The 70,421-nt window shown below is 47.3% G+C and overlaps 4 protein-coding genes, 1 non-coding gene and 2 pseudogenes across 8 annotated transcripts in view; 4 read left to right on the forward strand and 3 right to left on the reverse strand.

Moving 5' to 3' along the window:
- Positions 1-5,354: 5,354 nt before the first annotated feature.
- Positions 5,355-9,088, forward strand: LOC133917774 (uncharacterized; annotated as a pseudogene).
- A 21-nt stretch (positions 9,089-9,109) lies between these two features.
- LOC133918575 (peptidyl-prolyl cis-trans isomerase FKBP16-1, chloroplastic) lies at positions 9,110-11,016 on the reverse strand. 3 transcript variants are annotated; one of them, XM_062362510.1, is made up of 8 exons: positions 10,870-11,016; positions 10,528-10,728; positions 10,407-10,441; positions 10,231-10,324; positions 10,047-10,107; positions 9,869-9,914; positions 9,646-9,716; positions 9,110-9,450 (listed from the first exon to the last, which is right to left on the reverse strand). In XM_062362510.1, exons 1-8 carry the CDS (start codon positions 10,929-10,931, stop codon positions 9,373-9,375), a joined length of 648 nt encoding a protein of 215 aa, XP_062218494.1. In that variant the 5' UTR covers positions 10,932-11,016; the 3' UTR covers positions 9,110-9,372. The 3 variants fall into 3 exon arrangements, with proteins under 3 accessions (XP_062218494.1, XP_062218495.1, XP_062218496.1); XM_062362511.1 differs by having other exon boundaries at positions 9,554-9,716; XM_062362512.1 differs by having other exon boundaries at positions 10,528-10,703; positions 10,870-10,993.
- Positions 11,017-11,060: 44 nt separating this feature from the next.
- On the forward strand, positions 11,061-11,141 carry TRNAL-AAG (transfer RNA leucine (anticodon AAG)). The gene has a single exon. It is a non-coding gene; the product is annotated as a tRNA-Leu (tRNA).
- A 3,547-nt stretch (positions 11,142-14,688) lies between these two features.
- LOC133917775 (uncharacterized) lies at positions 14,689-15,942 on the forward strand (annotated as a pseudogene).
- Positions 15,943-20,679: 4,737 nt separating this feature from the next.
- Positions 20,680-22,252, reverse strand: LOC133918576 (uncharacterized). The gene has a single exon (XM_062362514.1). The coding sequence runs from the start codon at positions 22,143-22,145 to the stop codon at positions 20,844-20,846; it is 1,302 nt and encodes a 433-aa protein (XP_062218498.1). The 5' UTR covers positions 22,146-22,252; the 3' UTR covers positions 20,680-20,843.
- A 20,830-nt stretch (positions 22,253-43,082) lies between these two features.
- Positions 43,083-49,202, reverse strand: LOC133918577 (26S proteasome regulatory subunit S10B homolog B). The gene is made up of 10 exons (XM_062362515.1): positions 49,000-49,202; positions 47,655-47,774; positions 47,285-47,421; positions 46,982-47,143; positions 46,774-46,860; positions 46,609-46,695; positions 46,046-46,183; positions 43,787-43,978; positions 43,614-43,712; positions 43,083-43,502 (listed from the first exon to the last, which is right to left on the reverse strand). Exons 1-10 carry the CDS (start codon positions 49,190-49,192, stop codon positions 43,428-43,430), a joined length of 1,290 nt encoding a protein of 429 aa, XP_062218499.1. The 5' UTR covers positions 49,193-49,202; the 3' UTR covers positions 43,083-43,427.
- A 14,664-nt stretch (positions 49,203-63,866) lies between these two features.
- Positions 63,867-70,421, forward strand: part of LOC133918579 (uncharacterized) — an 11,461-nt gene continuing 4,906 nt past the window's right edge. The window contains exons 1-2 of one of the 2 annotated variants that reach the window (XM_062362517.1): positions 63,872-64,132; positions 64,250-64,278. In XM_062362517.1, coding sequence (XP_062218501.1) covers positions 64,078-64,132; positions 64,250-64,278 — 84 coding nt within the window. In that variant the 5' untranslated portion in view covers positions 63,872-64,077. Of the gene's footprint in view, positions 64,133-64,249; positions 64,279-70,421 lie in introns of both variants that reach the window. The other variant, XM_062362518.1, reaches the window with a different exon arrangement.

A 70,421-nucleotide genomic window follows, 5' to 3' on the forward strand; every position in this document is an offset into this window, starting at 1 on the left:
CCTGAAGCCGGCCGCCACCTCGGCAGCGGTGCTCCGAACCGCTTCCCGGGCGGCCTCTCCCTTGGCGTCAACCACTCCTTCCCGCGCTGGCTCCAGCAGGAATTTTGGGTCTCTGCTTCGGTAGCAGGCTAGGACGTGCTCGGCCACCGCGTGGGCCAAGCCGCGTCCTTCCCGGGCGGTGAGTTCCTGGACGGCCCAGGGCAGCGCCTCGAGGCGCTCGCAGACTTGTTGAAGCCCTAGCACTTGTCGTGCGGGGCTATCACTCTTCTCGTCCGCGACAAGTCGCCCGAGGCCGGCCCTCTCCACGGCCCGCCGCATCCGCCGGAGTATGTCCTCTAACATTTGCTGCAGGTTGACCCGCGAAACGAAGGCAGTCTCGAGCTTCTCCTTCGCAGCCCGCAGTTGCGCCTCGAGTCACTGGTCCCCGGCCGGACCAGAAGAACCGCCGTCGGACAAGGCGCGTTCACGGGCGGTTAGCTCCGCCTCTTGTTTTGCGTTCTCCTCCTCCCTGGCGGCGACGGCCGCTGTCGCCGCGGTAGCCTCCCCTTCTCGACGGGTCAGCTCCCCCTCCCGGTGGGTCAGCACGCCCTCCTGGTGGGCCAGCGAGTCCTCCCGGGCGCCCAGATCCGCCGCCGTGATCTCATTATCGATCTCCCGAAGGGAGAGGTCATCCTCCCACCGGCGGATATCTTCTTCAATCTTCCGGAGCTCTTCTTCCCGGCGCTGGAGGCCGACGCGCATCTGTTCGGCCTCGCCTTCTCGGCGGGTTAGCTCAGCCCAGAGCTCCTCCGCCGCTTTCTCGCGGATCACGACCGCTTCCTCCCTCTTCTCCGCCTGCGCCCCCCTGGCGAGGGCCTCGGCAGCCTGCTGCCGTGATGCCTCAACCTGACGGGCGGCGTCTTCTCGCTCCCGCGCGACTTCGGCGCGGGCGGCCTTCAACATCTCCCGTTCCCGCGCGACCTCTGCGCGGGTATCTTCCAGGAGTTTCTGCTCCCGCGCAGCCGCCGCGCGGGCCTCATCCTGGGCGCTCGCAAGCTGCGCCCTCTCCAGGATCAGCCGGGCGCGCTCTGCTTCGAGCTGCCCCTCCTTCGCGTCCGCTGCCGCGCCCAGCATCCCGACCGCCACTTGGACGCCCTCAATCGCGGCCAGGAAGGGGTCGGTAGGCCGGCCGGGCGCTGGTGGAGCGCCGGTCTCCCCGCGATCCGCCTCCGGGGGGTTCGAAGTCCCCAAGGGACGCCACACCACCATCCGCCCCGGGCTCTGCATGCCCGGGGTAGGTTCCACCGGCGCCGAAGGCTCGGGCGACGGTCGCATTCCCGCCTCGGCCGCCGCATCCACCGGCCCCGGCGAGGCCGCTGTTTTCGCCACCATCCGCCCCGGGCTCTGCATGCCCGGGGTAGGTTCCACCGGCACCGTAGGTTCGGACGACCGCTCCGTCCTCCCCTCGGCTGCCGTTTCCACCATCCGCCCCGGGCTCTGCACGCCGGGGGTAGGTTCCACCGGCGCCGTAGGTTCGGACGACCGCTCCGTCCTCCCATCGGCAGCCGCTTCAGCCGTCCACGCCAGCCTCGGCCTCATCCGCGACGAAGGGCCCATCCGCAGTCTCCGTGCCTTCGCCTGCCAATGGGCCCGGGGGCTACTGTCGGTGTATCAGGAACCGGGGGTCCCTGAGTCCCGAGGCCAGGCCAGCCGTCCATCACGCGTCACCATCCCGCGAGGTCCCTCCTGCGGGATGAGGAAAATCTGAGTTCCGGGAGAAGGTGCTCAGGGCCACAGCCTCTGGTCTCCGAGCACCCCAGTTCCCCGATGACCCCCAGAGTCCAAGTACCGGGGGGAAAGTGCTCGGGGAGGTGCCCGGCCGCCCCCGAGCACCCTAGTCCCCCGACGATCAGAAGAGCTAAGTTCCGGGAGAGAGTGCTCGGGGTTGCACGTGGCGGCCCCCGAGCACTCGGTTCCCCGAAGGGTCAGTGCAAAAGTGCTCGGGAGAGAGTGCTCGGGGTTGCACGTGGCAGCCCCTGAGCACTCGGTTCCCCGAAGGTTCGTGCGAGGGTGCTCGGGGGAGAGTGCTCGGGGAGGTCAACGGTACCCCCGAGCACTCGGTTCTCCGACGACCCGGGGAGGCCCCCGAGGGGCCCACCGATGAAGTGTCTGCCCGTCAGAGGTCCAAGGCCGCATTAAATGGGCACGCGTGGCCTGACATATCCAACTGCTCCTGCCGCAGCGTCAGCTCCCGCCATGCTTTGGCAGAGGGGCGTGGGGCTATTAATTGCACGGGTCCCGTCCCGTATCTCCCGTTGGGTCCTGAGATAGCATTGTCAAGATCAAGGTGTTCCGCCTACCGCCCTGCCGTGGCAGAGGAACAAGACAGGACGGGCACGCCGGGTGCCTCTGTGGCTGCCCGGTGGGCCCTCTCACGGCGCCCGTTGACAAGGCGTCCACCGTGACGAGTGACCAGCCGCGTGCCGTGCTCTTTTTTCCACCGCCCCAGTCACTTCGCCCAGAAAAAATGATGACGCCCTTCTCGGTCATGGCGTCTTGGAACTTGTACCCCTTCCTTCCCGTTCGGGGTATGTGGTAGCCGGCGAATGCATAAAAGAGTCGACACACCGGAGGGACAAAGAAGGCAAAAAAAAAGAAGAAGGAGAAGAAGAGAAACAGAGAAGACGAGCCCCACAACGAACCAAGCCAACAGACGAAGACATTATGAGCTAGCCTGAGCAGAGCTTCTGCCGAGAAACGAAGAGCCTCAAGCCTTTAGTTAGACACGATATTCTTGTAACCAGATACATCCTCGGGGGATCTCCCTCAGGACAGTTAATTCATCCATACAGGAGTAGGGTATTACGCCCCCGTGCGACCCGAACCTGTCTAAACTCCGGTGCATTTATTCCTCTTTGCACTAGGTCAATCATCCCCCACCACCAGCCGTCGCATCTACATCCACTTCCATTTATTTCTCCGACGAACTTATTCAGGATCATCCCCCCGGCCGAATCTCTAAAAAGGGGTCTCTCGGGATCCCTGCGATAGGAGTTAATCCTCCGACACAAACGGTTGCCACACGAACACATCTTGGTTTGCTCGGAGGAAAGTGATGAGCTCGAATTCCTATTTAAGGTCAAGGTTATCCCCAACCTTAACCATCTTGGACGGTTTAGACGGGTCGAGTGTCTCACCCTTGGTGGCATCGTTCGACTTCGAGGTGTCGGCAAGACTTACAAGCTTGGAGTCATTGACCTCATCGGTGGCTTGATGCTTCTGACGCTTGAAAACCATGCCTTTAGAAGTGGTTGCCGCTCAACTGAAGTGTTCTACCATATCTAGGCTTTGCTTGTCACATTTAACCGCTGCCTGTTGATCTCCCTTGACAGATATGACCCTTTTGGGACCCAGGACCTTGAGCATCAGGTATGCGTAGTGAACCAGTGCCATAAACTTGTCCAGCATTGGGTGGTCCAAGATCACGTTGTACAATGTCTCGAAGTCTGTGACATCGAAGGTAAGCTTCTCTATACAGAAGTTGTCGGACGCTCCAAACGTGACCGGCAACTCGATCTGGCCTAGGGGCATGGTTGATGAGTTGGGGGTTATGTCATGAAAAGGCTTAGCTCCCACCTTAAGCTTCGACCTCTGAACTCCCATCTTGTCTAAGATCTTGGTGAAGATGAGGTTAAGCGAACTACCCCCGTCGACCAAAGTTTGGGAGACTTTGATGTTGAGGATAGTCAGTTGGACCACAATTGGGTATCGACCAGGGTGTGGAACCGCGGCTAGGTGGTCAACTTGAATGAAGGTGATCGGAACCTCCGACTACTTGAGGTATCGAGTAGGCCCAGTCAGAGTCAAATTGACCTCTCGTTCGATCACCTTGTACTGTCTTTTAGATTCATATGTGCTAGACTTTGGTCGGCCTCGTGGAATTCAAGCTTTTCACCGTTAATGTTCGGCGTAGCCTGTTTGTTGTTATGCTCAGCAACAACAGACTTAAGCTTTTTATCGACCTTCTTTTTGATGACATGGCATTCATCGAAGTCGTGTTGGCTGGTTCGATAAATGGGACACCACTTTCCACCACCTCGACTCAAGCCTTTGCTATCCCCAGTGTTATGCGACTTGCTCCTATCAACCGCAACTATGGTCGTATCTGGACCCTTGCGCTTGTCACTGAGTTTGTTCTTCTTCCCCTCGTTCTTTAAGGACTCGAACTTTTACTTACCAGATTGAGGATTTTTTATGTGTACTTGGGCTTCCGCTCGCTTTGCACATTTGTCGGCCAACTCAAAGAGCTCTTTGATCGTGTGGATCTTTTGAGTAGCCATCTTCCTTAGCAGATCCGTGTCCTGGACGTCTCGCTTAAAGGCAATGATGACTGACTCATCAGAGATGTCTGGGATCATGTTACGCCTATCGTTGAACCGGCGGATGAAATCTCAGAGGAACTCGTCCTCACTCTGGTTCATGGAGGTCGTTCTCCGTTCCTAGGCGCTCGAATGTGCCTTAGAAGTTGTCTATGAACTAAGCCTTCAACTCGACCCATGATCGGATCGAGTTAGTAGGCAGGTCCAATAACCAGGACCTGGCAGGTCTATTGAGCGCGGTCAGCAGATAATTGGTTACCTTGTTGTCATCGCCCGTAGCTTGAATAATCATGGTATAGATCTGTATCCACTCGTTGAGATTAATCTTCACTTCTGGATTTGGCCCGCCTTTAACTTCTCGGGTCATCGTATCGACCGAAGCTCGTGTACAAAAGCTTTGCAACCTCCATTCAATTCTTCAGGAGGATGTGGGGGAGGACTATGACGCATGTTCCTTCGAGCAGGGGAGTCACGTCGACCATCTCATTCTGGAGATCTCTGATCGTAATGACGACAGTTGTCCTCATGGCGTTCCTCACAGCGGTTGTCTATCACTATATGTAGATCATGCCGATTGTAAGGAATGTGATTCCTCAGGTCTTCCTGATTCCTGCACCTATGGATATGACAGTTATAGTTTAGCATGCAAAGTGGTAGTCGGGCTCAATCACCTAAGCTTCCCTCTTGGGATCTCTCAACTCGAGGATACTCACGTATGTAGCTTCATAAGTCGGTGCCTAGAGTTGCTAGGATTGTTTGCTTGAGCGGCTTGGAGTTGGGCCACATCGATTAAGTTCCTGACCTGGTTAACCATAGGGGTTAAAGGATTCGTCAGATCCAACTCTGGAAGAGATCTTAGAATCAGATGAGCTCCCTGAACATTAGCATTCAGAATGTTGAAAACATCACTGTCCGTATTTGGCTGTGGTCGAGGCAATGGTGCTCCGCGGTTGCTATCCTGAGAGAGTTCCTCCCTCGATGTTTGAGCCACTAGCGATGGAGGTGTGCCCACCGGAAGTCATCGTTGAAGACCAGAAGGTATTTGACTTCCTGCAATCCGTCGATGAAGAGTTGTGTCAAGGATACGTAAGGCTCCAGCCGCATGTCTCTCGTAACATATCACCAGCAACGCTGGTACCATGAGAGGCGACTACCACTGCTGAATCCTTAGGAATTTCCATGCCATTGTTCACAATGGCCTTTGGATCTACCACCACTAGGTCAGTATGTGGGGTATTAGCTCATCTAGTCATGAACACGAATCGATCTGTTCGGCTGCTCTGGCTAATGGTGGAGTCATCGTCGCCACCCTCATCGTTGTCGGTGTTCATGCATTGGAGAACATTAGGCTCCTTGGGATCTCACTCGAGATGTCCCACCTTGCGGTATGCATCTAATAGTTTGGACTCGATAATACCGGTACAGATTAGTTCACCTTGATAGTTCCAACGAAAGATCATAGTTCCGAACGTAATCTCTAATCCGACTAGGGGCAATTCGAGAGTGATCGTTGTTGACTCAAAGTGATCGTAGAAACCGACATCAAAGAATCTAGTGCCGATGTGCACTCGAGGCATGGTCGATCTTGAAAAGCAGAAGACCTCTATTGGCACACCAACTATCAAGGATATGTTACTAACAATTAATGTGTCTAAAAAAGAATGGGTTACCTTCGTGGATCACAGATCAAACATGGAACGAGGCACACATGATGTATACAGATTCGAGCCTTCGGTTGGAGTAATACCCTATGTTCTGTATAGATGATTATGTATATGTATTCACCTGAGTACAGACATTGTGGCTAGCCTATTATAAGGAGTATATCGGATCTAATTTAACATAGGGCTAAAGTCACCAAGTTCCTCCTATGTCAAGATCCCGATGCTTGTCTCGAGTAGCTGAAAAACTGAGGCTCTGGGTCCTCGCTTTATATAGAGGTGATGTACCATCTTCTATCCACCTGTAGTCGATAAGAAATCCTTTTTATCGCCCAAATAGATAAATCTATTATAAATACTAGATTTCTTGAGTTGGGTAAGCAATCGAGACATTTCTAATATACACCTTCTAGGTTCTAGAAGTATCAGGTACTGCAGATTTCGATTTTGTAATATCCGGAGTTATTAAGTATGCATATGATATACTTTGTCTATATATGATATACTCTTATACGTATATATCTCATAGTGAGATGTTTGATAAATTTTGTTTTGTTTCTGTAGCTCTTCTGCACAGCAATGACTTGGTGAAAAGAGCTAATGGCATTGTACTTGTAAAAGTTAATATGTAATCAGCCGATGCTAGGCGGATCACGAGCCGCGCGCTTCTCGCGTGGCTCTCGGAGCTCGTCGGCGGCGTGCACTGGGGGCGCTACTTCCTCGACGTGTTCCGGGGCGAGAAGGTGGTCGAGCTCACGGACGAGGACGACGACCGACATGGCGAGGGCGAGCTGCGCCGGTCTTTGTTTTTCCCAATCTCGTTCAACCCCGCCAAGCGCCTGTGCGTCGCGGCCAGGAGGCTGCTGTCCTGCGAAGGTGGAGCCGGCGATCTAGACGGCGTCCTCGCGAACCTGCAGAGCGTGTCCGGCGATCTTGCCGAGTTCATCATGCTGCTGCAGAGCTGCCCACCGGCACTGTACCAGCCGCTGGCGACAAACATCTACGCGGATAGCCAGATGTGCAACCGGCATCTCGAGAGGCGTCGTGTCCTCGACTTCTTGCTGCACGATGACGATGGCGGCGGCGAGCTAGGCGTCCTTCCCATAATCAGCCGCGCCGGCCTCGGGAAGACCACTCTCGTGCAGCACATCTGCGACGAGCCCGCGGTGCGCCGCCGCTTTCTCACTGATCCTGCCATTGGACTTCCATTGCGTGAGCCTCACGGCAGTCGGGAGACCGTGCAGTTGCTGCACTCTCTGTTCACCGCCACCAGCACGGTGAGCACCAACCTCGTCGCTGTCGGCGAGTCGCTGAGGCTTCTCGAGCGGAAGCTGCGCAGTGAGAGGTTCCTGGCCGTGTTTGACAACGTTGACCTGCGCAAGAAACATGCCAACGTTGACCATGTTTGCCTAGACACTCATTCAAAATAAAATCTTACAGCAGATAACCTGGCCATTTGGGATTGGCCGCACCATCCGCAATGCCCACCTGTGTCTGGATTGTCCATTCTACAACTCTGTTAGATCCCTGACGTTGTCCATCCTACACATCCGTCTCCCACATGTCGCCATTGAATCTAACATCTCTCTAGCAACATGGTGACATCTTACATGGAAAGTCACGTTTAAAGAGCATCATCACGACGTTAATGACATACTGATTTATACTGGGTAGAATGTCTGGAAGAAAAGAAATCATCGAACACTGCAAAATCTTCATATCAAGTTGCGAACCAGACAGTAGAAGACATTTTTCAGCGACGATAAGCCCATTTCATATAGGGATGATGTCATCTCTATGATTTCTCCTTTTTTAGCATATATGGACTATGCGACATTTTTTTTGTCGAGCCGGTGTTTTTTTTTCCCTCATGTAAATACAATATGTTTTTGTCTTAGGTGTGTTTGGTTACCCGTATTAAGGGCATCTTGGCTTTATCTATGCGTATATTTCTACGAAGAAGGTTATTTGGTTGCATGCATATACTATTTCGTTTGACATCCGTAAATACAATTATACGGTTGGAGCCTAGCCTGGTGAATACACCCAAATCGAGCTTCTCTTCGGAGCCTAGCCCAGTGGATATATTGCATCTATTATAATGCTGCAACGGATCCATTCATTAGTCTCAAGTGTAGGATCGTTGCATCCGCCTATACAAACAACCAAACATCTTCATAAGATTATTGTATTTGCAAAACAAGATTATTACATCCATCTATATAAATAACTAAACATTCTTATTTTTAAAGTCATTATATCCGTTCAATCTGCTTGTACTCATTCAAAATATACATTGTATAAATTGCAGCTCAAGCCATATAGACGCGATCATGCCGCGGCCCTACGGCGCGGCCGGCGTGGGAGCAGGTTCATTGTCACGGGCAGCGACAAGCACGTCGCGGACCTCGGCACCGCGGAGTACTGGTTCTTCACTACTTCAAGGCGCACGCGCGTTCGGCGGCGCGGACGACGCCGAGGCAGACCCGCGGCTGGCGGCGGCGGGCCAGACCATCGCCAAGAGGCTGCGCGGCTCCTTCTTTGGCGCCAAGGTCGTGGGCGCGCTGCTGAGGTCACGCCCGGACCCCCGGGCGTGGTGCAGGGTGCTGGCGAGCAGCCACCCATAGCCGTCGTGGCTCAGCAACGGCGGCTACGTCGCCGCCGCGGCCGGTTGCCTCCTTCCGCTGCACGTGACCGTGCGCGGCGTCGCCGTCTCCGCTCGCAGGTGATAGGGCTCGTAGGCCTCCAAGATGCCTCCTTGACGGCTCCACCTCGTGACGGCGGCGGCAGGCCGGCTGCCGGCCGGAATTGTCTGTGCGGCTGTGCAAGCCGGTCTTCCCTTCCTACTGCCTGTACTACACCGCTTATTGCACGATTGATGGAGTGAACAGTACAGAAGCAGTAACTAGCGGGGTAACTGTGTATCTTGTTTGTAGTTGCGGTGGTGCTTTCAAAACCACTTTTCGCACCTATTTTTGGGTTTGACATTCAGTTAAAAGCATCTTTTTTGAGATTTCAGAAAAACCTTGTAAAGTCAACTACTTGGATTTCGCATCACAAGTTCACAAATCACAACACAGCAACAAGAAACTAAAGAAAATGCTCTTGTGAACTTCTGAAAAATCATCCACTTTTCCAATTCATTGCAGAATTCAGAGTCTGAAGTTTAATGGTGTGTTCAACAGAAGGAAGACTGCAGGAGGGCTGCTCTTTGTCTCTTTCATCGATTCAAAATTTCAACTTGCTTACTGCGTCTTCAGAGGCAGGAGATTTAGTTCGGAATGAACTCCTGTGATTCCAGGCTCTCTTGGAGCACTGGCTGCATTGACCAAGGATGATAATATCATGCAGAATCACAAGACCTTCAGAAGCTGAACCTCAAACACCAGTGGCTCCTTGGCATGTGACAGCAGACTCCGCCGTGGTCCAAACTGCAATCGCATCCAAAGAAAGAAGAAGAGTAATTGCAAATGTGATATCTGAATCTGAATCATCAGGCACAGGCAGGTGCAAAAATTACAGTTTAGAAATAACCAAAATGCAGCAGTGTGCTACTACTTTTGCTTCCAAAGAAGAGAAGGCAGAAGAAAAGGCAGGAACCGGAGTTCGTCAGGGCTATACTGCACCTCTTCCGGTACTGGCTTCAAGGTCTCATCGATGTAGCCTACCTCGGGAGGAATTAGAGCCCTCCTCTTGCCTGCAGTGCACACAAATCCATGAAGAAAATTGAAAAAAGGCTGTTCCTATAAAACCAGTAGTGTCCAGCTCATGTCATTTTTGAACTATCAAGATTAACAGTTTTATCTGTACACTGCCTGGAACATTCTTTAAGTTGATAATCTTAACTACCTCCGACCTTCATCCCGATTAGGACATCTTTCAGGCCTCGAATCATCTGAGCAACAACATATAAACTAGATTGATATATCAAAGACATACAAATAACTGGAAAACTGTGGTAGACTGAATCTATGAGGATATCTGGACTTTTAAAGGATGTGAATTTCTCAGGAGTTAATCTTATAACCTCTTTTCCGCCGAGTGGAAGCGTCACCGGCTTACTCTCGCCACTGAACTGGTCTACTGTGCTGAGAGTTATAGAATACAGGCAGAGCATGATGAAACCACCAGAAACCATAAATTGATCGAACTGAAGTTGCAACATGTGTTTCAGTGTATCGACTACATATGGTCAATGTCATTCAGTTCACCTATGCACGAAATAACCATTTGCGCGGCGGCAGACGTAGTTGAACTGCACCAGATCGCCTTCCCGTGCTTCCGGTCCCTCCCCCTCGACAACATCTTGAGATCAAGAAGCACAATTCTTCCATGAGCAGACAGAAACTTGGCTGAAAACTGTGCAAGAACAACTCGCTACTTGTACCTTCAAGTTTCACTCCAGTGTCCAGCTTCCGGTACCTAAACTCTTCGCAAGCAAGAGAACAGGTTGGATTCCTTAACAATAAAATCCATCTATCCGTGCGATCTACGATGCGCATTATTACCTGATAACATCAGGCTCCATCATTGCTGCTTGCACTGGCATGGAGAGAGCAGCAAGAGGATCAATGCATGAAGCCACCGCACCAAGAACCACCATCTCTGAAACTGCCCTCCTCCTAGAAAGCCCACAAGTTGCCTTCAGAGAAGAAGCCCGTCTGCGAGATGCCGACCGTACCTTCTTCGATTCCGATGGACACCAGCATCTGATTAAAATAACTCCCAGAAAGAGACCAAAAGAACATTGAAAATAAGAAACCTAAACACGAACGGGACACGCAAATTGGGGCATTATGCAGGCTGTTTTTTTCCTCATCTTGCCCTTCGGAGATGGTGTTCTGCATTACCTTGGAGACAGGGAGGCGCACTGGAATGGATTGGTGAATGGTGTGAGCGACGCAGACTCCATTGTCGTGGCTTCCAGGAAGGCAACGGACGGGGAAGGAAGTGGATAATGGCGAAGGGCTTGGCAAAAAGGAGAAAAAACTTAGGAAAGGATAAATTAATAACTATGTAGAAAAGGAAAGAAACAACAAACGTTGAGATGGCCGAGTTGGTCTAAGGCGCCAGATTAAGGTTCTGGTCCGAAAGGGCGTGGGTTCAAATCCCACTCTCAACAATTAAAAATTTTGTTGCAATTGTTTTCTGTGGCTTCAAATCCCACTCTCAGCAATTTGAACTTTTTTGCTGCAATTTTTTTCCTTCAGTATTTTTATCATCTTGAGTGATCTAGTTAAAATATATAGACATACTCTTCTGAGTCTTCTCATCCGAACGAGTAGAAAAAAAACTCTTAACGTTTTTCTGTCTTCTAAGTTTCTTTTTCTCATGAAACTGAGTGCGCTTAGTGTAAAATTTCTCGGAATAATCCTGTCCATGCAAACCTGCTAAAATGTTCTCGAACATGGATAGAGTTTCCCAACACAATAAGGACGGAAGCATTGCGCTTAAAAAGTTGCCCATACGAAATACCTTCACAGTTCGTACTACCCATCAACCACAGCCTGCGGTTAGATTGGTTAGTTGAAAAATATTTATTAGTTCCAACAGAGTTTCTCCACTATGGATCTAAAAAGATATGTTGGTCTTGTTGGATAAGTGTCCTGCTACAGTAGACACAAGCGACTCTAAAAACGTCTCTGCTTTATGGTGTCGGTCTTACCAAACTCCTGCCTCCGGATGCCTCTCACTGTGAGGGCTTTAGCGGAACGACGCCGGGCGTAGGCCGTAGTGTAGGAGAAATTTCGTTGAGATGTAGTTGATAGTTCCTAGGATACCTTCTTTAGCCTATCCTTATAGGGGTGTGCCAAGCACAGGTGAAGCTTGTCGATGCTAGTCAAGCTTATGGTTGCATGTGGGTCAGAGGCAGCCAAGGCAGTAATGGCACCATTTTTGGTCAGGTCTCGCAGCCTCGGGCACGGTGGGGTGCATATGCCCAGCTTCTTGCTCTCAGCGTCCTCGTGGCCCTCTAGTGTTGTAGGTGTTGTTGGTGCTAGCGTGTCTGCTGCTGATGGGGCTACTGGTAAGGTTATAGTAAGTCTTTTGCTCTCCCTCACTCTACTCTTCGTGTTCGTCCCCGATGTTGGTGGCGAGTTTGGCGAGCATCGCTGTGGGAGGAAAGTGTGGTTTGTATGTAGACTGCTTGCATTCGGGGATGCTTTGGGTCCCCTTAGTGTTCGTTGTCTTCGGCTCGTCAGGTAGAGCTCTGGTGAAGGTCGATCTATTTTCAGGTCGCCGGACCTCGCTCCGACGGCGGCCAATTTGTTTTCCTCGGCCTATTTTGGCGCGAATATCACTGATATTTGTTCAGCGTGTCAAATGCATCATGGCAGTCGTTTCGGGGCGTTGGCTCTTGCGGCATCTTCTAAGGTTTGGGGTTTGTTGCCAAGGTTGGCCGAAGGATGTAGCTTCTGTGTCGGCAGCTTCACCATTGCATCCCTATGGTGGAGCATTGCGGCGGTGGATGGGATGCTCCTTAGAGAAGGTTGCCCTGGGTGTACTCTCTTATTATTTCATTTTGTTACAGGGGTTTGGTTATAAGTTAGGGATGTATTGCGCTTCCAGTTTTAATATAAAACCCCATCCCATTAAAAAAAAGAAGACATGTTGAAACAACTAGTAAGTGTACTTTTTTTCTCACGGATTTTGAATCTTATATTCTTATGAAGCTCTATATCCGGTGAACCGATGAATGTTGAATTGTACATAGCTAATTTTCATATCTTAACGTCTATGGAACCCTTTTTTTCTTCCTCGTTTTTATATGGAAATTAGTCAAAAAGCAAAAAAAAAAAAACGTAAGCAACAAATACTAGTTAATAAAATTTCTATTTTTTTCGCCTGTATTTTTTGAGATTTTTTCCCGGCAGGAGATTATTTATTTTCTTTCTGTGAGGAGTCGGGAGATTATTTCTAACTTTTAAAGAATGAAGATTCCTTCTAGTTTTTTTAGAGGCAGAGTCTTTCTGGTCTTATTTTTTAGCAGAATTTTTAGTTGTCTTTTAACAGAGAAAGTCTTTGTTAATTTAATTAATTTATTTTATTTTTAAATAAAAATTGTAAATATATACACCTATTTTAAAAAATTGCAAATCTAGACTCATGTGGTTTAAAATTCAAAAAATAATTCATTCCAATGCTCTCAAAATTCAACACTATCGAAATAGTCTTGAAAAATTCTGAAAAGTTTTTATGGTGTACAAGATGTTATAATGTAGCTCTTAAAAAATCAGCTCAAACAATTACTTTTGCAATGAGAAACAAAAAATATGTTTCTAAAATTTGTATTTTTTGTTTCTCATTGTACAAATCATATTTTTGTCTGAAATTTTTCAGAGAGCTAGGTGATAACATCATCTACATGATATAATTTTTTCAGAATATGTACTGTCACCCTTCCAACGGATGACATGATTCTAGATTTGTAATTTTTCATAACATGTGCATATATTTGCAATTTTTTATTTAAAAATAAAAAAAATCAAAAAATCAAGTCTTTGTAGCTGGAAACTTGAAATGGATCCAGGCCCGATTTTAGGCCAGCCCATTAGCCCTCAGCACGTTTTGGGTACTGTTAACCCAACAAGCCCAATGAGCCCAACACGACTCTAGCATGTGCCACTCTTCTAGTTGCAGCTCTTTGAGAGTACGCCTGAGCGCATGCACGCACGAAGCCGAGGAAGCGCAACTCGCATGCGCACAGCTGATCCCTCGTGCTCGCCTGAACCCTAGCCCTAATCTTCTCCCACCGACGACCCGTGTTTCTTGGACTACCGGCGCTCCCACCACCGACGGAGGCAACTAGCTGCCGCTGCTTCACGCGGTTCCCCTCCCCCCCCCCCCCCCCGCGTATCGCTCGCTCCGCTATTCCTGGTGCTGAGGTGCTCCGCGGACGACTGCTCTACCACCTGTGTTAGGGTTTGTGACTATGACTTGCTAGCGCTTGCACGCTTGCAACATTTAGACATGACATGACCTTTGACTATTATTTTCTACTAGAATACATTTATAAAAATCCAATAAATTTATGATATTATCAAAGTATTTTTTAAGACAAATCTGTACATATGATTTTTATGTTTCCACACTAATTTTTTTTAAAGTTATTGATAGTCAAAGTTTTAAAAGTTTGACCGAACCTTATCCAAAATGTCAAGTATTCGTGACTGAAGAGAGTACCTCGCTTAATGTCTATCACGATAACCCAATGATGTTTTCCTCTATGGATGAATATTTTGTCCCATCTGCTCATGATTCATAGTCTAACATATATGGTATTGGATATCCTTTTTTTTCTGGAAGAAGGAAATGTTTAGTTCATGTCCTATTTGTAAGTTTAAGTTTCCTTATTATTTCAGCAAACCGGCTTATCCAAATTGATTTTGATGTTAGTTAGAACTTGAAGGTACTAGTTTGACACTGTACTTGTGTTCTACATTTACTTTCAGTTATCTATGACTGACTTCACATAGCAGTACTAACATGTTTTTTTTTTCACCTTATATGTTATTAATCAAGTGGATAGATATTATATTTCTATGTTAGATACTAAAGGTATACTTTTATTCCCATATAGTTTAATATCAGTGAATTTCCCCTTCTTGATGTTTCTATTGCGTGCTGACTAAGCCTTTATCTTGGCCAGAGTTGTAAGTTGCAGCCTCGCCATGGAAAATAACAATGATGATCTTGATAAGCAAAACAGACCCACAGAATCTCAAGTGTATGTTCATCAAGATGCCCAAGGGATTATTTTTTCTCTGTTGCCTGGTAGGGTTGTTGTCAAGTTTCGCAGTGTGTGCAAGTTCTGGCAAGACTACGTTGAAGAACCTAGTTTTGTGGATCGTCACCTCAACAGCGCTTTTTGCTTCCACCAGCCCATTGCTTGTTTCACCTCACTTGATCGCGGCCTTTGTCCACATGTACACATTTGATCCCACCACAATGAATTTCAGAAATGTGGAACTTGTGTTCTCCAATAGGTTTCACATGTCAGGCCCCTGCACTGGCTTGGTGTGCGCCTATGATCTAAAAGGCTATGCTGAGGTCTTGAATCCAATAACAAGGAAGCGTTTGCATCTGCCTGTTTCAGAACTCAAGTTGCAGTCTATTTGCTCTGAATATTTTGTTGAATTTGTGCACTCCACAAAAGAGTACAAGGTAGTCTCTGTCCGTCACCATGTGTGGTTCTTGACATTTGAAATATGCACTATTGGCATGCTGTCATGGAGGACAGTATGTGAATCTGCAGAGCTTCTAAAGACAACGAAGGCGGTCATTGTTAATGATGGCATGCATTGGCTACTTCTTGATGAGTCATCCTCTGGTTTGTCTCGAGAAATCCTGAAGCTCAACCTGACAGATGAGAAGTTCTCAAAAATTGCCACTCCAAATGCTGTAAAAGACCATGTTTTGGATCTACTCGAGGGGGGAGGAAAGCTTCTTTTGTTGTCAACCTGTTCTGATGGATCTAACAATACAGTCTCAGAGATTTGGGTGGCGAACTTGATTCATCAAGACTGGTGACCATCACTCCTCAGGTGCCTGTGGGCATGAGCCCCTTTTTCCTGCTGAAGATGAAGATCTTCTTCGGCAACCAAAAGAGACTCATCTGTGTAGATCTTTTGAATGATACGGGCTCGTACATTGACATGCCTTCCGGTGAGAGTTTGATATCTTGTGGCATGTTCGTGGAGAGCTTTGCAACTGCTGTGACAGGCTTGGTGATCTCGACTGCATCATCATGCATTTCTTGTCTCATCGAATCATCCTCAGCGGACCCTGGAACATCTTGTGGCACTGGATCATCCTCGACAGGCCCTGGACAATCTTCTGATCTCACTGGATGGTCCTCAGCTGACCCTGAGCAATCTTTTAATAGAGCAAAGAAAACAATGAACGTGGAGTGGAAAATACCATAACATACAGTAATTTCGGAGCGTGCGGTTTGGGCTATGGATTATTCTCTATGGGACGTATAGCAGTCTATAGCTAGCTGTTGGTTCCTTTTGTCTGGTACAAGTTGCTATTGGTCGTGTAAAGTGTAATGTTGTATTTGATCATTGCTATGATAGCGGTGGAAGTAAGAGACCATGGGAGTGGGGAATTATACGAAAGAAACTGAATACACAGTAAGTGGCATGCCTGCCAGTGATCATCTGTATTTTTGGGTAATATTTACCCTTGCTTGGGGTTTATATAGTTGAAAAAAAAACGAAACTATGGACCTGGTATAATATACTGAGTGCTTTTGTTTTAAGGGTCTGTCTAGTTGTCTGATAACAGATTTTGTGACAAAAAATCTATCAGATTTTGAACCAATGAGAAGCTGTCACATCATAGACGAAAAAAACTGATAGATAGGAAAGATAAAAATTTATCAGATTTGTCAAATGCCAAAAAAAATGGCATAACGGGTACATAAATAGCCTGCTACCCAATAAGAAACTCGAAACTGTATAGAATATGACCCAAATTGAACAAAAGAACATAAATAAACATTAGGTAACTCAATAATTATCAATCATAATAGTGATCTCAAAAAGGATCCTAAAAATACAGAGTTGACAATAAAATGACGTATAAGATATAACAACACAAATAAAAGTGTTCAGCAAACAACTTGGATAAATAACTGGATATATGACATCACACTCAAACTGAAAAACAGTGGCTAGACAATGTCCCCGATTTCTAACAGAGCACCAGGATCTTCATCTTCATGGATCTGTAGGACATTGAGCACACAGGAGAAATGAACTACATCATCGGTCTCAACATGGTTGAAGTGTCCATGCAGAAAATTAGCATCTTCACGTGTGGAGCACAAGGCAAACACATACAAATCCCTGGGGCAAACAGCAACCCTAAAGTCACTATAGGGGCCCAATCGATGTTGAACGGCAGCAACCGGTATCTTCATGACATGTACATGAATACATGAAAAAAACACAAATCTGTAAAATAGATTGGAAAAAAAGGAAAATACATAAAGAAGTTAAGAACGATAAATAAATACATAAAGCTATCAAAATATGTTTTACGCAATGCAGTGGATACACAACAGCTACACTGATCTACTGATGAACCAGATGGTCCCAAATCATGGTTCAGAATAGACTTCGAATGAGGTAAGCTGACATTATGAATATACCAACACAGTTACAAACAGAAGAACCAAATGTGCTATAGTAGAAATAAGATTTTCTTCTATCATTAAGAAGACTGAATGTCTGAATACATTTTGTAGGATCAAATATCTCAGTACATACTAAAAAGAACCAATATCGAGTTTTACTAATCTGCTTGCAGCAGAGCTCCTTGCCTCAACAAATTTATCAGGTAACACGTTTTCGTATTGAAAAAATAAATATCCAGACAACATTAATGAACTTTGATACCATGCACCAATCAAATTCAGATAAAAACATTTATAATGGAGTAGCTGAGATACATTCAGAAAATAACAACCGCCATGAGATATGGGTGTATTACTCAACAACTTTGTAGCCAAATATATATATGTTAGATAGCTAATCATTATATGCGCAGAATCAAATATCAGAAGCAGAGCCATCACAAGAAGAAAAGATGAACACTGGAATATCGACTTGTTTTGAGAAATTAATCAAAGTCAGGTGAGTGAAAAAAACATACAGAAAAACATGCATGAGTGAAGAAAAAGACAGAGAAAAATAGAAGATAGACAGATAGACACACAGAGAAAGGGAGAGATTTTATCTGCTAAAATAAAGAAGAATTCCGATTACGTAACTCACCTACTAAAAAAAAGTGAGAGTACGTAACTCATGTATGTTCAGACTACGTAACTCATGTATTGAAAAAAAAAACTCAGACTACGCAACTCACAAAAACAGAACTACGTAAGTGCAAGAAAGAGATACACCTCAACCTAGACAAAATACAAATAGTGGAAAGAAGGGCTGAGTTACGTAGTCTGACTTTTGTAAGACAACAATACAATAGAGAGAGATACATAAATAAAAATAGAGAGATACATAGATAAAAAAATAGAGAGACATAGAGAAAAAGAAAAAAAATAGAGAGAGATAGACAAAGAGATAGAAAGATATATACAAAGAGGGGGGGGGGGAGAAACAGATAGATAGAAAGAAGCAGAGAAATAGAAAAACAGAGATAGAAGGAGAGGGAGAGTGACTTACAGAGAAAAATGCATAAAGAAAGACATAGAGAGGGACATTTACAGAGAAAAAAATACGTAGAGAGAGAGATTGACAAAGCGAAAATACATAAAAAAAGGCATTGAGACACACACACGAGAGAGAGAGAGGGAGGGGAGAGAAGGCTCAGCTGTTTGAATAGTTGAATACAAGCAAACAGAACAACATAGTTTTACTACAAGGCCAGATACTTGTATCAACAATTTTATTACTTAAGTACATTTCAGAATCTAGATAGAGAGATATCCATGGAACTAACCGTTTTAGGCCATCCATGGAAACACAACACGCTTGACATTCATGGAAAAATAACCATTTTGAGCCATAACCTAAATGAACTTGAAATAGCACCTGAATTAAAGAATTTCGTAAAAATAAAGTATATCATAATAACATGAACATTTACGATTGGATTCAGGTAGATTAGTTTATTTCTAGTTCATCTAATAAATTGCTATACCAGGCAACTTGACCTTAACCTAAATATAGAACACTTACATTTCAAATGTAACTTGAAACAAATTGACCAATTTAACAATTAACAAATCATTAAACACATTACCAACATGCATGTTGCTCTGATCAGTCTAGAATAATTTCAGAAATAGTCCGATGGGGTCCATTTTTATTGCGGGGCAAAGTTCATCGAAATGAAAAAAAAAGATAAAAGGAAATTCTTGTTCCTATTATGTAGAAATGTTGAGCTATCCAATCTCCTTGCCACATCCAATTCATGAGAAATTTTGATTCACACAAGAAATTGAATGCTTAACAAAACAAGCATAACAAAATAGAATGCTAGCACATCAAAACAAGCTTATTACAAAAGTGGAGCCAACTGAACATGCAGAGAATAGATCCCTACTCCAACACGTCCAAAACCTAGAACAACAAAAAATGAACCAATTATTGCAAAACATACATGTGCAGCAAAATAAATAATAGGGCATCAAATACACAAAGGTAAACAGTGAACATGCATCTAATAGCCATAAATAAATCTTGCGTAGATCAAGAAAATGCACTCAGACTTTCATGTTATAATAGACACTCATGCTAATCCAAAAAGAAGAGAAAAAAATAAAGTAGCTCATTAATTAAATCACATATTTAGGCACAAATTAGTTAATGTCCAGCAAAATGGTACGTTGAGCAAAAACAAGTATTTTAGACAACTTACCAAGCCTCAACAAAAAGGTAAAGGACTACTTATATAGACCTACTGAAAATGCAGAACAACATAATGACAAACATAGGAGAGAAGTGAAAAGATTGCATATACACAGATTATGAAAATATTTTCTCCAACTAGTCAAGTACATAATAAGATACTAGAGGCTATTGAGCAACTAACACATTCACACATAGATTAGTGCAGGGGATCAGGGGGTCATAAAAAACCAAACAATGATCAAGGCAGTGAAAAAAAAGTGCATAGATAAATGAGTAACCTACGAGTTTGAATAGAAAAGTGAAATGTAATCTGGTATGACTCAATCGAACAAAAGCAAACAAGACAAAAAACAGTGAATCTAACAAAAAAAAAATAACACTAGGCTACTGCTTCGATTCCTTCATCAAGCTCCCTACAAGCACAAGATCAGAAGCATAAGACTCCACGAATACAGGGACTGAAGCTGCTCAATTCTTCTACTGGACTTCCTACCCGAAACAGGTCCAAAACCTTTAACACAACACAAACTATCCCACATAATCAAATAAATGTCGAAGAAAATATCAACAAATAGAACAAATCATGCGATTCATTTTTGAACTCACCTTAGTGCAAATCAACCTTGAATTCGTCCATGCCTCAATCCTCCCCCCAACCCACGCACACACCAAATGAAACCCTGATACAGAGAAAAAAAAGATCAAAACTCGCTGGGAAAATGGATGAATCGCTGAACATCAATAAGAATAACACATAACACAATTCATTTTCAACTCACCTGAGTGCAGATCAACCTTGAATCCTCGCTCCAGACCTCGATCCCCACACACAAATGAAACCCTAACATAGAGAAACGAACAAAAAATGGCCAGAGAATGGATTAATCGTTGAACAAATCGAATAGATCGAGTACTAAATCAGAGTGTAAAGAGCTTGAAATGGCACCTTGAAGAGAAGGAGAACGAGATGTGAAATCGCCTCCGCATCACTTTAAGAAGGTGGGAGATGCAGGGAATCGGTTACTGAGTATAAAAGGAGAAAGAGCGAAGAGAGACGGTTGCTATCCACATTTGTTACGAGAGTGCGGAGAGATATGGGCGTAGAACTCGAGGAGTCAAATTACAAAGCGAGTCTCCTCCAGGTGATTGCAGGTTACGGACGTGATTCAAAAATCAGTACCCTGAATATCAACAAAACTTATTCATCTTAGCACGACTACCAAAACAAATCACAAGGTGAAAAATTAGACAGATTTAGGAGGACAAAATCTCTGATGCCAGATAAATAGCAAAGTTCTTGTTTTAATTTGTCCTTGTAAACTTTGTATATGTATGTATGTATGCATTGCATTTGTGAACATTTAGGGCCAAGGCGAGTACAAACGTTTGCTTACATAGACTGCAACAAGAGCAGTTATACATTTTGTTCAGCAACATTATCATGCTGCTCAAACAGTTGGCAAGGACAGCAATGGCGGGAAGCCGAAGTACGGCAAGCAACGCTCGCCGGCGGCACCGGCGGCGCACTGCACCTGGCAGATCCTCTCCAGCTGGAAACACTTGACGTCGATTTTAAACAGCTCGACGTCCCTTGTGCGGTGGCTTGCCATGAACGCCGGCATATCCTCGCTGACCTCAAGGACCAAGCATCCGTTGGCCGTGTCGCGGACGCAGAACGGCCGGCCGTAATCCGCTGGCCACGGCAGCGGGACCGTCTTCTCCAGCTGCCACCGTGGTGCGTCCCCGCCTTCCCCGTCGTGCTCGATGGTGTAGTAGCAGAGCTTGGCTTTGCCGTCGCCGTGGTAGAAGTCGTGCGCGAATACGCCGACCTTCCCGTCCGGGGCCTCCACGACGGCGACGTGCTCCTCCCAGTAGCCTGCTGGTGATGGGATCTCTGCGACGGTGAGCTCCATGGCGCGGGTGTCGAGCACGAGCCACCGGTTGGTGAGGCAGTCCACCCAGTAGAAGCGTCCGTGCGCGTAGTGCCGCCGGTTCCAGACGGCGTGGATGGGACAGCTGAAAGGCGACCGGTTCCTACGCCAGACGAAGCAGTCCGGCGACGGGAGCGCGCACCACTGCCCGTCGCGCGACGAGAAGGCGAAAGCGACGACCTTTCTCGGACACCGCGCCGTCCAGATCACGGTGAACGACGGCTCCGCCTCCACCTCGCCGGCCTCGGCAGGGGTGAGGAAGGGTTCGCACCGGCGGCGGCCGTAGAAGACGGTGAGCGGGTTGACGACGGCGGCGGCGAGATCGTCGGGGATGGGCGGGAGCAGGACGTAGCGGCGGGACAGGGGGTCGCATACGGCGAGCTCGGTGAAGAGGATGCTCCCGGTCCCGGCCGACGCGCGGTCGAGGAGGAACCGGCCGTCGCGGTAGTCCCGGACCATCCATTCGGGGGCTTCTGCGCCGGCGCCGGCGGGGAGGAATCCGAATGAGAAGTCGGCGGCGCGGGCGACGGCGCGGGCGGCAGCCGCGGCCGGGTGGGGCGGCTCGGCGGGGTGGAAGGCGGCGCCGCCTCCCACGCCGTTGGGGCGGAGGGAGAAGGTGAAGACCCCGAGGAGCGCGCCCTTGTCCGGGTGCAGCGCGCGGTGGCGGCGGAGGAAGCGCGGGGAGGAGACGAGGGTGCGGAAGTCGCCGCAGGCTGCTGCGGCGCGCGCCAGGGCGGAGCGGGAGGGCAGGCGGAGCAGGATCTCATCCGCGATCTCGTCGGGGACCTCACGGAGCGGCTCCTCGCCGGCGTCGCCCATGGGCACCAAGCTCAGCTGAGCTGCTAGTCTATGTGGTGCCTCACTCGACTCGAGTTTCTGAGCTGTGAGCGAAGCAATAATTTATCGAAGCGAGATGAGGCCGTGTGGTCACTAATTGGCTAGTGTACTACTCATTCGAACAAAAGCTATAATGCCTTGTTTTAATTGCCATAATAAACTAGACAGTAACATGGATCCATAATTTAGGGGGGAAAAGTTTTTCCAGTCATCCCACCTATCCGGCTACAACCCAGAGAGAAATGATTTTTAATTGGTTACTGCCGGTAATAGCTTACAAGCTAATATTTATTGTTTATTATCTAATTTGTTTACTATTTAATTGGTGAGGAAATTTGGTTGCTCTTAGAGCTCACATGTCACATCCCAACGCGCAGGCTGTCAAGTCGATAGCAGCTCCCACGTGGCTCCGCCCAAAGTTTGGCCGATCTTGTGGAATTTTGGAGTTCCAGAAGAAAGTATAAGCATAATTAGGCACGCGAGGATTGCGATATTTTTTAATAGTTTTGTATAATTTGTTAGTTGGATGGTAGGCATTTAAGTAATAGTTTTTTTTATAGATTATGGAAGTTTATTTTATTGAACTGTCAATTAATTTTTTTAAATCCACGACCTAAAGCTTTTTACAATTCAATTTATGGAAGCGAGATGAGGCCGTGTGGGCAATAAATAATTGGCTAGTGTACTCATTCGAGCCAAAGCTATAATGCCACCATGTGTATTTCTTCTTTTAATTGCTATAATAAACTAGACAGTAAGATGGGTCTATATTTTAGTAAAAAAATCAGTTTTCCTAGTCATCCCAGGTTCCCAGCTACAACCGAGAGAGAAATGATTTTTAATTGTTTACTGGCTGGCAGTAAGCTTACTGTTGGCAACTTATTACTACCCCTATTTTATTTACTTATCATCAATTTTTTACTATAGTAATTTTAATCTTATATTTTTTTCTAAAAAAGTTTATAGGTATATAAATTTTTTATTATTAGATTTATCGTGAATTATATTTTATTAGTATAGTATAATTTTAAGTATTTATATTTTTTATAAAAATATAAGATCAAAATTACTATAATAAAAAATCGATGACAAATAAATAAAAACCGAGATGATACTAGCTTTCACAATTACTACTACAAGATAATAAGTCCATATTTGTTGTTTACTACTTAATTTGTGAGAACATTGCGTTGCTCTTGAGCTCACATTCACATCCCAACGCCGGGGTGTCAAGTCGATAGCTTTTACGTGGCTCCGCCCAAAGTTTGGCACGTGACCATCTTGTGGAATTTTGGAGTTCCCAAAGAAAGTCCAAGCATAAGACCAGCACTAAGGCTTCACTTTAATGTTCACATTTATTTTATAGAGGATTTTTTTTCGTTTAGGGATTCACTTTCGAAGACTGTTGAAAATGAGAGAAATAAATGAATAAGAACGAGTAAAGGGAATAAGAGTGAAATAAAATAAAGAAAATATGGTTGAAAATAATATTAGACGTGAGGATGCGGACACTTCAGGATGTGGCTGTCCTCCGTTCAGCAAATGGATGTGGATGTAGAAGCTTGTGAGTGACAGGTATTGTTGTGATGCACACCTGTTGCTACTGTACCAACCACGCAATGATAATTTCGCAACGCTCTTGGGTCTTGGGTCTGGAGCCTGGACAGCAACAGCTTAGCCACCGCGAAAAACGACGGCGACTTTGGTCTGTTTGTTTTAGTATTGGAGTATACTTTTTAATTTTTACCATTCGAAATTAAAATAAATAGATAGTTTTATTGTAGTTTTTTACATCCCAATTGTTGGATTATAGGAATTCCAACAACTTTTCATAGATCGTGAAAGTTTATTTTACTGAACTGTTTATCAATTTTTTAAAATTCATAATCTAAAGCTTTTCATAACCTAATTTTTTACAATCTAGAAACTATTTTTAAAAATCCCCAGTTAAAGACCGGAAAGGTCATGCCGGGCAATAATGTTTCTTGTATGTATGACCATCCGACGTGTTGGAGGCTTGGAGCATAGGAGATTGACACGATGCTGCTTGTCTAGCTGTGTGAAGTATACTACGAGTACTAGAAAGAAGGTACAATACTAGTTGCAGCATCTTGTTGGCGACTGTCGGTGAATCAGGAATTAGAGGTCTTCGAATCTCGATGCTAGGCCAGCAGTTTGCTATGTGGCGTCTTCCCGCGGGGGCTATCTCCGCGAGGTACGAAAAGATTAAGTTCTGGGAGAGGGCGCTCAGGGCTATGAACAGTGGTCCCCGAATACCCGAGTTCCTCGATGATCTGCGAAGACCAAGAGTCGAGAAGGGAGTGCGCGGGGTCATGAACAGTGGTCCCCGGGCACCCAAGTCCCCCGACGACCAGAAAAGCCGAGTACTGGGAAGGGTGTGCTCGGGGCCGCGAACAGTAGCCCCCGAGCACCCGAGTACCCCGAGGATCCAAGGAAGGTAGTTCCAGGATAAAGTGCTCGGGCTGCGAACAGCGGCCCCCGAGCACTCGGTTCCCCGAGGATCCGAACAGTCAATTCCGGGAGAGAGTGCTCGGGGCCGTGAACAGTGGCCTCCGAGCACTCGGTTCCCCGAGGACCAAGAGAGGGCGTTTCCGGGAGAGAGTGCTTGGGGATGTGAACAGTGACCCCCCCCCCCCCCGAGCACTCGGTTCCCCGACGGCCCAAGAAGTCCTTCGTCGGTGGCCCCCACGGGGGTCCAGCGGTGAGGTGTCAGCCAGAGAAAGGCTCGATGCCGCATTTAAGAGGGCGCGTGGCCTGTCACCTCCAACTGCTCCTGCCACGCTCGGTGTCAGTCCCTGCCGCATCCTGCTAGAAGGGCGTGAGGACATTTAATGCGCGGGTCCCATCCCGCGTCATCCGGCGCGCCTCGGGATAACATCGCGAGGCCCGAGGCGCTCCGCCTGCCGCCCTGCTGTGGCAGGCGTATAAGACCGAACGGGCACGCCGGGCCGCTCGGTGGCTGCCCGGTGGGCCCTCTCTGCGGCGCCCGTTGCCAACGCCATCATGACGGCGAAGACAGGGCGGGGGCGCATTTTCAACCCCCCATCACTTCGCGCAGCAGCCCATAATGACCGCTTTTCCATTAATGGCGCCTTGGAACTCGTGCCCTCCCCTTCGGGGCACGCTACCGCGGCGGGTATTTAAGAGAGCCGGCGAGCACGGACACAAAGGAGAGGACTCTTAGAGATTGAGGAACTCTGGAACACAGACGCCAAGACAGAAGAACACCTTAGTACAAGCACAGAAGCTGAGACCACCGAAGAACAAGGAGCCTGAAGCTCTAGGATAGACAAACATTCTTGTAACCAGCAACATTCCTGAGAGGCATTCTCAGGGTATTTATAGCATCCACACAGGAGTAGGGTATTACACTCAGTGCGGCCCAAACCTGTCTAAAAACCTCCAGTGCATTTACTTCTTTCTGCATTAGATCATTCCATCCCACCTGCCATCGCATTTACACCCATTTATTTCTCCCGCAAACATATTCAGAATCATCCCCCCGACCGAATCTCAAAAAGGGGTCCCTCCGGATCCCTGCGACAGGAGTTCACCCTCCGACAGCTGGCGCGCCAGGTAGGGGGGTTGCATCCCTGCATTTGTTTTGTTTTCCTGCAGGAAAAAATGGCAGGTGGCTATCGTCTCCGGCGCTCAGGCTCCAGCTCCAGTGAGGAAATGGAGCCCCTCGTGCAGGAGGCCCCAGTCGCTGCTGCTCCTCAGCAGCAGCCACGGTCTGCACGCACGGTGCTCCCCTCTCAGGGGGACCATGGCGCTGGGCCCAGCAGGGCCGCTGCCGCCGTCGCTAGCGCACCGCCTAACCCTCAGCAGGCGGCAGAAACTCCTGCCACCGGATCCACGTCTGGATAGCGCTGGGCGCCGTTACGGCGTAGGCTCACCTTTGGCGAGGCCAGTCCTGGGAGTGCGTTGCTTACGGTGCAAGCTCTCCTCAGGCACCCGTAGGTCCAGGCGGCGGGGGAAACCCCAGAAGACCGCTGGCTCCAGGAGGTGGCTTCCCTGGTCGGCACGGCTCACTGTCAGGTGCTGGCCGAAATTTTTCGGGCTACCACCCACCACGGCGCAACCAAGGCCGGTCCATCCTTGGGTGGCAGCCGAACCAACCGGGGGGCCTCCAAGCGGAGTGCCGCCCCCCTGGCCACTACCGGAGCTCAGGACCTTTGTTTGCACCTCAACGAGCGGAGGGCCGTCGAAGACGCGCGTGTTACCCTTGAGCGCCAACGGGAGTCCCGGCATGAGGCCGAAGCTGAGGACGAGGCCTCCTCCATGCCGACCCATGACCGTCGGGGCTCCCCGGCTCGCCGGCGTTCACCGCCCAAGGGCGCTGCCCGCGCAGCAGGGTACGGCACAGGCTGTCGTGCCTTCACCAGCAAGCTCCGTCAGGTTAAATGGCCCACCAAGTTCCGGCCAGAACTGCCGGAGAAGTACGATGGGTCCATCAACCCCGTCGAGTTCCTCCAAATCTACACCACCGCTGTTCAAGCGGCTGGCGGCAGTGAAAAGGTGATGGCCAATTATTTCCAAGTCGCCTTGAGGGGCTCTGCCCGCTCTTGGCTTATGAACTTACCCCCAGGATCCATCGGTTCCTGGGATGATCTCTGCCACCAGTTTGTGACGAACTTTCAGGGCACATTCACGCGCCCCGGCTTGGAGTGCGACCTCCACGCAATCAAATAGTAGGAGGGGGAGACGCTGCGGCGCTTCATACAGCGCTTCAGCCAGGTCCGCAATACCATCCCGTGGATAACCCCCCACGCTATCATTGTCGCGTTTCGGCAAGGTGTCCGCGACAAGCGGATGCTCGAGAAGCTGGGCACGCACGAAGTCGAAACCACCGCGGAACTCTTCGCGCTGGCCGACAAGTGCGCCAAGGCGGCGGAGGCTCAGGCATGGCATGTTCCACGCCCTGAGCATCCCGCCGCCGATCAACCAGGTCCTTCCTGCTCCGACAGGCGGGAAAAGAAAAAGAGAAGAAGGCGCGAGGCAGTCCCTGTCGAGCCGGCCCAGGAGCCTAACCGCTGGCCAGCTCGCCGGGCGGCCGCCGACAGAAGGCCCGCGCCCGCGAGGGCTCCGGCCGAGCCCCTCCTAGGGCTCCGCTCCCGCAAGGGCCCCCGCTCCTGCGAGGCTCGAGCCGGGGAAGTGGTGCCAGATCCACCAGACCAAGTGGCATGACCTCACAGAGTGCCGCACGGTCAAAGGTCTCATCTAGCAGTGCCAGAGGGACCGCGAGGAGCCTCGCAGGGGCGGCGATGACAGAGCCGCCCCCAACAACCAAGAGCTCGACTTCCAGGAGCCTGAGCACATGCCCTCCTCCCGCCGCAGCGTCAAGACCATGCGGCGCGAGGTGTGCTCGGCGACCCCGAGCACTAAGGCCGCACGGCCCCTGAAGTGGTCGGATGCCCCGATCATGTTCAGCCTGGCCGACCACCCCGCCAGTACTGCAGGCGTGGGGTGACTACCCCTGGTAGTGTCCCCCACCATCTGCAACGTAAAGGTCAGCAGGGTGCTGATCGACGGGGGTGCAGGCCTGAACCTCCTTTCCCGGGAGGCCTTCGAGAAGCTGCAGGTGCCTTCCAGGCGCCTAAAGCCGTCGCTCCCCTTTTACGGGGTGACGCCCGGGCACTCCCTGCCCCTTGGGCAGGTCGAGCTGCCCGTGACATTCGGGAGCTGGGATAACTTCCGGACGGAGAACGTCATCTTCGACGTCGTGGAACTTCCTCTCCCCTACAACGCCATCCTCAGGCGCCCAGCGCTTGCTCAGTTCATGGTGGTCACCCACTACGCGTACCTCACGGTCAAGATGCCGGGCCCTGCGGGCCCCATCTCCGTGTCCGCCGAGACCGGTAGCGCCGTCTCCTGCGCCGAGCAGTTATACTCGTCCTTGGTCTCAGCTCGGGCCGAGGTCGAAGGTCATCCAGGGGGCCCGGGACCCTCTTCATCCAAACCCTGACTCGCTGCCGACACCTCCGTTCCTACAAAGGAGGTCATGGTGGGCGAAGACGCTTCCCAGGTCGTCCGAATCGGCGGTGTCCTGGGCGGCAAATAGGAAAGCGCGCTCGTCGCCTTTCTCCGGGCTAACGTCGACGTGTTTGCATGGTAGCCGTCCGATATGCCCGGGATCCCTAGGGAGGTGATCGAGCACCACCTGGCTGTGCGCCCGGACGCACGGCCGGTGAAGCAAAAGGTCCGGCGGCAAGCGCCCGAGCGCCAGGAATTCATCCGGGAGCAAGTAAGTAAGCTCCTTGACGCTGACTTCATCCGAGAAGTCCTCCACCCCGAGTGGCTGGCAAACCCAGTCATCGTCCCGAAGGCCAACAGCAAGCTCCGCATGTGCGTCGACTACACCGACTTAAACAAGGCTTACCCAAAAGATCCTTTTCCTCTGGACAGTGCCGGGTGCCTCTCCGGCGTAGGCTCGCTTTCAGCGAGGCCGGCCCCGGGAGTGCGCTGCTTGCGGCGCACGCTCTTCTCAGGCATCCGCCTGTCCAGGCGACGCTGGAAACCCCGGAGGGTCGCTGGATCCAAGAAGTCGCTGCCCTGGTCGGCACTGCTCGCCGCCAGGTGCTGGCCGAGAGTTCTCGCGCCACCACCCAGCGTGGCGCCGCCAGAACCGGCCCATCAACGGGCAACGCTCGCAAGGGCCGGGGGGCCTCCAGGCGAAGCGCCACCCCCCTGGCCGCGTCCGAAGCCCAGGACCTCCGCTTGCGTCTCAACGAGCGGAGGGGCCACGAAGATGCGCGTGTCACTCTCGAGCGCCAGCGGGACACCCGGCAGGAGGCCGAGGCTGAGAACCAGGCCTCCTCTTTTCCAGCCCACGATCGCCATGATTCCCCGGCTCGCCGGCGTTTGCCGCCAAGGAACACCACCCGCGCCACGGGGTACGGCACCGGCTGCCGTGCCTTCTCTATTGAGCTTCGACGGGTCAAATGGCCCTCCAAGTTCCGCCCTGAGCTGCCGGAGAAGTATGACGGGTCCATCGACCCCGTTGAGTTCCTCCAAATATACACTACGGCCGTCCAGGCGGCCGGTGGCAGTGAAAAGGTGATGGCAAATTATTTCCATGTTGCCTTGAGGGGCTCTGCCCGTTCTTGGCTCATGAACTTACCCCCAGGATCTATTAGCTCCTGGGATGACCTCTGCCACCAGTTTGTGGCTAATTTTCAGGGCACGTTCACGCGCCCCGGCTTGGAGTGCGACCTCCACGCTGTCAAGCAACAAGAGGGGGAGACGCTGCGACGCTTCATCCAGCGTTTCAGCCAGGTCCGCAACACCATCCCGCCGATAGCCCCCCACGCTGTCATCGTCACCTTCCGGCAGGGCGTCTGCGACGAGCGGATGCTCGAGAAACTAGGTACACACGAAATCGAAACCACTGCGGAACTCTTCGCACTGGCCGACAAGTGCGCCAAGGCGGCGGAGGCCTGGGCTTGGCATGCTCCGCGCCTTGAGTGCCTCGCTGCCGACCAACCAAGTTCTTCCCACTCCGACAGGCGGGAAAAGAAAAAGAGAAGAAAGCGCGAAACCGCTCCTGTCGAACCGGCCCAGGGCCCCGCCCATAGGCCGGCCCAAGAGCCCGACCACCAGCAAGAACGTCGGGCGGCCGCCGACAGACGGCCAGCGCCCGCAAGAGCCCCGGCCAGGGCCCTTCCTAGGGCTCCAGCTCCTGCGAGGGCCCCGGCCCCCGCCCGGGCTCCTGCTCCAGCGAGGGCCCCCGCTCCCACGGGGCCCGAGCCAGGCAAATGGTGTCCCATACACCAGACCAGATGGCACGATCTCACGGAGTGTCGTATGGTCAAAGGCCTCATCGAGCAGCGCCAGAGGGAGTGCGACGAGTCCCACGGTGGAGGCGACGCTGAGGCCGCCCCCGACAACGCCGAGCTCGGCTTCCAGGAGCCCGAGCATACCGTCACCTTCATCGACGGAGGCGCCTACATGCCTTCCTCGTGACGTGGCATCAAGACCATGCGGCACGAGGTGTGCTCGGCAACCCCGAGCGAAGAGGCCGCCAGGCCCCTGAGGTGGTCGGACGCTCCGATCACGTTCAGCATGGCCGATCACCGCGCCAGTACTGCAGCCGTGGGGCGACTACCCCTGGTGGTGTCCCCCACCATCTCCAATGTCAAGGTCGGCAGAGTACTGATTGATGGGGGTGCAGGCCTCAACCTCCTATCCAAGGAGGCCTTCGAGAAGCTGCAGGTGCCCTCCAGGCGCCTAAAGCCGTCGCTTCTATTCTGCGGAGTGACACCCGGGCACATCCTGCCTCTCGGGAAGGTCGAGCTACCCGTGACCTTTGGGAGTCGGGACAACTTCCGCACAGAAAACGTCCTCTTCGACGTCGCGGAGCTCCCCCTCCCCTACAACGCCATTCTCGGGCGATCGGCGCTCGCCAAATTCATGATGGCCGCGCATTATGCGTATCTCACGGTTAAGATGCCGGGCCCAGCAGGCCCCATCTCCGTGACTGCCGACTCCGGCGGCGCCGTTTCCTGCGCCGAGCAGTTGTACATGGCTTTGGTCTCAGCTCAGACCGAGGTCGAAGGCTACCCAGGGGGGTCCGGGACCCTCTTCATCCAAACCCCAACTCGCTGCCGACGCCTCTATCCTTACAAAGGAGGTCGTGGTGGGCGAAGACACTTCCCAGGTCGTCCGAATCGGCGGTGACCTGGGTAGCAAATAGGAAAGCGCGCTCGTCACCTTCCTCCGGGCTAACGCCGACGTGTTTGCATGGCAACCGTCCGACATGCCCGGGATCCCTAGGGAGGTGATTGAGCACCACTTGGCTGTGCGACCGGACGCACGCCCGGTGAAGCAGAAGGTCCAGCGGCAGGCGCCTGAGCGCCAGGAGTTCATCCAGGAGCAGGTCAGCAAGCTCCTTGACGCCGGATTTATCCGAGAGGTCCTCCACCCCGAGTGGCTGGCGAATCCAGTTATCGTCCCGAAGGCCAACGGCAAGCTCCGCATGTGCGTGGACTACACCGACCTAAATAAGGCTTGCCCTAAAGATCCTTTTCCCTTGCCCCGCATAGATCAAATTGTAGATGCAACCGCGGGATGTGATCTTTTGTGTTTCTTAGATGCAAACTCTGGGTATCACCAAATTCGCATGGCCATAAAGGATGAAGAAAAAACTGCTTTTACCACCCCGGTGGGGACTTATTGTTATATGCCAATGCCTTTTGGTCTGCGCAATGCTGGGTATTCTTTCCAGCGCGCCATTCGCATTACCCTTGATTCGCAGGTTGGCCACAACGTCGAGGCCTACATCGACGATCTCGTGGTCAAGTCCCGAGACCGCGCCACCCTGCTCGAAGACCTTGCCGAGACTTTCAACAGTCTCCGCACTACCCGACTCAAGCTCAACCCAGAGAAGTGTGTCTTCGGGGTACCCGCGGGCAAGCTCCTCGATTTCTTGGTTTCCAGCCGAGGAATCGAGACCAATCCAGAGAAGATCCAGGCCATCGAGCAGATGCAACCCCCGGCTCGACTCAAGGAGGTCCAGCGTCTCGCCGGCTGCATGGCGGCCCTCGGGCGCTTCATCTCCAAACTTGGGGAGCGGGGGCTCCCCCTCTTCAAGCTTCTGAAGAAGACCGGTCATTTCGACTGGACACTGAAGGCCGAGTAGGCCTTCCGCGACCTGAAGAAGTACCTCACCTCACCACCCGTGCTGGTGGCTGCGGGTCCCATCCCGCGTCATCCGGCGCGCCACGGGATAACATCGCGAGGCCCGAGGCGCTCCGCCTGGTGCCCACGCCGGGCCGCTCGGTGGCTGCCCGGTGGACCCTCTCCGCGGTGCCCGTTGCCAACGCCATCATGACGGCGAAGACAGGGCAGGGGGCGCGTTTTCAACCCCCCATCACTTCGCGCAGTAGCCCATAATGACCGCTTTTCCATTTATGGTGCCTTGGAACTCGTGCCCTCCCCTTCGGGGCATGCTACCGCCGGCGGGTATTTAAGAGAGACGGCGGGCACGGACACAAAGGAGAGGACTCTTAGAGATTAAGGAACTCTGGAGCACAAATGCCAAGACAGAAGAACACCTTAGTACAAGCACAGAAGCTGAGACCACCGAAGAACAAGGAGCCCGAAGCTCTAGGATAGACAAACATTCTTGTAACCAGCAGCATTCCTGAGAGGCATTCTCAGGGCATTTATAGCATCCACACAGGAATAAGGTATTACGCTCAGTGCGGTCCGAACCTGTCTAAAAACCTCCAGTGTAGTTACTTCTTTCTGCATTAGATCATTCCATCCCACCTGTCATCGTATTTGCACCCATTTATTTCTCCCGCAAACATATTCAGAATAATTCCCCCGGCCGAATCTCAAAAAAGGGTCCCTCCAGATCCCTACGACAGGAGTTCACCCTCCAACAGCGACCTTTTTATTTTTATATTTTTAAATTGAAAATTACAAATATATAAGTTTGTTTTGAAATTTTGTAACTCTACGGGTTACATGTTAAAAATAAAAAATATTTTACATTTCAATGATATCACAATTCAAAACAATATTAAAATAATTATGGAAAATTTTAAAAAAATTATGATATAGATGTTTCCAACTAAAAAAATAGTTGTACAATGGAAAACAAAAAATGTTTCAGTAGTCTATCGCTCTTCCAACGGACAACTGGAGTTGTCACACTTTCAACAGAAGACAGTATAGAATTACAAATTTTTACGGACTAATATATTTGCAATTTTTGGATTCAAAAGTATAAAAAATGAAAAAAAAACTCGGTTGGGCTCAGCTCTTGGCTAAGGCTAGTGAGAATCCAGGCGATCCTTCTCCCATAGGCCAGAGGCCCAAACCAGAAACCACTAACGGGCCAAGATGCTGAACAACGAGTTTTTTATTTTTATATTTCTTCGATTAAAAAATTGAATAAATAGATTTTTCGGGGTAATATTTGCAAAAATAGACATTTGCCGTCCTCTGAAAGTGTTGTAGCCCTATCAGAGGGCGGTAAGGAGTCCTTACCGCCCTCTGAAAGGACGGGTGGCTCCAACCGCCCTCTCAGAGGGCAGGTTGGGTCTAACCGCCCTCTCAGAGAGCGGGTAGGGGGCAACCGCCCAATGAGAGGGCAGGTAGGTTCCAACCACCCTCTCACAGGGAGGGTAGGCCCCACTCTATTTTTTTTAATTGTAAATGTGTATATTGCTCAATATTTGAAATTGATATGTTGCAAAATTTGGAATTAAAATGGTTAAAAAGTGGCCAATATGGTATAATGGGGAAGCGATATTTTGGACTAGTTCACGTATTGTTAGGAGGATACAAAATCAATATTTATGAACAAATTATATATGTGAAGCACTCACAGCATATTACGCGGCAATGAGGTTACAAACAGTGACAAACATAAGATTATACATCGGTGGAAAATATTACATGGGACTGTAACCATGAAGACACGACGACAAAAAAGGTGGCATGTACGGTTCGCATAAAGACCTACTTAATAGTGTGTCACTCCTAATCATAACATGTCTTACGGAGTGAAAACATGCCAGGTTACATTAGATACTCTCTACTGAGTGCATGTAGGATATTTGCCCTTTCGCAGGGCATCGAGACCTACTGCCTTAACGCGACGGGCTCTCTCCCGCTTCCTTGCCCTCTCAGCTTCGCAGGCCTGAGCCGCGGTATGGTCCTGCGTTGCCTTCCTCATACGCTCTTCTTCCTGCTGCTTCAGGCGTAGTTCCTCTTGCTGTTGCTCGTACTCCCGGCGTGCGTAAGCTTCCCTCCTCTACCGCATGGTCATGTTGACCCACCGCTTCTGGTCTTCATTTTGCTCAATGTCGAGCCATTCAATAAAGTCACAGATAGGATGAGGAGACTGGACAAATAGAACAAGATGAGAGATTAGTAAAATAGTGTGTGAAATCAGGAAAGATGTGGCTGATCTTTGTCACTATACCGGTGGGTACTCATAAGGTCCATGTTGAGGCTTGTCGTATTGGTAGTTGGCACACATGAAGAAGCGTAGGCATAGGTGTAGGAGATGTCCTGGGACTCGCGAAGCCTACAACAGTCGTCATAGAAGCACATCGGTGGTTCGACCCCCTAGGGATGAAAATCCTCCAATGTTTCTTGGGTGGGCTTGGTGGAGCTGAGAAAGACATTACAGTTGAGAGAACTGAGAAATAAGTAGTGTATCTATGCATGAAGGTGGAGTTATTTATAGTGGCGGAGGGCAGGAGCATTGGATTCCCTCTTAAAGAAATGAGTGGGTGGAAGGGCTTGGCGGGGGGCAGGAGCGTTGGATTCCCTCGTGAAGAATGGAAAAGTTGTGACATTGATGCTGAACAGATATTCCATTTGTCAAGATACATGTGTTGTCATTTAATTTTTGGTAAAAGCTCTCATGTGTTGTCACTTCTTGTCTATAGCCTACGCAAGGAGAAATGTGTTGTCATTTCATGGTTAAAGTTGAGTGGTGCGGTCAATTCGTCTCTGCAGATTACGCCAGGACAGATGTGATGTCATTTAATGGTTAAAGTTGAGTCGTGTGGTCACTTTGTGACTAAAGTTAGACTCTCGATAGAGTTTTCGAGTGGTTACTTCGTGTATAAGTAGCTTTGTAAGAAATACTTTTCTAGATCTGTCGTGAACGGTTCATACATAGCCGAGGACGATAGAAAGTAGTGTGTGGTCACGTTGGATTAAGAAATGCAACTAGCGTGCGATCACATTGGAATAAGAAATGCAGTTACAATATGATAAGTAGACCATAGAGATTAGACGCGTCCGAATATATAAGAATAGCTCACGAATCGAAGATGCATATGTAAGTTACAAAAGCAAATGTATAATCCTATTGTTGTCTCTCCCACTGACGTTGGTTGTTCCCACCATTATGGTCCCTATGCCGCTACCGCTGGTTGTCCCTCACGTGGCCCCTAGAGTAGGTCAAGGCATCGGGTGCACTAACCTACCTGGTAGGCCTAGTAGGAATCAAAGGTGTCGATGCCTCCTCCTGAGTGTGTTGTGTCCGAAGTGGAGCACCAGGTAGCTGGGACTGTTGGAAGACGTTGTAGTCTGGTGTGCCCCCGAAGAAGTCCCTCACGAGGTTGAACGGAGAGTCTGGCCCAGGCTCGTCCTCCTGGCTGGGGTATGAAGACCGCAAAGGTTCCGCCGATGTCCATGTGTACTGGCTAGAGGGGCCTACGAACAGATGAACTTATTAGATACGAAAAATGTGCAAATGAAAGTATTTGTATAAAATGCACTATTGTACATGTGTGGTATGCAGGTGCAGCAGTAGATGGCCAGGCGTGCGTGCCGTAGTAGGGGTCGAACGCTAGTGGTGGGATCGGTCGAGGTGTAGCTGAAGACGGCCCGGCCTCATCTTCGAAGTAATATGTGGACAATATTAGATATACAATTGAATATATTGAATACGGAAATGTAGTGCCTCCCAGTACCTGGCCTGCGAGTGGTGAGGGTGTCGGCACTGGGCTCGGTCTAGGTGGCAGCGTCGAGACATGTGTAGGTGCACCTAATATTTGTTTCAAATTAATGCACCAGTAACAAACGAATATCTTTAAACGCCGTGCGTATGACATATCCGTACATATTGGGTCCAGGCCTGTAGGTCGTGGTACAGGGGGCCGTGTGGGTGCCAACCCCGGTGGACGGCATTGCACATCAGACCTTCTGGACGACTCTGCGTGGACCCCACTCAACCTGGGAGGCACCCGTGCCACGTCTGTGGTGGACCAGCAAGAGGTAAGCTTCAGGGTCCGCGCGGTCTTTTCGAAAACCCGCTTGACAAACCCTACTACATCCACTGCACTGAGCTACACCTCTTGCCTGAGGCGGTCCATGGTTCCAACTGCGTCCCTATGGATATCATAAATGATATCGGCCTGTGGAAATAAACAAAAAATGAGAATTTCAGTTTATAGTCGTTCTTACGCGAGTATATGGTACTGAAATAAGATGTAAATTACATATACCGCTAATGCAGCGTCCTCGTCCCAATGTCCCGGGTAGGCTTCCGTAGTCGATGCGACGTGGGACCGGACATACTCTGGGGTGAAGGTGACCCGTATACGTGTACGTGGCATGTACCACCGCAGGTACTCCTTGAAGCTCCGCTCGTCGAATGGACGCACCTCCTCCACGACATCCTGAAGGGCTTGGGTCCATACTGAGATGTACATAGATTCGTGAAGGGCCTGGATTACTTGTAAATGTATCAACAATATCATATCCATACAGCTCATGATTCCAGGTGTTCAGTATTTGATCCTTCATTAAGTACTTTGAAACATATTACTTGTGAAGCATATTGTGCTCCACACATGCAGCTATGACGTGTGTACAAGGCCTGTGAAGCAATTGTGGCTTTTGGCACGTACAAATGCATGACCCACTCCTAAGCACGCACTCTTGCACATGCCGCTCACGACTTTCACCCCTATGACCCTTATCCCAGCACAGGACACTGAACCTATGCTATTCAGTCCCCTCTTGATTAGCGCGGTGCATTTGTGACTTCTTTGTGTCCTTCTCCATGTACTCACATAGCATCCGTCCATAAAGCATACAGTTATCTTCCATTACCTTCGAAGCAGCTGCTTACCGATCAATAAAGCATCTGTATGCATAATAACTTCTACAATTCCAATGAGTGGGAGGGACCTCATACCCCGCATGACTCAGTTATAGACCTCAGCAAGATTTGTTGTCGTTATCTCATACCTTGTCCCAGCACTATCGTACAGCAAAGCCTATTTTCATTTGGCTTATTACGCATCCACTACGAAAAGTTCCTAATAGCTGACCCTGACCTCATTACTATCTGAGAAGTATCTGTTGGGAGAGGTCCAAGAGCTATCGCTTTATCACCTGTGGCTGCTACCTCAGCTATCTGTTTCATAGTTAGTTCGTCCAGTCTTGCCCATAGGGCATTGAACTTTCTTTGTTGGTTTTGATTGCACAATTTCTTGAAAAGCTTCATCAAGTCTTTGTTTTTGAACTGTTTGTAAAAGTTCGCACCCATATGGCGCATGCACCACCTGCTCTTCAAGTCGGGCCACTTTCTGTAACACACCGTCGAACACTCCCATATTACATATCCAGCAAAACCTGCAACAACCCTTCATGTCTATCATGAATCAAACAAACATCTGGCATGTCCAGAACGATAGCATGTTTCACCCACTCAAGGAACCAATATCATCTATCTCCGTTCTCACTCTCCACAAAAGCAAATCTCAATAGCAGGACTTGGTTGTTCTCATCGACCCCAATTGCAGACAATATATGCCATTTATACTTCCCAGTGAGGAACGTCCCGTCTAGGCAAATGATAGGTCGACAGTGCCGAAATACTTTGATGGTTGCAGCGAATGCAAAGAAAACACGCTACAATACTTGTTTCCCGCTGTACTCCACATCAGTCGAGGGGTAATGCTTGATGTCATAGTAACTTCCAGGGTTTCTTCCACATATTGTGGCTAATTGGCGAGATAGATTGTGATATGAATCTTCATATGTCCCGAACCTCATCTCAATAGCCTATGTTTCGCCCTCCATATCTTCGCGTAGTTTATTGTATACTGGAACCTTTGCTCAATAGCATGGATTATTGATCGTGGCTCATACTTCAAGTTGTCCATAATCTCCCCATACGTAATATTGGCAATAAAAGCAAATGACAGGTTCCGGTGGGTGAACTCTATTTTCTCAATATGACAATTATGCTCATTGACTATTGAGCACTACTAGTAGTCTACCCATTTCCCCTGAATGCGTGCACCCGTCAAGGACATTCAGGCACCAAATACTTCACATCGTACTCCCTTTTACTCGACTTAACAACCTTGAACTGCCTCCGAAAAGACAACGACCAGAATTTAACTTCATCAATAACAAACTCCTTTGTAGGGTACATAGCACCCTGAGACACCTCGTTCTCATGATACTCCCATGGTGTCCGATCAGCCTCACTAACCACCAGCTTCAAAAATTCCTAATTACTCCACTCTGCAAGAACAGGGGCATTTCCCTCCTCGTCGGATGAATCCTTATCGGCAACGGCTTCCTCCAGCTCTTGATCCTCCAACTCCATCTCTTCAATTATGCTAGGGATGTGCTCCCCCTCATCGGCTACACCCCTCGGTTGTATCTCAGGCATATCCCCAACATCTTGCCTGGCCCTGATATTTACCGGGTCTGATTCATCTACCACTATCTGACTTATTCCCGCTACTATTTTCACAGAGTTTATCTCTGTTGGATCCTTCTGGTACGCCTCAGCTAACAAAATCAGAGGGAGCCCACGGTCACATAATATATTTACATACTGCCTCCAAGTAGATGTCGCATCGATCAGGACGAGCTCGCCAAAGTAGCGCTGATTAGCATGGCTTAGGACAGCTCTCAGCTTAAGATCATGTTGCTGTGGATCCAGTTGAAAATACCGCATCAACCACTTGCACACATCCATAATGGTCCTCTCATTGGCTTTACTAAGACCCTTGACGACATGATGAAACCTAGAGAGATCTACACCGTTATGACCATAACTAATTTAACATTCACCATAATATATCTGAAAATATAATTTATCTGTCATCCCTGAAAACATCCTTAAATATATCCAATGTTAAGACCGACAAACTATATTTCTAATTATCGAAACTAAAAAAAATTTACCGACACCGATTATTGCCTAACAATAGGTTCTTCAACATTGCCCCTAAGCAAATTAACCTACAATTATGACTAACATCATTATTCTATACAATCTAGGTATTCGAAACTACCATACTAAAAATACTACTATGTATTTAATAGCTATCCTACCATATCGTAATTAATATTGATAATATACTACAAAATACAGTATTTTCTAAACCCTAAACCCTAGGTTATACCGCTAAACCCTAGATCTAGTGGTACTTTACTTACTAACAAAAACATGAGTATAAAAAAAATTACCGAAAAATGTTCTTCAAAATCCGCCGATCGAAAACAGTAGAGCTTCGCCGCGCTGTCTCCCTCTCCTCTCCTCTCCTCTCCTCTCCTCTGCTTTTCTCTTTTTTAGAAATAAAATGATAATTTTTTCTCAATTTAACTGTTTATATAGAAGATGGAGGAGAGTCTTAACCGCCCCCTGAGAGAGCGAGTAGGGGATTCCCCGTGCCCGCCACCCTTACCGCCTATGAGAGGGCTGCAACTCTTTCATAGAGCGGCATGCGTCTATTTTTGTAAATATTGTCCCGAAAATCTATTTATTTAAATTTTTAATCGAAAATATATATTAAAAAACTCCTGAACAACTCTCCTATGAACTGGGTAAACCGCCAACCCATTTCCAAACCCCTCCCCCTCCCTTCCATTCGACTGCCGCCGCCGCCACGCTCCGCGCCGCCCTCACCTCCGGCGTCGGCCGCCTCCCTGCCCTCCTCACCCGCCATCACTAGCGCCTCCTCTCCGGATCCTACTCCATCGCCGCCCTCTTCTCCGACCCCTCCCCGCCCGCGGACCCCTCCGCCCCGATCCAGTCCGCCGGCGTCGACCTCTCCCACCCGGACAACGTTGCCGTGCTCCTGGTCGACCCGGACCTTGCCGGCAACTACTGCGGCCTCCCACTTCTCCTCCTGGGCCGCCTCCCATCATGCCGCTGCCGCCCTCAACTCCAAGTCCTTCAACTCCATGCTCCAGCTCGCCGCCGCGAATGGCGACGCCGACCGCTTCTGGTCCCTCATCGCCTCCATGCGGGCCAAATGCTACGGCATCTCCAAGCCCGCCTTCCGGGCCGCCTCCGAGAGCTTCCGGGCCAAGGACATGGCCAGGGACGCCGACCTGCTCCAGGAGGCCTACGCCGCGCACGCCACGAACGCGGCGGCCGCGGAGGTGTGCAAGGTTCTCCGGTCGCCGGACAAGGATGGGTCCTGGAAGCTGGCGATGTTGAGTGAACTACGTGTTGAGGTGACTGATGAGCTCGTGGCATTGGTGGTGGAGAAGGTGGGGCAGTACCCGTGTCAGGCAATGGTGTTCTTCCGGTGGATGGAGCAGTCGGCCAGAGCGGGGATCTGTTGGGGCAAGGTTTACAAATTACAATGCAATGGCAAGGGTTCTCGGCCGGGAGGATTGCATCGAGGAGTTCCGGGAGGTCCTGCGGAAGATGAGGGGTAAGGGGCTTCAGATGGATAGAGATGTGTATGTCACTGTCACCCACAGGTTCCTCAAGAGGAAGATGGTTGAGGATGTGGTGGACTTGTTCTGGATCATGGCAGGCAGGCCGGAAAAGCTCTCGACAGAGGATTTTGTGTTCTTGTTGAAGAAGATTGTGGTGAGTGGTGACTGGTGATTTGGATCTGAAGTTTGTGACAAGGGTCGTGCGGTACTATCAGAATGCGGGCAATGAGGTGAAAGCCTTGGCCTTTAATGCTGTTCTCAAGTCGTTGAGGAGCGTAGGGAGGCTTGGGGAGAGTTGCGGAGTTCTGAGAGCAATGGAGGAAGGTGGCCTCGCACCGGATAGTGCTGACCATGAGAAAGCTATTCTTGCAATGTGTGACGCTGGGAATCTGTTCAAGCCAACTTTGCTTTTGGGGAGGTGAGGGGTTGGAACGGACATTTCGAATGACAGCATCAAAGATATCTATATACATAGGAATGCTTATTCCGGACTGCATTCTGGAAAAAGTAGCCTACTTGACAGAAAGGGCAGGTACTCTCGGCTCGGAGGTAGCCACTCTCGTCTTTCAACCTCACCCGCCACTTTGAATTTAGTGGGGCATTGTTTATTTACAGCCACTACGAGTTGCAAGTGAATGGGGCTAGTGCGTGTGAATGGAAGGGTTCATCAAGGTGGTGTTTGATTGGAAGATAAAGTGAAATAGGATAGGATCGTTTCTGTTTTTAGGATAGGATGATCTTCTTCTTTTTTAACATGCAGAGCAACAGATCATTCGGTGAAGACATCAATATTTACTTTGCATCTAGACAAAATACTCTAGTGAGTTTAACCCCTGTAAAGTCAATTCTCTTGAGAGTTCTCCAATTCAGTCAATCTTTGTCCTGGCTACGATGACTTCTTGATATATTGCATCTATAGAACTTACTAACATATATTACGTAATTTTCGCCAGGAAGTGGCATGACTCAACCCTGGAGATCAATTGGCGCCTGAAACTCCTTAACCATGTGTACAATGTAACAAATAGCATATAACGGAGTGGCAACAGATTGATGTTAGGGTAGCGGATAGCGGTCGATATTGCGGATGCAAAGTTCTGATAGCGAAATTTAAAACATACTCATAATTTTGAGGATAGACCATGATACTTGACTTACCAACATGGTAAAATCTAGCACTGGATTGGAGATATGGAGCGTGGGGGTGTGGCAGCGGCTCCTCATGGTTGACGCAGGAGAGTCATGGAGTGCTAGATTTTGCACAATTAACAGATCGCAAGCTGCATAAGTTAGTATCCTTGCGGCCCGCTAAATGATACTAGACGGATTGGCACACCTATATCGCGTTTGTTTTTTTTGCATAAAACATGATAGAAGAAGACTAAAAAAATTATGTTCAGCAATTTTGGGCATCTTAATATTTATTTATGAATTTACTATTATTTAACACATTCATTTAATTATGGGGAAAACAGTATTATTTTTATGCATATAATTTTAATATATAGACGACAGTAATACGAACATAACAAAATTTGTTTCATATTTTTTGAGTTTTAGATATTTTTATGTGCATTTTAGATTATTTCAACCGATTTATCAATATAACTATTATACCTTTCGCTATTTTTCTAGAATTTCTAAAAAATTATATTATACATATAAATATACGGATACGTATATACATATCTGTATCCGTATATATACATATATACATGTAGGACCTACATAAACAGTAGGTACAGTACCTTAGACCTGGAATCACTCCAATTCTTGAAGCTTTAATACATAGTTGATTACGGTTGCAAAGTTATAACCCGCTCCCTTGATGCCGTGGCGGCTCAGTCCATTACAACAATAGCAGACGCAATAGTAGCCGTTACAAACCCTATTTATTATCTTGCATGCGTAGCAAATCCCGAATTGTGAAGACTAGGCTATAAGGAGCTCTTAACCCCTCTAGAAAGGTGTGTATAGGTGTTTACTATTTCTTCCTTTAATGCTGGCTCTATAACCCTGAGAATATAGTAGTATATTAGTATGGTATACGATCACATAGAGCTATTAACGTTATTCCAGATTTCTGGTTCCATTCAAGTATGGAAAATGTTAGACGTGGTGTGTCACCTAAAAGTGCGGTACATGCCTAGTGAAATGTCATATGTTATTGTCAGATTTAGCATCAAACTAATTCACTCTTGCTGTCGATTGGCTTTGAAATGGGTATCAAACAAGAGGTTTTCGGCGGCAGAGAAATGGGCAACTGGGAAAAGGGCATGACGAGCTCTGATTACATACAGTGATGATGCGAGGTCATCCTTGGTTCTCAATTGCTAGAAACTGTACAACAGCCTAGGAATAATTGCTAGAAACTGTACAACAGCCTTAAAGGGCTCCCTAGTTCATGTTGGCAGAGAAAATCTGTTTAGTGCTGACTCTGGATTTGAATGTTCTCTTTTATGCGAATAATTTTCAGTAACTGTAAAAATATCATCCAGCGTTGCAGAAAAGAATGTACTGGTCAGACTAGGAATAATTAGGGTACCATGTGCAGTAATAGATGTGAAGGCGTGTGAATCATGCAGACGAGGGGAAAATCACCATGTAAAGGTGAACACAAATTACCCCTTTTTTCTGTTACTGAGCAGGCAATCAAACCGTCAAAAGTACATGGATGTCCTATAGATGGGAAGGCGTGTGAATCATGCAGAAGGGAAAATCACCATGTAAAGGTGAACACAAAATATCCCTTTTTCTGTTACCGAGCAGGCAATCACACTGTCAAAAGTACATGGAAATGGAACAGCCCGAACCGGAGTTACCAGACTAACGACACGGGGAAGCTGTCCAACGGTAACTATGATCACGAGCCTAGTGCAAAATTAGTAATTTCTCGAATGGTTTCTCCCAGTGGTCAGCTTGACAACAGTGACTGTGCACATCAGACAATTGTGAGTGGTGGCCTGGGGAGCCTGAACATAAATAGCTGATTTGTTTATTGTTTTTGCATCACAACGGCTGAGCTCCCCGATGGTATACGACATATGCATTGTAGCAAGATCGCATCGTCCATTACTCTTTGCCAAAGTCTGTGCTGTAGTGTGCACTGGATTCCAGCTTCTTTGCATCATTTAGCTTCCTCACAGCCTGAGACATATAGTTTGTATAGAAGAAATTCAATGTCAGTGCCTTACCAGTTACCAGTTACCAACAACATTTTGTTGAGGTACAGACAGAAGGGAGTGTGAGACAGCGCACCTTCATGAAGTCTTCATGAACTACATAGTCCCTCTCTGCACGAATTGCAGCCATACCGGCTTCAGTACAGACATTCCGGAGATCAGCCCCGTTGAAACCCTAAAAGCAGACAAAGTTAGGAGAAACTAGGCAATGAGATAACAAAATTAGATATGATCACACAAATAACTCACTTCAGCTAATTTCACGACAGCTTCATAATCAATTTCCCCATGCTTGGCGATACCAGCTGCATGAATTTTCAGAACTTCCATTCTTCCTTGCTCATTGGGTAGTGGAATCTCGATCTTCCTGTCTAGGCGTCCAGGACGCAGGAGTGCAGGGTCCAGAACATCAGGTCGGTTAGTTGCCATTATCATCTTTACCTGCACAAGAAAAAAAAAATCCTTGTCAATCAGAACTCAAACAGATCAAACAAAATACAAGCTGCATATTAATATTAGAAAGAAGTTGAACGGAGTAATAGAGAATGTTATGCGAGTCATTGTGCACAGCCCACAAAAGCCATACAAATAAATGGAGCAATCAGTATTATATCCAGTATGCTAAAAGGACCCATCCTATTCCTAACATCCCCAACTGGAGTTTTAGCTCAGTAGTTAGCTGACCATGCAGAATCGTGCCACCATGCAAACGAGTTGCTAGTTTGCAGTATTAATCTCTGTAAAACAAGAACGTTGACCTGGATGGATATTTCCAGAATATCCAGAACACTTGCATGATTAATTGAGTAAAACAAGAAGTTCAAATAGTACACAAATGATAAAGCAATATCATGCCAGCGGTGTACTTTTGGGAATCCAGTATTACAATTGCTGAAGTAAATGCTTCATTATATTACAGATTCATCTTAGGGAGCATTTGGTTGGGGTAATGTCGATTAGATTCCTGGTAATCTGGTGGTAATTTGGCTTAATTCCACTGTTTGGCATAACCATCCTAAAATTTAGGAAGGGAATGGAGGATTACCGTTGTAACTAGATTCCAGTAGTTGAGGGGAATAGGATTCCTTTCAAAATAGGTAGCTACCTCAGATTACTAGGTAGCTATCTGAACTTACTAACCTGCAGGAAACTCCTCGTCCCGAAATTTTTACGTGTGGTCGCTCATGTGCTGCCGCGATGTCCTCCGAAAAAGTTGGACCGCTCTGCAATTTCTGTTCGTAACGTTAAGTCGCTGCCCTATTGAATCCAATCCTTTCTCCAAGGTAATACATCGATCTCTGAAGATCTCCAACAATCGTTGCTCGTCTGCTTGTGGATTGGAAAGTGCCTTGCTGTCAAAACCCGTCTAGATTGTTTCCTCTTCTCCCATCCCTACCAGCCATACGATTTCCTTGTCTTCATTGTGTTGACGACTTGATGTAGCACTGCACACACTAATTGGGCTCGTGATTTCAGATGGGATTACATCGGTTTGATTGATTGAAGCATGGTTTTGGACTCTAAGAGAAAATTGGTGATCGGGTGTGAAGGGGCAATCAACACTGGTGGCGAGATCATTGTGGCCGATGAAGAATCGATGGCCGGAATCAACAAGCTCGCCTACAATGAAAAGTCTGTTGTGGCCAACGGATGGAATTGGAGGCACACCACCGGGCGAGAGTAAGTGGTGGCAACAAATAGCCCTTGTAAATTGGCACACTCGCGGCCAAACGAATCCAACATGAGCGTTTGTACTGGTGCATATTCACGTGTTAAATCCAAACACATTACTTAGACCCCGTTTGGTTGCAAGAAACGTTTCAAATTCTCTGGTGATTCTCTAGAATCCCTACCAAACGCACCAAAATGTGAAACGTTTCACCTTGAATCACCTGAAACGTTTCTCATTTTTAACACTACGAGGAGAATCACCCAAAATGGTGTTTCACCCGTTTCGAGAATCACTCAGGTCATTTTTCTTCAAGAATCCGAATCCAGAATCCCTGCCAAACGTTTTCAGAAAATTGAGGGTGATTCACCAGAGAAACGTTTCCAAGGAGAATCTGAAACCGAAACGTTTCTTGGAGAATCTGGAGCCCTGCCAAACGAGCCCTTAATATTCCTAGGAATCCTCCGGTAAACCAACAAACTATACCGAACAAGGTATTCCAATATTACTGGGTAACAGATTCCTAGGAATCCGATTGATAAGAATATTAAGGATTCCCACTCATCTACAATTTTGTTAACCAAACGCTCCCTTAAGGTATATGCCATGCAAGATCAATGCTACAGAATTAAACAGATCAGTTGATCTTGCACAATTTATAAGTTACAATAGTAATCGCCTTCCTGGTTGATACTGCAAATACAATCACGCGTTAATTACCTCCCCGGTGTGTTCTAGACATGAAAGCTAGACCACGTAACATGTAGACATGTGGGTTAAATTAAGGTACCTAGAAAATTATATAACCAAACATTAACATCTCATTAATTTAAGTTTACCTTCCCAAGCTCGTCAAATCCATCTAACTGGTTAAGGAGCTCCATCAATGTCCGCTGGATCTCACGATCAGCACTAGTTCCCTCACTAAATCTTCGGCCACCAATGGCATCAATTTCATCCATGAAGATAATGCATGGCTAGGTAAGAACAAATTTGACACACACAAAAAATAAAATTAGTGAAAAATGGAACTAAAATGATTGATGTAAAGAGTTAAGAGGTAACGAAAATTATTATTGAATTGGTAGTGACCCTACAACAACCCAAAAGATTTTTCTTCTCATACAAAACTAACAGCGACATCTGCATTAAGTTATGCTTGACTTTAGAATCAAACATATCTTCCATTTTTGAGTGTCGGTAGAATATGATTGGATGTCAACATTTTTGGTCAAAGAGTATTATATCACAGCTTGAATATCTGGTCGCAATTAATTCAAGCTAAGCTTGTGCAAAATACAACTTTTGTCATTATGCTTGTGGTCCTCCAGACAAAGACAGTTCAGACCCGATTAGCTTTGCAGTAATTAAATATGAGCAACAGTGAGACTTTAAGACTTACTTGGTGCTCACGAGCGTAGCCAAACATTTCCCTAATCAAACGAGCACTTTCTCCAATGTACTTGTCAATTATAGCACTTGACACAATCTGTTTCAGCCATTATATAAGTAATCTATTTGATATGTAAGGAATACTGACTGCTATCAATGAAGTGAAAAGACACACCTTCAAAAAGTTGGCATCAATGTTACTGGCGATAGCCCTCGCCAATAGTGTCTTCCCAGTCCCTGGAGGACCGTATAGTAGAACGCCCTGGAATGAGTAAAATATTCATATATTGATTTCCATGGTCAGAATATTAGACATTTATCTCTTTTGCCTTCTATGCATACTTTGACATCTAAGCACAAATATGTTAAGTTTACCAGTTTACCTTAGGAGGCTTGATTCCCACTCGAAGAAAGAGTTCAGGGTTCATAAGCGGCAACTCGATGGACTCCCTGAGCTCCCTAATCTGATCAGACAAACCGCCTACAGCAGAGTAACTAACATTTCCCGGGTCCTCATGCAGCATGTTATACACAACAGGGTCCACCTGAAGGAACAAATTAGTTTCAGTTCCACAGCATTGAAATCCCTTTTCTATGTAAAAAAAAAAGGATCCTGCAATAGAAAGGCTAACAACAAATGCACCAAAAAGGTGAAAAGAAAATGATTAACATAAACAAAAATATACCTCCCGTGGCAGAGTGCGCATGATTGTCAAGGTCGTCATGTCAAGTACAACACGTGTTCCAGAAGTTAACTTCTCCTTATCCACTTTACTTCGGCAACCAACAACGTATCGTGGACCACTGCTAGCCTTAACAATGACTTGAAGATATAGATGCTTCAGATGTCAGTTTTGTATCATTGACGAATAAGAATAGAAACTAAAAGTGATATCTTCATAAAGAAGTGCCAACACACTATACTCATTTCTCATACCAACGAACCACAAAAAAGGTATTAGTATTTTCTGAAAGCAGTGGACGCATCTATTCCAAAACATCTGTACAAGGCTACATTTCAAAAGTCAAAACACAAAGGAAGCAATCTTTACTTACAACGTTCATTATCCAGAGGGCGCAGAACCTCTCCAATAATTTGTCCCACACTTTGCAGAGACTTCAAGTCATCTTCAGTCTTTGTGAAGTCCCTCTTAGCATTTTTTAGGTTTTCCCTCACTGCATGTAGATGAACAAGCACAATAAAGCTAATTAAAATGGACGAATATGCTTTTTTATAAAACAAGTAAACATTTATTTTGGAAATTTCTTCTTAGATTATCCCCTAAGAACAAAGGACTTAAACGTGGAGCACCGATGCTGATACTTTTTTGGTTGTGCATCATATTTACAAGGAAAAGATACTAGTAGATCATAGTAGCAAAAGACATGCTCCTATAGCCATATCTATATGTTTAGTAGTAATAAATATAATAAGACTAACAGAGAAGAAGCCTAAGCTTGCTATGTGGGAAAAATGGGATGAGACATAATAAAAGTATGAGCATTGTAATATGAAACTACACAGCATACTATACTCTAGCTCTCTATATACCACATAATCAGATACAGAGGCCCTAAGTTATAAGTAATTGTACCGCATAACTCTCCTTCAACAAATAGTACACTATGTCACTAGTATGCTCAGCATCTTAAAAAGTGGACACACTCTCAGACTGCAAGAGCTACAGCATAGCTGAAAATGCAATCTACTTCAATTCCAACAAAATTTCTTACTCCCACCACCAAAATCAATCCCAACAAAACGTAAAAAAGAACCAAGTGAACAGTAACCAGCATAATAACGTCCAGATGCATAGGCAAAAATATTTGGCAAGTTCAAACCGAAGTTACCAGTGTCTAAATAATGCACCGACAAACACCTACAATCTTACCGTGACTTATTTTCAAACTCGTAAAGCCCAAATAATAAAAGCTACTGAGTGTCCACATCTCAATCAGAGAAGATGAAAAATATATTATTTTTAAGGGCTCAATTATCCTCGCAACAACTACCAAAGTTAACCAAACTAAACCCTAAGTCACCTTCAAGCTTCAGATCCACGTCAAGCAGTCAGGACCCAAACCACCAGAATTAGTGCTACGAACCAAATCTACTCAATCAGCAACCCAACGGCCCCGGGCACCGATCTAACACCGAAGCACATCGCGAAACAAGCGATAACCCCAGTAAAGCCTCAAAATCACTAAGTGTGCGGCGCCACGGCTAACGAATCTACACAGGAACAGACCCACATCCACATCTCAGACGAGATCTCGCGCACGCAGCTACGTAGCGCCCAGAGAAACACCGGAATCGACCGCTCCGAAGTCCAAACCCTAGGGAGACTTGAGCAGAGCGGGGGGAGGTAGGTGGTGGTGGGGAGGGGAGCGGATGACTCACCAGTGCCGACGCGCGACTCGAGCTCCCTGCAGTTGAGCAGCTTCTTGCGGTAGTCGGACACGGCGGCGCGGCGGCGCGCGGCGGCGGCGTCCTCCCCGTCGGCCATCTCCGCCTGCGATCTCTCTCCCTCTCTCTCCTCTAAGTTTTGCTTCCGTCGCAAGAAGAGAGTAGCGCCCCTCCGGTTACGTAACATGTAAGGCTGCGCTTATCCACTTGAGCTATACAGCCTTCTATGAACCGAATACGTAAATACAAGAAGCCGTGAAGCTGTTAAGGAAGCGTAATAGATGAGCGGCGTTAATCCTCGCGGGTCGAAGGAAGCTCCGAGGGGCCTACCCGTTAAGATAGGCCTAAGTCAAGCCCGAACCCAGCTCGAGACCACAAGCCCAATTGCTGTTTCGAGAAGGTTCTTTGCGGTAGTCGGCGTCCGGAAAAATTGACCCCGGTTTGAAACTTTTTTTTTTCAATTCGGAACCCGGTTTAAAATTTCATTTATTTGGTTTTCTAATGTCGAAAAATTGCTGTCAGGTATCCTTGCAAGTTGGCCTGGGCATCAATTTTCGACCAAAAATGATTTGGTTCTTCGCATGCCTTCCAAACCACACTCCGCCTTAGCATCATACTCCGTATTATATTTGGTCACTTTCAATTTAAATATCTTTAAACGATATTTATCAAGTTTCACGTAGGGTTTTCGTTACCGACCGGCGGTAACCGAAAATTTGTGATTATCACGGTTACTCGTCGAATTTTCAAAAAAAAAAAGACAAAATTTATTTGAATAAATTTGAAATTCAGGGAAAAAATCGCGATTTTACCCGCTCAGTAACCGGTCCAATTTATCGAGCGGTTTTCTCGATTTTTTAGTGAAGTTCAACAAAAAACACAAAAATTATCTCAATCTTCTAAAATCAATAACTAATTTATCTGAGCTTCAAATCAAGTGAAATAAATTTTTTTTTCTTTGTAACATGATCTACATGATAAAAATATTTATACTCATAAAAAAGTTCACAATTTTCTGTGAGAAAATGTATTCGTTAAACCAAGTTAAATACATAGTTTACTCTTTGCTAATCCAAAAATCATGAAACTAATTTTGTTAGTCTTCTTACATGACCCTATATCTTTTAAAAATACATGAACTCATGAATTAGTTATTGTAACATGCAGAATTATGTAAATATGTTGCGACTAGATTAATTCATAACTGACCCATCACACCTGTCGGGGGATTAACTCCTGTCGCAGGGATCCCGAGAGACCCCTTTTTCGATATTCGACCGGGGGATGATCCTGAATAAGTTCGTCGGAGAAATGAATGAGAGTAAATGCAACGGCCGGTGGTGGGGGAGGATGACCTAGTGCAAAAAGAAGTAAATGCACCGGAATTTAGACAGGTTCGGACCGCACGGGGGCGTAATGCCCTACTCCTGTATGGATGCGATAACTGTCCTGAGGAAGTCCCTCAAGGATGTTGCTGGTTACAAAAATATTGGCCTAACTAGGAGCTTGAGGCTCCTTGTTCTTCGGCAGGGACTGTCCCTTGTGCCTTGTGTTCGTCTATGGTTCGGTTCTTGATGCTTGGATGCTTGCGATCTCTTGTTGGATTGCCCGTCGTTCTCTTCTGTGTTGCCGGCTCTTTTAAGTACTCGCCGGCTGCGACATGTCCCGAACGGGAAGAGGGGGCACAAGTTCCAAGACGTCATGACTGGGAAATGCGTCACCATTTCTTCTGGGTGAAGTGACCAGGGGGTGGAAAAAACGCCGCACGCCCGGTCACCTGTCACCATAAACGCCCTGGTAACGGGCGCTGTGGAGAGGGCCCACCGGGCAACCGCAGAGCAGCCCAGCGTGCCCGCCCTGTCTTGTTCCTCTGCCACAGCAGGGCGGCAGACGGAACGCCTTGATCCTCGCGATGTTATCCCGAGGCAAGCCGGATGATACGGGACGGGACCCGTGCAATTAATAGCCTCGCGCCTCTCTGCCAAAACATGGCAGGAACTGACACCGCGGCGGGAGCAGTTGGGGATGTCAGGCCACGCACGCTCATTAAATGCGGCCTCGGACCTTTGACTGGTGGACACCTCATCGGCGGGCCCCTCGGGGGCCTTTCTGGGTCGTCGGGGCACCGAGTGCTCGGGGGGTACTGTTCACCTCCCCGAGCACTCTCTCCCGAGAATGTCTATCCTTGTCCTCGGGGTACCGGGTGCTCGGGGGTACTGTTCACCTCCCCGAGCACTCTCTCCCGAGCACTCTTGCTCAATCCTTCGGGGAACCGAGTGCTCGGGGGCTGCCACGTGCAGCCCCGAGCACTCTTCCCGAGCACTTTCTCCCGGAACTTAGCTCTTCTGATCGTCGGGGGACTAGGGCGCTCGGGGGTGACCGGGCACCTCCCCAAGCACTTTCTTCCCGGTGCTTAGATTCTGTGGATCATCGGGGAACTTGGGTGCTTGGGGACCAGCGACTGTAGCCCTGAGCACCTTCTCCCGGGACTTGAACTTTTCTCATCCTTTAGGAGGGACCTCGTGGGATGGCGCCATGTAGCGGATGGCTGGTTGGGCCTCGGGACTTAGGGACCCCCGGTTCCTGATACATCGACAACACCTCAAAAATTAGTGAAACCACTTTTATTAGTTTATGTATACTATGATTTACGTAGAAAAATTAATAATAGACATGAAAAAGTTAATTACAGTGTTGTTTCTTAACATATTCACTTTATGCTTGTGAACTTTGTAAAAATTATAGAGAAATTAATAAAACTCTAAATAAAGTGAAAATAATTTTAAAGATCTTCTTAAGATACGTTCTACATAAGAAAAATATGTGTTTGCATGTTAAACTTTTCTTTAACATGAGTTAATAATTTTGCCGCACGCTTCAATTTTTTTCATTTTTTTCAAACTTCCTCCCTGTAGAATATGATGCAGACGACATTATTTTTGAAATTGTTTTCACAGAAGGTCTTAGAATTGTGTCTAGTTTTTTGAAGATTTTTTTTTGATTTTTTTTACTTTTTGAATTTTTTAAATTCAAATTCGGTTACCGTTCAGTTTCTGTAACCAAGTCGGACCAAGATGACCGATTATCACGATTTTTGCTCGGCAACCGTCGAATTTTCGAACCCTGGTTCCACGTCAAGAATCAAGCGTAGCTCGCTTAGCAAAGCTGACTTGTTGCCATTACACCCGTCCGTGTTCTAGCCTAAGCTGGCGCAGTTGCTCATCTCCTTTCTCATAGAGTATACGGAAGAAGCTCCCCTATCATTGCAAAAAAATAATCTAGTTCCACGCCACATCGACACTAGTATAGGAATTAAGGCTCCAATGCATAGTTTCTTCGCATCTCCAAATATGAGTCTATATTTAATTTTCTATTGTTTCTCATTGGTTTGCTTGTTTCGTGAAATACATAAACATAGACATCAAGAATCCTAATGCATTTTTTAGCTTGTATCTTGTATTGGATATTGTGCTCAACTTATGTATGTAGGAAGACACTACATCGATATCTCTTTTCTTTAATTTTCTACCACCTCACCATAAATTTTACGTGGGATGGTCATTAATATCTAAGACATTGTCTATGGTGGAGCACTGGGAGTAGTGTTAGTGGTTCTTGTAGTCATACAACTGAAAATATAATTGGTTGGATCATTGACTAAGTTTAAATCTTCCATGAATTAACATTGACATGTTGTTTTATGAAATCAATTGATGAGGTAGGCAAATGAGTTCAATGTTGACGGTCACATTGTGATTAAAGGTATATGTAAAAACAAGTCTAGATTAGAGTTCTTTGAAAGATTCTTTTTGCGTTCGTTTATTTAGGTAAAACATAAAGTCCACAATATATTGAGAGAGAATTTCCTTTTTTTAATGTCCAAACTGCTACGCTTTAGCCCCTATAAATGAAGAACAAATTTAATCAATTCTTCTATATTATATTCCTAAGGTGAAAGCTTAAAAAAATATTTCCAATCCTGTCACGCCCTTTTTCTCTCTCCAATCCATTGCAAAGTTTTATTTTATAGGAATGGCTATTCACCCCCTCTTGACGACATCTCGATCTTTTAATTTGTATCAGAGCCTAATATTAGAAGATGTCGATATCTGGAGAGAAAAGTTCGAAAAGCTCGAAGAGTTCGAAGGATGAAAAATATCGGGCGATAGCAAGAACAAGGGAGTTGAAATATGTTTCAACTATGATAAATTAAATGCATCTTATTCTTACATTTTCGTTCCATTCGGACGTGCTCCATATTTTGATAGCACACATTATGCCGCTTGGAGGCACAAAATGAATTTGCATCTAATATCTCTTCATCCAAGTATTTAGAAAATTGTGTATACAGGTTTTAAACTACCGGATGAAGATATAGAGCTCACTTTCAAACTAGACCAAACCTCCAACGCAATGCACAAGCCGCAAGTGTGTTGTTGGGTGCGTTAAGCCCCGAGGAGTTCAACAAGGTGGATAGCTTGAGGAGGCCAAAGTGATATGGTACACACTCTAAGTTGCACATGAAGTACCACAAGTGTGAGATAATCAAAGATAGAGTTTCTTGAAGGGAAATTAGGAAGATTCATGATGGAAGATGATGAAACCCCTTAAGCAATGTATGACCGCATGATGATGCTAGTGAACAAGATTAGAGGGCTTAGAAGTGAAGAACTAGATGATCATAAGGTGGTGAGAAGATTATTAAGAGCTTTTGCACCGAGGAATCTCACCTTAGTAACTCTCATCCACGAAAGAAGAGACTACCAGAGAGACTCACACTAAGTGATATGATTGGTAGAATTCTTGCTCATGAGCTTATGGAGGAGGAAGCCAATAAAGTCAAGAATCTTGTTAAGCAAAGCTCAACCTCTAAGACCAAAGATATTGCATTAAAGACAAATAAGATCAAACGAAGTGAGGAATCAAGCTCAAGTGAAGAAGAGAGCTCCGATGATAAAGAAATTGCCTTTTTTGTAAGGAAGTTCAAGAAATTCATGAAGAATGACGGCTATAGCAAGTACAAGAAAGACAAGTCCAAAAGAAGACCATCCAAGAGAGCTTGCTATGAGTGTGGTGAAGTTGACCACTTCACTGTTGAGTGTCCTAACAAAAAGAAGAATAAGGACAAGGAAGAGAAAAGGGCAAGCCTTACAAGAAAGATAAGTATAAGACTATCGGTGTATCAGGAACCGGGGGTCCCTGAGTCCCGAGGCCAGGCCAGCCATCCGCCACGTGTCACCATCCCGCGAGGTCCCTCCTGCGGGATGAGGAAAATCTAAGTTCCGGGAGAAGGTGCTCGGGGCCACAGCCTTTGGTCCCCGAGCACCCCAGTTCCCCGATGACCCGCAGAGTCCAAGTACCGGGAAGAAAGTGCTCGGGGAGGTGCTCACTCGCCCCCGAGCACCATAGTCCCCCGATGATCATAAGAGCTAAGTTCCGGGAGAGAGCGCTCGGGGGGCTGCGTGTGGCAGCCCCTGAGCGCCCGGTTCCCCGAGGGTCAGTGCAAAAGTGCTCGGGAGAGAGCGCTCGGGGGGCCGAGCGTCCGGTTCCCCGTGAAAGTGCATCTAGCCCCTATGTGTGGTTTTGGTAATTAATGACAATACATATGAACTAACAATGTTGTTGAGATTGTTAGTAGGTTGTTCAATAGGTGAAGCCTAGGTGAAGAGACATGCATGAACTCTAGGTGAATGGGAAGATTGAAAGTACATCGAGATGAACGAGCTCTAGGTGATGCTCGGATGTGATGCATGGAGGAGAAATATGCATCTAAATAAAGGAGCTTTTGGTGATGCTCATAAGAAGAAGAAGCTTAATAAGATTAGCAATAAGCTTGAAGGCTAAGTTACTTGTGGAGATCAAGTAACTAAAGGTATGACTTGTCAATAGAGTTTTATGGACTAACCCGTGTGCTATGTGTTTAAGAATGAGTGGGGTTAGGTTCTATATGAAGATTGACAATATGCATGAAGGCTAATAAGTTACTTGTGGAGATCAAGTAACTTAAGGTATAAATGTTGTCATTTAGGTTTTATGGACTAACCCATGTGCTTTGTGCTTGAGAGTGAGTTGGGGTTAGGATCTATAAGAAGGCATAAGTTGAATTGAAATCACATATGCCAAGAGTGAAGAACAAAAGTGGACTCCATATATGAAAAAGTGAATTCCTTGAAGATGTCGAATACAAAGTGGTTTTCTATGGCAAAACGGTGAAGGGCAAGCAAGACTCGGCTGCGATGGACCATCCGTGGTGAAGGGCAAGCAAATGGCTTGGCGCCGAAGGACCAAGGCGGTGGTGAAGAGCGAGTGAAGGCTTTGCGCCGATGGACCGTGCGAGGCTATGGGAAGCTATGGATGATTCACATAAATCATATGAAGAATCAAGAAGAGATGGAGTGAAGATTTTATGGAAGTTAGCAACCCTCAAGGTTTGAAAGAAAAGAATCGGTACTTGAAAGTTTTCAAATGCTCAAAGTGGTTCAAACGAGTTTTATCTTTGAATTTGAGTATAGGTATGCCGCACTATTAAGAGGGATGCAACGTGAGCTAATTGTCGCGTCTCAGTGCTCAAGAGTTCCCAACCAAACCCAAAGTGAGAGTTTGTTGTTAAGAGTCCGGAGCGGAAAGTGCGGAAGTGTCCAAAATGGGTTTTGGAGTGTTCCTAATTTGATCCTATGTGTTTTAGGTCATGAATTCAGTTGGGATGTGTAGCCCTCTGAATAAGCTTTCCATAGAGTCCAAAATCGTCGAAATCGGACTCCAGAATCAAAAGTTATCGCCGTTTTTCGGAGGTCAGCTGTGCTGTACTCGGAGACTCCGGTGAAGACCGGATTCTCCGGTACCTGGAGTGGCCGGAGACTCCGGTGTAGGCCGGATATCCCGGTAAGTTCCAGAAAAGAGCCCAACGGCTAGTTTTTTGAAGTGGGCTATTTATACCCCACTCACCCCATCCTTTGGGGCTGCTGGAAGGGGCACGAAAGAACACATTTTTAGAGCCAAAAGAACCTCTCCCACTCCATTCTAGTGTGTGATTTGAGAAGAAAAGTGAGTTGGGTTGAGAGATTGGAAGATTGAGTGCAAGTGAGCTAAATCCATTCTTGAGCACTTGAGTTCTTGACAAGAAGTTCTCGAAGCGTTTGTTACTCTTGGAGGTGAAGCCTCCTAGCCGGCTAGGTGTCGCCGGTGAGCTCCCGTGCTTGTGGTGAGCCGCGGAAAGTTTGTGAAGGTCGATCTCGCCTCCGGAAGGAAAGAGATCAAGTTAGTGGAAATCGAGCTCAAGTGTGACCGAGCTTGGAGAGGAAAGCGGTTGAAAGAGATCCAGCTCGTTGGAGCTTCCTCAACGGAGACGTAGGATTCACGGTGGTGAATCTGAACTTCGGGAAACAATTCTTTGCGTCTCCTCTCTTGTTTCCTTACTTTTATGTTCTTACTCAAATCTTTGTGCATATTGCTCGATCTACTTGTTTGTGTGTATTTGAGTGTAGGTTCTTCGTGAATCTACTTGGAATCATCTCCGGGAACACACGACATCACTTGGTTTGAGCTAGAACTCTCTACTCATTTATTTCATTCAGTTTCGGGCTCAGTTCTGTACAGAACTCGGAGAATCCGGCCTTTACCGGAGTTTCCGGACCTGTACAGACCGGAGTATCCGGATTACACCGGAGTCTCCGGTGAACAGTAATTTCAGGCATATAAACAGTGTTTTCAGCCTTTTTCAATTTAAGTTTTATTGCATATCTCTTGCTAGAATTGAGTAATTTTTGTCACCTTAGGATTGTAATTTCCACACTTCTTTAGGGTGATTGTGCACTAGTTGAGCCTAGCATATTTAGGTTTTTCTCTTGTGAAAAACTCGTTAGTTTATATTCCGCTGCAAGTTTAGGCCAACGGTAGAAAGTGTTGAATTTTTGTAAAAACGCCTATTCATCCCCCCTCTAGGCGACATCATTGTCCTTTCAATTGGTATCAGAGCCAAGTCTCTCTTTTTGGGCTTTACCGCCTAGAGAGTAAAGATGTCGACTAGCGGATTAGTGCACGTAGAGCCACTCCTATTAGATGGTTCTAATTATTGTGATTGGAGCACTCGCATGCTTAATATCTTTAGGGCCATGGGTCCTCAAATAGAGCGGGTTGTAGATGTGAGCATTTCTCCTCCTAGTGATAATCTCTTGTCATTTGAAGAGGAAGAGAAATGCATATATCTCAATGCTCAAGCTACTAATGTCTTATTTGATGATTTGAGCATAGATGTTATTGAATCAATCTTGCCGCTTGAAGATGCTCATCTTATTTGGACTACTCTTAAAGAAAGATATGACAAGCCCAAATGTGATGAAGAAGAACTTCTTCCGGAGACATCATTTGGAGAGTGTTCCACTTCATCTTCACATCATGAAGAACTCCAAATGATTTTCTCAATTGTCCAAGAGGATGTCAATTTGTTATCCACCTCACCGATTGATAAATCCGAGCAAGATAATGAAATGGTGAGTGTGATAAGTGAGTGTCCAATCCCTCCTTTGGACTTTAACAACACTTGCAATGAGCTTTCTATTTCTAGTAGTGTTGTTAACCCTTGTATATCATCTAGTGCAAAAATGTCTACTTATCATGATGATATGACTCTTTGCTCTCATGGTGATGCATCTATTTCTACTATTATTTGTGAGACTAACATTTTGAAGGAAATAGAACTCTATGAGAGACAAAGTCTAGGTGGAGAAGCATCCACCTCTCCAAGATGCTCATCTCTTTACACCGAATCTCCATTATGCCTTATGGCAAAAGGTAAAAGGAAATCGGTAAGTGAGATAAATAATGCTAATGCTAGTTCTAGTGCTAGTGATAGTGATGAGCTCGGGTTTGATCTTTTGAGTAAAAAGAATATATCTAAAATGATCAAGCTCATGACCACCATAGAAGGCTTAGAAGAAAGCCTTGAGATGCAAGATGAATTCCTCATTGAGAAAATTGAGGAACTTAAAGCCTTAAATGTGAAATATGAAAAACTTCAAGAATCCCATAATTCTTTGTCTAATCTTTATGGGGATCTTAAAGTTAAACATATTTCTTTGATTGGTAAATTAGATGTTATGCCTCGAGTGGATTTAGAAAAATCATGTCCTAATTGCAATGTTTTATCTAAGGACAAATCCACTATTTCTCCTATTGATAATGCTTGTGCTACTAACTCTAATTCTTATGTAGCATCTTTGGAGAAAGAAAATATTGAGCTAAAGGCTCAAGTTGAAAAGCTTACTAGCAAGAATGTGGCTTTGTAAGAAAGTCATGATGAGCTTGTGTGCTCTCATAAAAATCTTGTGGACTCACACGCCATGCTAGAAATAGCTCATGAGGTAATTATCACAACGGTAAAATCCTATAAACCTCATGTGGACATTAGCACATATTCTTTGCATAATATCGATTTAACATGTGATAGTTCTAGCAATTTATTTAATGACAATTCTATATCCAATGATGAATTGCCTACTAATCTTTGTTGCTCTAAAGCTAATATTTTTCCTAGTGTTGCTTGTAATATTGATAGCAAAGGGAAAAGTGAGAAGCACAAAGATCATGGACTTGAAGCAAAATCCAATAAGAAGATAGCTCATATCAAGTGCTTCAAATGCTCAAGCATGGGACACTATGCCTCTATATGTTCCAACAAGGTTGATGACAAGACCACACTTCCAAAGAAGAAAACAAGAAGAAGCAAGAGGAAGTGTTATGGATGCAATGAGAAGGGACATGAAATTGCATCATGCCTCTACATGAAGAATGAAGGTCTTATGTCATCAAGGAAGAGGCTCACCGGCAAGGAAGCAAGCAAGAAGCAAGATGAGAAGGCATCTTGCAAGGATAAGCACCGCATTTGCTACACTTGTCGGGCCAAGGGACATATTGGTAAAAATTGTCCTATTGGTAACATTCCTAAGCCTAACTCTTCAATTGATAATGATTTATCGCTTAGGAAGGCTAAAATTGAAACTTGTGCTACTAAGGTGATTAGTTCATCATTTGCTAGCACAAAGGCCATTTGGGTGCCTAAATCTTTCATGACTAACCTTAAAGGACCCAACATGGTTTGGGTACCATAAAATGCTTAATTTGCTAAATAGGTACTTGGAGATGCAATTGAAGACTTGGCTTACTTGAGAAGAACTATATTGAATATCTCATCTCAAGATTCTTTCAAATTGGGTTTTCTCATGATGTTTGGAAAGAAGTGCCAAGAGTGTGGTTTGTTGGTTTATTTCAATCTTCAATGACATCTCGGTAACAAGTATCTAACTTAAGCTATCTAGCCACTTATCTTAGCATAGGTGCAAATGTTCACAATTTTTCATTATTGGGAACACTTGAAAGTGGCTAGGTAAAATTTGAGCAAAATTTATACTTTGTGTAATATGATGCTTTTAACGGCTCTCTAGTAGAGCAAGATCTTGTTAATATTGTAAGTAATGGATACTTTGTGATGGCTATGGAAGATGAACTTATTTTACATGATCTCATGGTTGTAAGTTCATTCTTAGCACAAGTATTTCCATTGTAAATTCCTTTTGTGCCTTAACTCAAAATATAGGGTAAACTCCTCTAGATTCTTGAATGAACTAAGTGCATATTACAAGTAATTCAAGTACTTGGATGCACATATATATGGGGAGCTCATCCTATGTTTTGTGCTTTGAGACTAATATTTCTTCAAGTAAAATTTGTGTTTAGTCTCTTAGTAAAATAGAGGGCATTGGAGACTTGGCTAATTGTTTGAAGATTTATCTAATTGATTAAAGAGTCAAGTTTTATGGAATTATGTTTATTACTACCCAATGTCACTCTATGGAGGTAACTCTCTATCACAATGCCTTAAATTCATATCCTTGTTCATTGTGTTAGATTTTTGTTCTACACTTTTTGTGGAAGTTTCTAGCTCTTTGCATGTGTAGGTTATATATCTATGCTTGTTTAGAGCTTATGCTTATGCTTATGCTAGCATGTGTAGACTTGAGTGCAATCTTGCCATGCTTACTCGTTTCATATTTATACATGTCTTGATTGCTTGCTAAGTGTGCTATGAATTTGTTTCTAGTGCATCTAGCTTTTCCTGCCAACTAGTATGTGTAAGTCATATATCTAGTATGTGTAGGATGCATTGCACTTTCATATGTTGATTGTGGTTTTGGAGCCTTATTTGATCTTATTCGTCTTATTGAATTCTATTTGGCTCTCTTTTGGAGATATTAATGGATTATCACATTATGGGGGAGTATTATGCTTTATGCATCTTAAATACCCATAATTTGTGAATATTTGAGCAATACCATTTAGAATTGATATTATTGTTTATGTAGCATCTATGTGGTATGTGAAGCTCATGTAAAGCTCTCATTTTTGCAAGAATCCATAAATTGATCCGCTTTTAGTTTAAGTTGAAACTTGAGATTCGTGGTATTTATCTAGTGATCTTTTCAATCTCAAGATTTTTAATTTGAATTATTTCTCATTTGGATCAAATCAACAATTGCTTTCATTGTCCGGAGTCTCCGGTATTCACCGGATACTCCGGTAGTTGGTGTTTTTAGTCCGGTGTCTCCGAGGTAGACTCCGGCAGAGAGTCTCGGTTAAGCATTTATTTTTGTTGAAAAAGACCGGAGTCTCCGGTGTTCACCGGATACTCCGGTAGGAGAAAATATTTTTACCGGAGTCTCCGAGAGAGACTCCGCCAGAGAGTCTCGGTTAATATTTATTCTTTTGATAAAAAGGACCGGAGTCTCCGGTGTTTACCGGATACTCCGGTATCTGGAGAACCCGGAGAGTCCGGCAAATTTCCGAGTCTTTTTGTATGGCGACTGAGTGCAAAAGTGCTCGGGAGAGAGTGCTTGGGGTTGCACGTGGCAGCCCCCGAGCACTCGGTTCCCCGAAGGTTCGTGCGAGAGTGCTCGGGGAGGTGAACAGTACCCCCCGAGCACTCGGTGCCCCGACGACCCAGAAGGGCCCCCGAGGGGCCCGCCGACGAGGTGTCAACCAGTCAGAGGTCCGAGGTCGCATTTAATGGGCGTGCGCGGCCTGACATCCTGACATCCCCAACTGCTCCCGCCGCAGTGTCAGTCCCTGCCATGCTTTGGCAGAGAGGCGTGGGGCCATTAATTGCACGGGTCCCGTCCCGTATCATCCGGTGTATCTCGGGATAATATTGCCAGGATCAAGGCGTTCCGCTTGCCACCCTGCCGTGGCAGAGGAACAAGACAGGGTGGGCACGCCGGGTGCCTCTGTGGCTGCTCGGTGGGCCCTCTCAACGGCGCCCGGCGCCAGGGCGTCCACAGTGACGAGTGATCGGACGCGCGCCGCGTTTTTCCACCGCCCCTATCACTTCGCCCAGAGGAAATGATGACGCCTTTCTCAGTCGTGGCGTCTTGGAACTTGTGCCCTTCTTTCCCGTTCGGGGTATGTCGTGGCCGGTGAGTGCATAAAAGGATGGGCGTACAGAAAGAAGAGGACAGGGAATCAGAGACACGACCAAGACATCGAAACATCGGAGGAGAGAACAAGCCCAAGCAATCGACCGTGCCACACTTAGACGAAGAACATCGCAAGCAAGCCTGAGCAGTGCTAGAACAAGGAGCCTCAAGCTCTTAGTTAGACAATATATCCTGGTAACCAGACATATTCCTTGAGGGATCCCCCTCAGGGAAAGTTATTGCATCCATACAGGAGTAGGGTATTACGCCTCCGTGCGGCCCGAACCTGTCTAAACTCCGGTGCATTTACTTCTCTTTGCACTAGGTCGATCATCCCCCACCACTGGCCGTTGCATTTATTTCCACTTCCATTTATTTCTCCGACGAACTTATTCAGGATCATCCCCCCGGCCGAATCTTTAAAAAGGGGTCTCTCGGGATCCCTGCGACAGGAGTTAATCCTCCGACAAAGACCCACAAGAAAATCAATTCGGGTCAAGCTCACATCGGTGAGGAATGAGACTTCAACTCCAACTCCGTCTCCAATGATGAAGGGGTCACCACCATCGTCATCCGCTCGTCTCCACCGACAAAGTCACGCTTTGGCGAAATGAGTGACGATGATGACACTTCCAAGTGTCTTATGGCCAAAAGACATAAGGTAAAATCACTACTCAAGCTCGTAGATAGCGATAGCGATAGCGATAGCGATAGCGATAGTAGTTGTGAATTTTGCAAAAAGGTCTAAGTAAAAAATACCATGTCTAAAATAAAAAAAACTAATAGAAACAATATAGAGTCAAGAAAAGATTCTCAAGAAGCAAGGAAACTTACTCATCCTTGAAAATGAGAGAAACCTTAAACTCGAGAATAATTTTGCTAAAGAGAAGGGGAAGGTTGAGGAGTTGACCAAGCAATTAAGTTTGGTCTATGAATCTATTGCTAGTCTAGAGGGTAGCAATATCATACTTTAAGAGAATTTTAATTGTTTGGATGAAACTCATAAAGCTCTTAAAGTGCAATTTGATACCGTTAGAAATAGCACCTCTTCCTCTAATAATACAACATTGATCTCTAATACGTCCACTAGTCAAGGTCGCTCATTCCTTAGAACATCTTCAGCAGACTAGCTAGATCTCATTCTCCATATCCAATTTATCTATACTTTATTCGTAACGACTAGTTTTTTCGAACAACTATTTTTTAAATGACTAATTTTTTTGCAACTGTTGTTTCTTACAATGCATGTGGACAGGTGGCAGAGGAATTTACAATATATGTGCTTGTGTGATAACAGAATCTACCACAGTGTAACTGCAATTATGATTTCGTCACAGGCATGGTAATCGGAGTTAGATTCCGCCACATGCATGGTGACTAGAGTTACGATCTCACCACAAAATCAGTTACGATCCCGCTATAGACATGATAACCGGAGTTACGATTCCGCCACAGGCATGGTAACCGGAGTTACGATCCCACCACAAAAGCAGTCACGATCCTGCCATAGGCATGATAACCAAAGTTACGATTCCGCCACAGGCATCGTAACCGGAGTTAAGATCCTACCATAAAAGCAGTTACGATCCCGCCATAGGCATCGTAACCGGAGTTACGATCCCACCACAAAAAGCAGTTACAATCCCACCATAAGCATGATAACCGAAGTTACAATTCTACCACAGGCATCATAATCGGAGTTACGATTCCACCACAAAAGTAGTCAAATTTAGAGAATTTTCATTTAAAATTTGTAAGAGATTTTTAGTTAAAACTAGTTAAAATGGGTTCTCTGTTATTTATTTTATGAGCATAAAAATCGGTGTGATTTTAGAAGTTTTATAAAGTCATCTTTTGAATTTATGAAAGAAAAGAGAAAAAAAATAGAGTTTTGAAGTAAAAGCTAGCTAGCTTCTCTCTCAGTCTCTCTACAGGAGTCACTACAGAAATTTGACGAGCGGGGAGGCGAACGTCAAGTTTGGCCAGCGAGCGAAGCCGGATAACGATGCTACAAGGATGACCAGCAGTTTAGCTCTTCTGCTAGAGCCGTACTTTTTCGGTCTTTTGATTAATTTTAATGATAACGAGTCGGATAGCTTTTCTATTGAAGATACTCTTACTCAAAAACCTCTAGGTAAACATTACCACTTAAAAACGTTGGAATTTTCTCCGGTTACTAAATTAAGCTATTTCTTGTTGAATTTTAAACAAGCGAGCGAGATGGGTGGATTGAAGGGTTAATCCTAGTTGAGTTATAACGTGATACAACGAGGACACTGTTGACTACTTTTTCATCCTCTATTTTTTTCATTTTTAAAGGCATTTTGTATTTTATAATTCACGAAATTTTCGTTTGTAAAAAAAGCGCGGTAGTCTGTACTCTGCAGTCCGTACGGCGTGACGGACGCTTCTTCTTTACGCCGAGCATAGACATCGGGAGACGGCTGTGCAATCAGCCATAAACGGAAGCAAAAGCGCCTCCAAGAACACACACCTCAGGCAGTCAGGCGACCTCCAAAATTCAACCGCCGACCAAATCTCCCCGCTTGGCGCCTCTGATTCGGAGCCAAGCGCGCCGAATCTGACGCTCGAATCGCCTCCCGCGGCAATGGGGGCCGACTCCGAGGACGCCGTCAAGCAGCTCAGCCTCCTCATGGAGCAAGGTGCGTGCTTTCTTGGAGTTCTCTCTGAAGCTTGGCGCCGTTTCTTGGGGTTCTCTTTGCGATTTTTGCGGTGTTTCTGCCTTTCTGACTTCTATTTCTTGGTCTGGATCTTGTCAGTGGAGGCGCCGCTGAAGCGATCGTTTCAGGTATGGATCTGGGTCCCCTGTGGCCATTTGGCTGGAAAAGCATGGATCTTGGTGCTGTTTCTCGTGGTTTTTGTCCTCTGCAGTCGGATCATACTGTATCTTATCTAATTCAGCGAGGCTTGATCTGATTTAGAGTGGTAGAGTGAGCTACTCGGTGTCCTATTGACACCTAGGATCAGCTAAATCTTCATAGTTCAAAATGGGGGCATTTCTGATCTTCTCTTGGTTAATAATACATGCTAGAGGTGTGGTAATGCAGCCATGAGCTGCTAGGCAAGTGCGTGTCTGGAGATGTTGCTTGATCCGTGACAAATATGTGGTATGTAAAGTTGCTGCTTTGTCGAAGGGTTGGTCAGGGATGGTGGTGCTTCTCTGCTTGACCTCTTCTGGTGTAGTAGTTCTGCAGTGCCTTTGCATGTGTTATGAAATTTTTTATGCTTCCCTGGGTTGACATCCATTGGGAGCCCTGCCCCGTGGATCATGCTTCCGCCTTCCGCATGGACTTGCAAGATTGTGCTGATCTTGAGTCCACTAAGTGTGCCAAGTTAATTTTGTTGGATATTCCATCACACGTTCACCACTTTTAGATCCTTTTAGTTATTTACAACATTTTGTAATAATCCCTGTAATCAGGAAGTAGTTGAACACGTTCCACGGCTGGAGCTTTTCAGGGCATGTCCAGTCCGTGGACACGCACGTCGCTCGGCGTTCGCACGCCGCGCATGACGGGTAGATTCAGCTGTATTCGTTCCCTTTATATTTGCAATACAATAGCAGAAAACGCTGCCGCTACTTCGCAGCACAAACCACTCGTCTTCCACCTTGTTCCAGTCGCAGAGCTTGTTCCAACATTTGGTATCAGAGCCCCGTTGAGATCCCGGCAATCATGTCCCGCGTCTCTGCCCCGGGACGCCAGCAGCGAGCTGGTCAGTTGTCGCCTCCACGCCTTCATCATCGCCGCAGGTCGCCTTCTCCACCGCCGAGGCGCAATCGTCATCACCATGGCGATGTCGTCGAGCGAGTCGTCGAGAAGTCGTCGGCCGGCCTGGTCTACCCAGTCCTCACGCGCACTAACTACACGGAGTGGTCGCTCGTGATGCGCGTGAACTTGCAGGCGGCGGGCCTCTGGAGGGTCATCGAGACCGGCGTCGGCACCTACAACGACGATCGCCATGCCTTGGCCGCGCTCCTCCGTGCAGTGCCACTGGAGATGCAGGCTGGCTTGGCGGTCAAGGAGACGGCGACCGAAGCGTGGGATGCGATCCGCACAATTCGCGTCGGCGTCGACCGAGTCAAGGAAGCCAACGCTGAGAAGCTGCGACAAGACTTCAACGAGATCTCCTTCAAGCCAGGCGAGTCGGTGGAGGACTTCACCATGCGCATCAACACGCTCGCCAACGAGCTGCGCGTTTTAGGTGATGATCTGCCGGAAAAGGAGGTGGTGAGGAAGATGCTGCACTCTGTTCCTGAGCAGTTGGAGACCATTGCGATCTCCATCGAGACGCTTCTCGATCTCGACGCTATGTCGATCGAGGAGGTCGCCGGGCGGCTGCGTGCAGTCGAGAGGAGGAAGAAGACGGCACAGGCGAAAGAAAACGGCGGCCGCCTCCTACTCACGGAGGAGGAGTGGATCGCGCGTCTGAAGAGCCGAGATGGCGCTGGATCCGGATCGAGCTCCAACAACCGCGGGCGGCGCGGCAGTGGCAAGCCGCCGCGCGGACAAGGTCGCGGTACCGGCGGCAAAGGCGGGAAGCCCACGGCGAGCGAAGCCAACCCAAACGATGTTTGCGGTTACTGTGGCAAAAAAGGTCATTGGGCCAAGCAGTGTAGAAAGAAGAAGAGGGATGAAGAGGCCCATGTGGCCCAAGGTGAAGAGGAAGAACAAAGCCTGCTGATGGCCCACGTCGTCCTGGATGCAGCGTCGGCGTCGTCGCCCCCTTTCCCTGCTCCGGCTCTGTCTCCACGGCGCTGCGTCGAGATCCACGAGCACAAGGTGTTCGCCGACCTGAGCTCGCCGGAGGACCGCAGTGACCGCCGCTGGGTCCTCGACACCGGCGCTACCAACCATATGACTGGGGCCAAGTCCTTCTTCTCAGAGTTCGACACTCAGACCTGCGGCACCGTGAAATTTGGGGACGGCTCCGTCACTCGAATTGAGGGGCGCGGGTCCATCATCTTCACCTGCAAGAATGGAGAGCACCGCACATTGACAGGGGTGTATTTCATCCCGCGTCTGAGGGCCAACATCATCAGTATCGGTCAACTCGACGAGAATGGCTGCCGCGTGGACATCGACGCCGGAATCCTGCGCCTCTACGACCAGAGCAGACGCCTCCTCGCCAAGGTACACCGTGCGCCCTCCCGTCTGTACTACCTCGAGCTCGATGTGGGGCGGCCGGTGTGCCTGGCTGCAAGAAGCTCCGAGGCGGCGTGGCAGTGGCACGCGCGGTTCGGACATCTGAACTTCGCGTCGCTCCGCAAGATGGCCAGTCAACAGATGGTGCGTGGGCTGCCGTCACTTGATCAGGCAGATCAGGTGTGCGACGGTTGTCTGGCGGGCAAACAGCGACGCGCGGCGTTCCCGGATCATGCACGACGCAGGGCAGAGCATGCTCTGGATCTGGTTCATGGTGATCTTTGCGGGCCGATCACACCACCGACGCCAAGTGGTAACCAATATTTCCTACTTCTAGTAGATGACATGAGCAGATTCATGTGGCTGCGACTTCTCTCTCACAAGAGTCAGGCGCCATCGGAGATAAAGAATTTCCAAGCTGCAGTTGAAGTCGAGACCGGGCGCAAGCTGAAGGTTCTGCGCACGGACCGTGGGGGGGAGTTCACCTCCATCGAGTTCGGAAGATACTGCGCAGAGCGTGGCGTCGAGCGGCAGCTCACTGCACCCTACTCCCCGCAACAGAACGGGGTGGTTGAGCGCCGCAACCAGAGCGTGGTCGCCATGGCACGCTGCATGCTCAAAGCCAAGAAGATGCCCGGGTACTTCTGGGGAGAAGCGGTCTCAACGGCCGTGTACATTCTCGACCGCTCGCCCACACGTGCACTCGTCGGCAAGACTCCCTACGAAGCCTGGCATGGTGAAGCGCCCGCTGTGCACTACTTCAGAACCTTCGGGTGTGTCGCTCATGTCAAAGTGACGCGTCCAAACCTGCAGAAGCTGGAAGACAGGAGCATCAAGACAGTGTTCGTGGGATATGAAGCCGGCTCCAAAGCCTACCGCTGCTATGATCCCGTTGGCAAGCGTGTCATCATCAGCCGCGACGTCGTCTTCGACGAGGCGGCGCACTGGAGCTGGGAGAACGGCGACGAGAACGGGGGTGTCGATGGCGAGCCTTTCGTTGTCGAGTACATCACGAAGGTGATCACCACGCCGCAAGCTGATGCACGTACTCCTTCCCCTTCACCAGGCCCGGCATCACCGAGAACGCCTCCAGCACCTCACGCGGCTTCACCAGCACCGGCATCGCCTGCAGCACCGGCATCGCCCGCGTCTCCGATCAGCTTCGTGTCGCCACCACCTGAGTTCGACGACGACGCCCTCGACGTTGGACATGATGACGCCCCACTTCGGTACAGGACCCTCGACTCCGTGATCGGGCCTGCACCAGCGCCTGGATTTGCACAGAGAGTGCTGGGAGACGAGCTCAACTTCACTACTGCTGAAGAGCCAGCCTCTTTCGGAGAAGCAGAGAAGGAAGCATCATGGCGCAAGGCAATGCGTGAAGAAGTCAAGGCAATTGAGGACAATCACACGTGGGAGCTTGTCTCACTGCCTGCTGGTCACAAGGCGATTGGGCTCAAGTGGGTGTTTAAGGTGAAGCGCAATGAGAGCGGCGACATCGTGCGACACAAGGCACGATTGGTGGCAAAGGGCTATGTTCAGCGAGCCGGGATTGACTTCGACGAGGTCTTTGCACCGGTGGCACGGCTGGAGTCGGTGCGGATGATGGTGGCACTTGCAGCTCACGAGAAGTGGGAAGTACATCACATGGATGTCAAGAGCGCGTTCTTGAATGGAGAATTGAAGGAGGAAGTGTATGTCCAGCAGCCGCTTGGATTCGTTGTTGCAGGCAGCGAGCACAAAGTACTTCGTCTTCGCAATGCGTTGTATGGACTCCGACAAGCACCGAGGGCCTGGAATGCTAAGTTGGACGCCACCATGGCATCACTTAGTTTCCAGAGGAGCAGCTCCGAGCATGGGATTTACACGCGCAGCAGAGAAGAAGGACGGCTAATCGTCGGTGTTTATGTAGATGATCTTATCATTACTGGCACCAGCCGAGAGCTCATTGAGGAATTCAAGTCAGAGATGAAGAAAACCTTTCAGATGAGTGATCTTGGTCTCCTATCTTATTATCTTGGCATTGAGATCAAGCAGGGGAAACAGGGCATTTTTCTCAGTCAGACTGCGTATGCAGCAAAGTTGCTTGATCGTTGTGGCATGAAGGCCTGTAATCCCAGTGCAGCACCTATGGAGAGTCGTTTGAAGTTGAGCAAACACAGCACAGCAGAGGCTGTTAATCCCACTGAGTACAGAAGAATTGTCGGTGCACTTAGGTACTTGCTCCATACCCGACCAGATTTAGCATTCGCGGTTGGTTACCTGAGCAGATTCTTGGAGGCACCACACGAAGATCATCTTGCTGCAGTGAAGCGCGTGTTGCGGTATATTGCTGGCACGCAGGAGAAGGGTCTGCACTACTGCAGACAGGAGGAAGAAGTGCCAAAGCTAGTCGGTTTCAGTGATGCAGACATGGCCGGCGACACTGATGATCGTAAAAGCACCAGTGGCATCATTTTCTTCCTCGGTGGAAACCCCATCACTTGGCAGTCGGTCAAACAAAAGGTTGTGGCTCTATCGTCGTGCGAAGCAGAATACATAGCGGCTGCCACAGCTGCGTGTCAAGGTATCTGGCTTGCTCGACTCCTTGCTGATATGAATGGAATGAAGGTTGGTGTTCCTGAGCTGCTGGTTGACAACCAATCGGCGATTGCTTTGAGCAAAAATCCGGTGTTCCATGATAGAAGCAAGCACATCGACGTGCGCTACCACTTCCTTCGGCAGTGCGTTGATGAAGGCAGCATCATTCTTAGTCACATTGCAACAGATCAGCAATTGGCGGACATACTGACCAAGGCACTTGGGCGTGTTCGTTTCCAGAAGCTGCGCGACAGAATTGATGCAGGTGATCGTGTTCAGGATTAGGGGGAGAATTGTTGGATATTCCATCACACGTTCACCACTTTTAGATCCTTTTAGTTATTTACAACATTTTGTAATAATCCCTGTAATCAGGAAGTAGTTGAACACGTTCCACGGCTGGAGCTTTTCAGGGCATGTCCAGTCCGTGGACACGCACGTCGCTCGGCGTTCGCACGCCGCGCATGACGGGTAGATTCAGTTGTATTCGTTCCCTTTATATTTGCAATACAATAGCAGAAAACGCTGCCGCTACTTCGCAGCACAAACCACTCGTCTTCCACCTTGTTCCAGTCGCAGAGCTTGTTCCAACAAATTTGGCCATATTCGGTAGTATTCGATGTGCCATTTTTTAGATTTGCTGCTACCTGTCGCCTAGGAACTTTTCCGGTGCCGTGACGTGGTGCGCCCTTTTTGTTTTTAACGTTAACCGAACTTGCATCCTAAAGTTTGAAGACATGTGTTTAAACAATGAACGTTTAGTATTGTCTCTATGTTACCACTTTGCCCATTTTTGTAAAAGAGTTTAAAAGACGTAATGTTCCACCATGTGCTAAATTGTAAGCTTGGGATGCCTACTTAATATCAGGTGGAATCTATTTGTGGAATAAGAATTATGCTGTTAGTGGACAATCTGCGGTAGCACTCATAAGAAGTGCAGAGTCAATTCCATTTGTTGCTTTAGCTAGTGATACGATAACTTTTAGAAACCAGCAAGAATTGTGTCTCTGTTGGGTAAACTGAAGAGTCTTGCCACATTCAACTGAATTATATCTGATTCTCATTAGAATTCTGGCTGTTTTTCCTTTTTATTCTTTCCATTCAGAAAGCTACATTCTCCGATTGGAGGTAAAAACTGAACTGGAACCTCCAGAAAGCAGCCAAGTTTCCCTTCACGAGCCCCTCCAAGAATTGATTTGTCCGCCTG

The sequence above is a fragment of the Phragmites australis genome, chromosome 5, assembly GCF_958298935.1.
Source record: "Phragmites australis chromosome 5, lpPhrAust1.1, whole genome shotgun sequence".
Classification (NCBI taxonomy): Eukaryota; Viridiplantae; Streptophyta; class Magnoliopsida; order Poales; family Poaceae; genus Phragmites; species Phragmites australis.

What these genes read in the sequence shown, in the direction of transcription:
- LOC133918575 (XM_062362510.1), bottom strand. Translation starts at nt 10,931, where the DNA reads ATGGAGTCTGCGTCGCTCACACCATTCACCAATCCATTCCAGTGCGCC. An exon ending in AATGGTTATTTCGTGCATAG is followed by an intron (nt 10,108 to 10,230) that starts GTGAACTGAATG and finishes TATAACTCTCAG; the next exon opens with CACAGTAGACCAGTTCAGTG. An exon ending in TGAAGCCAGTACCGGAAGAG is followed by an intron (nt 9,451 to 9,645) that starts GTGCAGTATAGC and finishes ATGCGATTGCAG; the next exon opens with TTTGGACCACGGCGGAGTCT.
- LOC133918576 (XM_062362514.1), bottom strand. Translation starts at nt 22,145, where the DNA reads ATGGGCGACGCCGGCGAGGAGCCGCTCCGTGAGGTCCCCGACGAGATC.
- LOC133918577 (XM_062362515.1), bottom strand. Translation starts at nt 49,192, where the DNA reads ATGTTACGTAACCGGAGGGGCGCTACTCTCTTCTTGCGACGGAAGCAA. An exon ending in CCCTCTGGATAATGAACGTT is followed by an intron (nt 47,422 to 47,654) that starts GTAAGTAAAGAT and finishes TATATCTTCAAG; the next exon opens with TCATTGTTAAGGCTAGCAGT. An exon ending in CTGTCGTGAAATTAGCTGAA is followed by an intron (nt 43,713 to 43,786) that starts GTGAGTTATTTG and finishes GTCTGCTTTTAG; the next exon opens with GGTTTCAACGGGGCTGATCT.